The sequence below is a fragment of the Lissotriton vulgaris genome, chromosome 3_1 (genome assembly GCF_964263255.1).
Source record: "Lissotriton vulgaris chromosome 3_1, aLisVul1.2, whole genome shotgun sequence".
NCBI lineage: Eukaryota > Metazoa > Chordata > Amphibia > Caudata > Salamandridae > Lissotriton > Lissotriton vulgaris.
Window position 1 is genome coordinate 1,786,654,960 of NC_141689.1, and position 72,089 is coordinate 1,786,727,048.

The 72,089-nt window shown below is 44.8% G+C and overlaps 1 protein-coding gene across 1 annotated transcript; it reads right to left on the reverse strand.

The window, feature by feature from the left end:
* Positions 1-5,499: 5,499 nt before the first annotated feature.
* LOC147728447 (uncharacterized) lies at positions 5,500-38,287 on the reverse strand. The gene is made up of 4 exons (XM_086963802.1): positions 38,236-38,287; positions 18,780-18,947; positions 8,426-8,485; positions 5,500-6,194 (listed from the first exon to the last, which is right to left on the reverse strand). Exons 1-4 carry the CDS (start codon positions 38,285-38,287, stop codon positions 5,500-5,502), a joined length of 975 nt encoding a protein of 324 aa, XP_086819928.1.
* Between the last annotated feature and the right edge of the window lie 33,802 nt (positions 38,288-72,089).

Genomic DNA, 72,089 nt, shown 5'->3' on the forward strand with positions numbered 1-72,089 from the left:
CACTGACTTTTTTTTGCCACTGCCACTGCAGTTACCTGTCCATCCAGCACCCACACACGTCCATGCTCCAGCTTCAAACTGCTCACCCTACACACGACCCCAGCTGAATGGTGGATTATGTATATAGGTACCATTGTTGTGCAGAGTTCAAGCACATCAGTGTACATACACAACATGAGCAAGACCAGCTCAAGTTACCCTGGTCGTTAAAACCACCCCCACTACAAATGCAGCACTCCATGTATGCAACCTTGTGAGATAATACAACTGTCAGCTCTCAACACCGTGCAAATAACAAGCAACAGTCTCATGTTGACACTGCTGAAGCACCTTACCCCGTCTGCAGACAATGACAGCTATGAACAGCCAGCTGTATGCCATGCACAGTAATGCCTGAGCTGCATCCTCCTACACACATGTCCTCTGCACAGATATGGCATATAAATGTGTGAGGCCATCAACAGCCTCTGACACAAGTTACGTTGCCTGGCTCTCATCTGCAACTGACATTGCATACGCAATCCACAACTTGTACAAGATCATGCAGAAATACGGCAACAAACACCATGTAGGGATGCCTTGCCATCATCTCCAGGAACTGCCTCCAACAGACTAATGCCATTATGATAAAGTGATTGCACAATCCTGAACATCTCCACTCCTGTATCACAGTCAACTACAGGACAACTCCATGTTGTACCCTCGCATACAGACCTCCTTGATGTGCCACAACATTTGCCAACTCCAATGCAGATCACAGAGCGCACAACAACCTACAATACACGGACTATGTACAGCTCAGGCACCAGTTTAACTCCTTGGCAAACTCTGCCAATTCAACTTCACCGCACTCCTAGACAACATCGCCAACATCAGATATACCCAGGTTGTCATCACCACAACTCACAAGGTGGGAGACACCCTTGAACACATTTTCATCCAAGGTAACAACATTTTCCTTGGCCATCCCTCACATCCTCCCTGATCCAAGCCCCAATGCATCCTCTCATCATTCAGAAAACACACCATACACATGTCAAGGCCACAGTCCCTGTGCAGACACTGGTGCAAGATCAACACAGAGCCCCTTTCCTCAGCACTGATACACACCCCTCCATCCACCATGTGCCAAACTCAGATCATTACGAATTACAGATGTTGTACTACATATGCACATACATGCCTGCACACCTCCTTGAAGCACAACATACAACACACCACCAATGTCACATGTGTATCCACGGACATACAATAATCAATGCTCATGTGCAGGCTACTGGAGTTAGCTTTGAGGGTCAACCAAACCCCAGGAAATACACTCCGCCTACAGGGACAACATCACAGCAAAATGTCCAACTCATCTGATCCACACAAATGCAAAATCATCAAGGGCACAATCCTCTACACATCCTGCCAATCCATGGGAATCATCAACTCCATACCAAATTTAACAATATGACGCAGCTCAGGCCTCACTGGATCAGTCTCCTACCACTAGATCAGCAAAGTGAATGTCAACTTAGATGAACATAACCAAGGCATCCCACACAACACCTTAGCCCAAGTAAGCCACACTACACACCATCCTCTGGTGGCCACATGTCAACATGCCAACATGTTTCACACCACAAACACCTTGATGGCCATAGTTTAAGGAGCACCCACATACCCCTGCCCACATCACATCTTCCACAGGGCTGCATCCCCCATTGCACACGAACAGTGACAGCATATGGACTCCACCATTGGATCATGCACCTCCACAGTAATTGCAAATGGTGAGAGCTAAATTACATTACCAATGAGACCCCTGCTGACCAAACAGACCGCAGGACCCACAGGCACATCTTTCCACACACATTTGCAGACAAAGTCACAAACCAGAGGGTCAACATGCACCCAGTAAAGTTCATAGGAACATACAACATCCCCAATCCTGCTCCATGACAAACAACAGCATCAAGCGGTCCCTCCTACACGCCACTGCAACATCCACACACTCCTCAAAGTAGGCCACACTGCCACTCCATATACACAATACATCTCATCATTTCAAGAAACAATGTTCCACAACACACTAGCAACCAGACTCCACTATGGCATGAGGCAAAGTAATACACCACACTGGATTGTCTCCTCCCTTGCAGACCGAAGCAGATGATTCAGCCTAATACATTTCACAGCACAACACACAGAATACTGATGCTGAGTTCCTCAGGGACTGTCCCTCAGTACCTTTGTCTACTACGTCTACATGGCCCCACTTGCTGACAACATCATTGGACATGGACTCTGCATAGTACCCTACGCCGAATACATCCAGCTCTGCCTCTCCCTCACCAAGGTACCCAACATCACAGGACACAACTAACCACAATGGATGCAAGATGTGCCAACAAGTCTGTGCCTCAGCTGGGAAAATCTCCATTTGTTGTCAAAACAGGTCATCATCCTCACAACCACCCCTATCACATGAGACTATACCTGGTGGTCCCCTGGGCTGGATAAACAGTACACCACTCATATATGGCACGCAAACTATACATTGTACAGAACTCATCACTCACCATGTCATTATGGATAATAGCAGTATCCTCACCATACTTCTTCACCCTCAGCAAACTCTGCAAGAGCATCAAATTAATTGCCACCGAATTCATTGATTACGTCAGCCACACATCCATCATCATCAGCCTGTTCAATGTGATAGCCCTAAATATCAGTATCACAAATACCCTAAGGAAATAAATGATGAATGTCCAGACAACCGTAGGTAGACGTTCCCTGTGGGTCCCATGACAATACCACTTCCGCCAGCACATACAGGAGCTCTACTGCATCCACACCCATACAGATATACTGACACTCAAGGAGCTCACACACACCTCCACAGTCAGCCACAACCGTGGACCAGCAAACCTCTACCAATGAGTCTGCTTCTACGCCCACAAGACATACCTCTGCAATACAGACCTAGCCATGGTCAAATTTCCATGCATCTACATAGCCAGACCGTAAAGCAGATTTATTTTCCACTTGCAGGAAAGCCCTGGGTCATACTGCCCCTCAGCATTGGGACAACACTGCAAACATTGAGCTACAGTCTCAATACCAGGTGACCTAATTAATGACGCGCCTTGTGCCATCTGATCCTCACTTGTTGTGACGTCCAGTGACACTGAACCCTGCCTAATACTTATCAGCTATCACCAAGGCCCATAGTCATGGGATAATGCTGCATGCTACAAATCCGACCCTTGAACGCATTGTTCTGCGTTACAGGCACGTGCAATGAATGGGTGTTGCTGGGTGCGTTTCCAGCAATATCCATTGGTTTTTGACGTTGCCCCAGATGTAATAGGAACATGAAATCTGAGGCACTGTCCAGAAATTACACAGACCCAGGGCAGGCATGAGGAAGGCACAATGGTGAGAAATATGATCATTTCTCCTTGTCTTCCCTTTTCCACACAATGCAGCACATATAGTAAGAGGAAGAGGCTGTTGTGATGATTACTTAACTGAGAGGTGTCCATTCCTGTACAAGAATAATGTTCCCCGCAAGGCAGCCCCCCTTGCACCATTGTGCAAAGGAGACTGCCTTTGCGCTGGACAGGCCATTGTGCACCGGTTCTGGTGAAAACAACAGGACTGCACTAAGCATGGGCGGAAAATCCGTTTCGCTCGCGGATTTTGCGGATTTTCGGTAAATTCGCAATCCGCGAGATTCGCGAATCTCCCGCAAAATCCGCAAATCCGCGAGCAGCGGATTTTGCTCGCACTGCTCGCACTGTTCGCGTGAGTTCGTGGCTTCCCAGTACAACTTCGCGCCCCGCGAATAAGTGCAAAATTGCAGAAATACGATCTTAGCAAAACTGAAACTACTTACCAGGTTCAAAAGTTCAGGCTCATCATTAGTAGCCATTTCCTGTAGTGCTTGCTGAGAGGCCCCTCCAGAGTTCAGTTGCCAGTTGCAACTATTATGTGACCCTGCTCTGAACCTCAGAATAGTTACACATATGCCACAAAGGTCCTGAATTACAGCTAAGGGAGACAAGCAGGAGCCAGGCTGGCAGTTCAAATCCATTAATCAGCCCCTAATTCATTATTGTCAGTTGGGGCAGGGCAGGTGTTGTAACTAATTTTGCAACAATGAAAGCACTTAGCAAGTGCAAAAGATCACTAATCAGGAAGCACTAAGGAAGCAGGTGCCAGCTAAAAAAATATTCTGTGACACATTAATCAGCCCCAAATTAATTCAGGTCACTTGAGGCAGGGAAGGTGTGCTTGCGTTGCCACAATAATGTACACTGACTGGACAACCAGAGGGTGCTGTGATGAAACAGAGGGTGGCATGGGTGGGCCAGAGGGTGGCATGAGTAGTCAGAGAGTGGCAGTGGTGACAGAGAGTGGCAGTGATGAAGAAGAGTGTCCCAAACAGGCTGGACACGTAGAAACAACAAGTTCGCGAAACTTGCGACCCGACAGGTAAGTTCGCAATTTGCGACATTGTACAAAACCCTCGCGAACTGGCAGAAACTCGCGCAAACACAAAAAAAATTCGCGGATTGCGAGTTCGCAAATCCGCAAAATTCGCGAACGCGAGATTCGCAAAATTCGCCCATGCTTAGACTGCACACTATCTTACAGATAGGGCACGGTCCTGCCCTTCATCCTGCAAAAGGGTAGCGCAACAGGAAAGCCTGCTGTGCTTCACTACGGCAAAACATCATAAAAGAGGTCCCACAATCTTTCCACATGATTGTTGATCACATGGGCTCCCCTGCCACACAATACCTTAAGTCCCTCAAGGGTGAGTAGTGGCCTCTATGAATTAGTGATAGTGTAATGAACATTTGGCTTACAATACCTAACATGTAACGGTAATCTCAGACATGAGATCATTGTTAACATTCCTTGGCCAGCAAGTGTAAGGCTCACACTAAGCTGATTTCACAACTTCATATGCCTACAAGTCAGACATTTTGTAAATGAAAAACATATTTTATTTACAAACAAGTTCACACTAATAAAATGCAATGGTCAACTACACTACACTTATAAACATTTGAAGATAAATCCTACACTAAGCTAATCTAAGGCACTAACATCTACACTTATACTGTCTTACTGTTCCTAAACCTACCTCACACATACAACACAACACACAGATGACCCCCCACCCCCTATTCAACAATCACACATCAGGCATACATACACTTAATCTAAACACATACTAATTAACCTACCTAACTAAACAATGATATTTTTTTTGTGTTTTTTTTATCTTAAAATACATTTTACATACACTATACATCAACCCCCCACCCACTCCTAATAACTTAACACTTATCCTAACACTATTCCTAACTACTACAACTATCCTAACGGCTATCTAACTATTAAAGAGGTAAACAATAACAATGTCAGTAACTTTACATGTGAAATTACATGTCAGGGACAACGACCACAGTTGTGATGGCGTTGTTGAGTTAGTGTTTATTGCTGCTCGTCCATTTGGGTAATGGCTGCATTTATGTCAGCAACCAGGCTCAACAGAGTGGCCAGCTGCAGTTGTAGGCCCGCCAACTTCAAAGTCAGGTCCTTTTGGGCCTTTTCAATTGTGTCAATTTTGCCAATCAGTAGCCCAACGTCGAGCTCTGGGGGAGCTGCTGCATGTCCAGTTGTTGGATGTGTGACTTCTGCATGGGCCAGTTCAGTTTGCGCTACTGCTGCTTGATCTGTGTTAGTTGCAAGGGGTGGAGCAGTGGTGGGTCCAGATGGTGGAGCAGTGGCTGTCACAGGGGTCAGAGCAGAGGGATGTCCGGAAGTGGGATCTGTTGATGATCCGGACTGAAGATTAGCTGGGGCTGCAGACGAACCTGATGTTGATGGTGCAGAGGTGGGCAGGCCTGAGGGTCCACTCTGTTTTGGGGATGCGGTGTCCATTTGGGGAGCATGTTCTTGCCATGATTCAGCTCCTGGTCCGGTGTCCCTGGGAGATGTCTTTCGCTTTTGCTTCCGGCTCCGCGTGTTGGATGGTGGAGTGGGAGTTGGTGATCTCCAGGCTCCTGCTGCACGTGACTTCTCATGTCTGCGTCCCATCTGCCTGAAGGAACGTCCAACATTGCGGATGTGGCAGTATCTTTCGAGACAAATCCGAAACTGCCTCTCCTCATCTTGTGACATGTTTTCTGCAATGGAGCAATAACATCCACATCAGTCTGCACTTACACATTGACACCTGTACACATGCACATTCATGCAATGTTAGGCACATTTTGTCAAGGGCATATTGCTAACAGGGCATCAATTTCTACGCATGTTGGCATCATCATTGATGCTCAGACACAGGGATGCAAAGTGATGTTGAGTAATTCCTAACACGATGACAAATCTAGATGACATAAAAGGCCTCAATACATATGAGACGGTGCATTCCAATGCATTTGGTCTGGGCATGAACCCAATGCTCTGCATGCACAAATGCGGGCCCCTTTTCAACATGATGCTAGTGCATCTGTGTGCAGGCAAGGTTTGTTTAGGCATTGTAAGTTGACACTTCATACACAGATACAATGCAAGTTATACGGACCATCATCCCTGTATGCTGCACAAGGCAACACACATGTTAAATGCACTATAGAAACGAAAAATGGCAATTTAGGATTGTGTTGCTAGGAAAAACACAGGTGTGCCCTGCTATTGATTTAGGCACCACCTCCTATTTTTTTTACACTTGTACATGGGGTGCTGCTTCGGAGTAAATACGTGCAGCATTTTGACACACAACGCAACACACACTGCACAACACTTTCATGGTAGACGCATCTTGACAGGGGACGTCAAATCATGGCCAGCATTAAGGCCTGGTATGTGGATTGACTATGCCTGGTAAAGGATGCAAGTACCATTTAGACACATGTACATCATTGCATATGAAGTAGTGATGTCAATAGGGAATTCTGCAGGTGACCCTTTTAGTTGCATAGGTAACTGCATAAATGTTGTGCATAATTAATGAAGGACTTGCAGCACTGTTGCATCCCTCTAACAATGGCAAGTACTGACACACGTGGGGCACAAGGAATTACTACATGTAGGAGGTATATCTATGTTGTACTACAATTAGCATGTGTCATGTAGGCATTGTTTAAATAAACTGACAGCCCAACACTCTTGAACATCTCCATGAGCACCCTTGTTGCCATTGCATGCACACACAACCACAACATCATCTCCTATGCCAATGCCACCCAGCTGGTACTCTCCCTCACCCAAGACCCAGCCCCCACCAAAATCAACCTCCATGAAGAAAAGAAAGACGTTGCAGAATGGATGAAGCTCGGTCAGCAGAAACTGAACTCAGACAATACGGAGGTCATCATCCTTTGAAAAATCACCATCCGCCGGGGACGACTCCTGGTGGTCCACAACGCTGGTCACTGCAACAACACCCACGGACCATACCCTCCACTTTGGATTTATCCAGGTCTACTCTCTCACAACGAATAAACAAGTGAACGTCATCTCATCCTTATGCTTCTACACCCTGCGCATACTCCGATAGATATTCTGTTGGATCACCACCGGAACGTGTGAGACGGTCACCCAGGCCCTCATCACCAGCCAACTGTACTACGGGAATGCCCTATACACAGGAACCACCGCCAGACTTCAGTAACAACTACAACCCATAGTAAATGCATCCGCACAACTCACCCTCGACAGCCCTCACAACAGCAACATATCTATCGGCCATTTAAACCGACACTGGGTCACTGTCAACAGAACGATCACGTTCAGGCTCCTCACCCACACACACACAGTGCTCCATGACATGAGCCCAGAAGGACTCATCATCCGCCTCTCGTTCTCAGATCCTACCGGCCACCTCCGCTCCGCCAGCCTCGCACTCGCCACCATCCCAAGGATTCACTCATCCACCACCAGAGGTAGATCATCCTCCTACCTGGCCACCAAGACATGAAACTCCCTTGCCGCACACCTACGACTGACCCAGGACCATCTTACCTTCATTAAACAACTCAAGACCTGGCTATTTCAGCAGTAGCAGCACACCCCCTCCCTTCAGCGCCTTGAGACCCTCACACCTGAGTATGGTGCTCTATGAAGGTATAGATTTATTGTTTGAATGCGGTCTCCTTTTAAGTGGTAGATACATATAGCAGCACAAGAAGTGTTACTGTGACCCTCGCACACAGTAGCACGTCATACATGTGACCCTTATCATTGACATTATGCATTTGCACATAGTGCCATTGAGTCCTTGACACTTCCATGCACATGTGATGTCTAAACATGCAGCATGCAAAGATGATGCTTTTGGACTGTCTGCATACAAGGCATGCATGAGGAGACATTGTAAGCATACAGACAAAGACAGAAATGATTTCAAACTCACCAGTGGCCTTTGGATTCTTGAACAACTCCACCTCATCCCTTGTGTATGGTGGAGGACCACCTACAAGGGAAAGACAATAGACCAGATTATCAGCGTACAGTACAGATATTACATGAGAGTCACTGGTATCTTCAACATCGGCTTACGTTGCGTCCCATGAGGCTACCAGATTCATACAACAGTCTCTGGCTAAGTGCTTCACATGTGAAGCACACTCATCCACTGCATGTGTAACACACATGTGCTCCCTTGTTTGTGGTGTCACATTGAGATGGCATTTGCCAAATACATGCACACTTGTCCCATGTTGCAAATATGTTTGCATTGTGCTGATGTATGTGATTGTGCATTTATGGGGGACTTTTGTACAATGGTGAATGTGAACATCTGAGAATTCACAGATGTGCCAGCAGAATAATGCGTCACACATCAACAAAAAGCAAATATCCGCCATATGTTTTCAACCAGCGGTACAAAAGGGGGTGGTGATGGACGGAGCATCTGAATCAATCAAACACTCACACCCAGTCAAAAGATCTGGGTTTAATCCATCACCGTTCTTTAGCCCACTCTGCCACCCCAGTTCCGACATGGCTATATGCAAATCAGTCTGACTCTGTGCCTCATGGGAACAGTCCAGCTCGAACTGCCAAGCCATGTCTTCCCTGGACCGGAAACAAGCTTCCGAGGACCGGTTTCTGGCATTCCAGCCGTCTTCAGCCTGGCTTGCTTGAATCCAGTGGCAAAGTGAGCAAGGGACTCACGTCAGAGCATACCCTGCCACACTTATGGCTGCCAAAAGCGGTACAAAAGGGGGTGGTGATGGACGGAGCATCTGAATCAATCAAACACTCACACCCAGTCAAACGATCTGGGTTTAATCCATCACCGTTCTTTAGCCCACTCTGCCACCCCAGTTCAGACATGGCTATATGCAAATCAGTCTGACCCTGTGCCTCATGGGAACAGTCCAGCCCGAACTGCCAAGCCATGTCTTCCCTGGACCGGAAACAAGCTTCTGAGGACCGGTTTCTGGCATTCCAGCCGTCTTCAACCCGGCTTGCTTGAATCCAGTGGCAAAGTGAGCAAGGGACTCATGTCTGAGCATACCCTGCCACACTTATGGCGGCCAAAAGCGGTACAAAAGGGGGTGGTGATGGACGGACCATCTGAATCAATCAAACACTCACACCCAGTCAAAAGATCTGTGTTTAATCCATCATCGTTCTTTAGCCCACTCTGCCACCCCAGTTCAGACATGGCTATATGCAAATCAGTCTGACCCTGTGCTTCATGGGAGCAGTCCAGCCCGAACTGCCAAGCCATGTCTTCCCTGAACCGGAAACAAGCTTCCGAGGACCAGTTTCTGGCACTCCAGCCGTCTTCAGCCCGGCTTGCTTGAATCCAGTGGCAAAGTGAGCAAGGGACTCACGTCTGAGCACACCCTGCCACACTTATGGCGTCTAAAAGCGGTACAAAAGGGAAGGGGGTGGTGATGGACGGAGCATCTGAATCAATCAAACATTCACACCCAGTCAAAAGATCTGGGTTTAATCCATCACAGTTCTTTAGCCCACTCTGCCACCCCAGTTCAGACATGGCTATATGCAAATCAGTCTGACCCTGTGCCTCATGGGAACAGTCCAGCCCGAACTGCCAAGCCATGTCTTCCCTGGACCGGAAACAAGCTTCCGAGGACCGGTTTCTGGCATTCCAGCCGTCTTCAGCCCGGCTTGCTTGAATCCAGTGGCAAAGTGAGCAAGGGACTCACGTCTGAGCATACCCTGCCACACTTATTGCGGCCAAAAGCGGTACAAAAGTGGGTGGTGATGGACGGAGCATCTGAATCTATCAAAAACACACACACCCAATCAAAACATCTGGGTTTAATCCATCACCGTTCTTTAGCCCACTCTGCCACCCCAGGTCAGACATGGTTATATGCAAATCAGTCTGACCCTGTGCCTCATGGGAACAGTCCAGTCAGAACTGCCAAGCCATGTCTTCCCTGGACCGGAAACAAGCTTCCGAGGACCGGTTTCTGGCATTCCAGCAGTCTTCAGCCCGGCTTGCTTGAATCCAGTGGCAAAGTGAGCAAGGGACTCACGTCTGAGCATACCCTGCCACACTTATGGCGGCCAAAAGCGGTACAAAAGGGGGTGGTGATGGACGGAGCATCTGAATCAATCAAACACTCACACCCAGTCAAAAGATCTGGGTTTAATCCATCACCGTTCTTTGGCCCACTCTGCCACCCCAGTTCAGACATGGCTATATGCAAATCAGTCTGACCCTGTGCCTCATGGGAACAGTCCAGCCCGAACTGCCAAGCCATGTCTTCCCTGGACCGGAAACAAGCTTCTGAGGACCGGTTTCTGGAATTTCAGCCGTCTTCAGCCCGGCTTGCTTGAATCCAGTGGCAAAGTGAGCAAGGGACTCACGTCTGAGCATACCCTGCCACACTTATGGCGGCCAAAAGCGGTACAAAAGGGAAGGGGGTGGTGATGGACGGAGCATCTGAATCAATCAAACACTCACACCAGTCAAAAGATCTGGGTTTAATCCATCACCGTTCATTAGCCCACTATGCCACCCCAGTTCAGACATGGCTATATGCAAATTAGTCTGACCCTGTGCCTCATGGGAACAGTCCAGCCCGAACTGCCAAGCCATGTCTTCCCTGGAGCAGAAACAAGCTTCCGAGGACCGGTTTCTGGCATTCCAGCCGTCTTCAGCCCGGCTTGCTTGAATCCAGTGGCAAAGTGAGCAAGGGACTCACGTCTGAGCATACCCTGCCACACTTATGGCGGCCAAAAGCGGTACAAAAGGGGGTGGTGATGGACGGAGCATCTGAATCAAACACTCACACCCACTCACACCCAGTCAAAAGATCTGGGTTTAATCCATCACCGTTCTTTAGCCCACTCTGCCACCCCAGTTCAGACATGGCTATATGCAAATCAGTCTGACCCTATGCCTCATGGGAACAGTCCTGCCCGAACTGCCAAGCCATGTCTTCCCTGGACCGGAAACAAGCTTCCGAGGACCGGTTTCTGGCATTCCAGCCGTCTTCAGCCCGGCTTGCTTGAATCCAGTGGCGAAGTGAGCAAGGGACTCACGTCTGAGCATACCCTGCCACACTTATGGCGGCCAAAAGCGGTAAAAAAGGGGGTGGTGATAGACGGAGCATCTGAATCAATCAAACACTCACACCCAGTCAAAAGATCTGGGTTTAAACCTTCACCGTTCTTTAGCCCACTCTGCCACCCCAGTTAAACCGTTCTTTAGCCCACTCTGCCACCCCAGTTAAGACATGGCTATATGCAAATCAGTCTGACCCTGTGCCTCATGGGAACAGTCCAGCCCGAACTGCCAAGCCATGTCTTCCCTGGACCGAAAACAAGCTTCAGAGGACCGGTTTCTGGCATTCCAGCCGTCTTCAACTCGGCTTGCTTGAATCCAGTGGCAAAGTGAGCAAGTGAGCAAGGGACTCACGTCTGTATTCAACCAATCGTGGTATTTAAATGGCCATTTAGAGAGGTTTGACCTCCCTAATGCACACATTGCTTAGCATTTGTTTATTGATCATTCCCAGATGTACTGGGACCCTTAGATGTGTCAGTGTGTCAGCTTCATTGATATGTGCATTGTGACAACAACTGCAAGCAACATGCAATTATACACACATACACATTGATCGGTGTGCAAGTAGACCATGTACACGTGTACATGGGATTAACATTACACACACTTTTCCTGGCCTTGTAGATGTGTGCCTCTTTTCCACTTGACTAAGCACAATAGTGGCCTATAATTTGCATTGAGGTTGTTGTTTAAACGCATCAAACATGTGCCCGGACGTAATCCCAGCTGTATGATGAATCCTATGTTTTGGTTTGCTAACAAGCCTTACTCAGCCCATGGTATGCCATCATGTATGCACATTGTTGCATAAATGTATTTATTTCTTCATTTTGTTATCCGTTCTGCACTACATTTAACGTCACAACTAGTTAGTGTACATCCAGTCATTGTGTAGAATCCAAGCAATTAAATGTGATCCTTCCTGCACACAGTCATGATGAATGAATGAAGGCATTGTATGGTTTGCACTCAGTTGACACTTGTGCATCTTCTCTGCATACAGATGGTAAAGTAGCACATTGTGTATAGGGAAATACACATACAAACACGTTTGTGGAGAGATTAACAACCACTACAAGGTTACTTGAGATGCTGGCAGATATATACTCCTCTGAGGTGATGTCCCTGTAGATTAGTACTGTATGTACAGGGCCTCCAATGTGTGATGAAGGGGGGACCATGAAGTTTGCATCCAAGTTGCTGTCAATGTTATGCACTACTTTGGATGTTTTGGCCCATTATTAATAGAATATTGTCAGTGCGTGAAATATTTTTTCCACAATCCATTATGCATACATATGATATACCATGATGGAACATGTTTTTCCCTTAAGGTTGCATCTTTGTGCCTTTCCCTGGCCTTGCCCACAAACTGCTGTCATGCAGTAGGACAAAACCTTTTGCACCATGATGCGAGGGTGGCTGTGTAGCTTGGAAGAAGTTTTTTGTGACGTATGGGATACCTTCCTGTACATAAATGGTCAGAAACTGCATTGACATTTTTTGCTGTGTGCTGCACAATGCAGCTGCACACAGGGAAATTTGAAATACATTGATACATGAAGAATGTACTCCCGTTGCGCCTCCCTTACACCTCCCCTGGGCAGGCATGTGCTTTTTGCGCTGCCTCAGACTCATACGTCTGTGGCCTTATTTTTGAAGGCCTTGCGCCGCCGGTGCGTCACTTTTTCACATGTTAAAAAGTGACGCTCCGGCGACGCAGGGCCTTCATAAATAAGGCCCCTGGAGCAGTGACAAAAGGCCATGGATGTTGGTGGAGAAAGCCCAAACAACACCCATTGCACCCCCCTTTGACACAGAACAATGCATTGAAAGGGCGGATATTTATCATGCAGCACGGTGCCTCAATGAGTGGCATAGTCCAGCATGATAAATATCACTCAGGCTTCTGCGTTACCAGAACGTCACTAAATCTGATGTTACAGCGGCGCAAGGGACTCCTCAGTGAGGCCCCTAATGTTTCAAAATGGAATAGCGTAACCTTAGAAAACACCTGTTAATACATGACATTAATGTAAGTTGACTTACCAATTGTTCCGTCAACCTCAATTCTAAGGTGGTCCAGGAGATCCTGCTCACGGTTGATGATATCAGCCCACCGATGTTTGTACTGTCTCAAGGTCCTGTCCACTCCAAAGATTCTTAACATCTGGTACCGCACCCTCTCCCACCTTAGCCTTCTTTCTTGGGTTGGGTACCCCTGCAGTACCCTGCCTCCACTCCCAATCATATTTGGGAGGTAGTGATCAGTGATCAGATTTAGCTTTATTCGATTTTTAGTTTAAAAAACCATAAAAGCAACACCAATGCATACATAGATAACTCAACATTTCATTACAAAATTAATATCATCTATTAAAACAGAATTAAATCAATGTGACGAGTCAACTAATCATTGTTCATGCATATTCAAGACTAGTTGGAGGCTAGAGGGTTAATGGTACAGGGTACACGGGATCCCCTTCTCTAGGAATTATAGTTCATTGGCATTTGTCTTGGTAACGGAATATGTTGGTGGCTTGGGTAAAAATCGTACAAGTCCCAGATACAAATGGGGCCGTTTCCTTCTTTGGGCTGGCAAAATCGTAGGTAGGGGACAATGTTCCTATACTTAAATTTAATTAAAATCAGGTCCCCCGAGATGTCTTTGGGCAACATACCTAGCCACCCCACCCTCCTGACACTCAGGATTCCACCATCTAGGTCAGGTGGCAAAGGTCTGTTATGAGTTAGCCAGAAAATGACCTTATTAAGCAGGTCCTGGTGTGTTTCGGGTTTGCCCTGGCTAAGTGCAGGGACCCCAGAGAGGACAGTCACGTATGGGGCGGCTTCGGGAGGTAGATTTATGCGGTGCCTTCTTTCTAGAGCGACCCTGGATGCTGTATGAGGTACAAACGCGGAATTTAAAGTAACTTTAGGGCCGGTTGGAATAGGAGTAGTAAGAGGCAATTCTAGGGTTTGGACTTTCCTGCAAGCAGAGGGCTTAGGCTTTTCGTGAATGATGGGAGGATTAGGGCAAATAGGTATAGCAGTTTTATTGTTTGGTAGAGAGTTCCTTTTAAGTGTATTTTCAATGCTGGTCAGCCTGTCCCCTAGGTCATTAATTTTAGTAACCAGAGGTGATATTGCAGATATTAACAATTGCTCAAACTGAGCCAGTAAGGTCAATTGGATGGGTGATACGGGGTCCTCTGTTCTATGCACAGCCTTATCCGACATTAATATAGTAGAGTTAGAGGGGGATGGTATAGGGCTAGTGCACGTTTTTTGAGCATTGGATTGGTTCTCATTGTCTTTTTCCTCATCGTGCTTCCTTGTACAATTTGGACCCAGGGACAATGTATTAACTTGAGATTGGTCTTTATTAAAAGGTAAAGGTACATCCCGTGGAGTGCCGTTTAGATAATCAGCCTCTATACCCATTTTAGGAGGTGTTGATGCATCCGGGACATACTTGGTGCTGCACAGGGCATTCAGCTCCTCCCAGAAGGACATGGTTAACAGGGCAAAAGAACTCCCAATAAGCTGCAATAGCGGCAGTAGGCAGTACAGTGCGAGATAGATTAGAAATTAAAACGACTCTGTACCTCCTCCTTGGAAAGAATCAAGTGGGGTGGCCCGTCCCGTCCTCTTCTGGCCTCTGAGGGACGTAGAGGGCCCGCCCTTTGCCCGGTGTCCCGCGATGCGGAGCAGAGCGCAGCCTTAAGGCGCCTCCTGGTGCTCTCGCGTGGTCAGAATGCAGCGCGGCCGCTGAGGCTGCCGGGAGATGTAGTCCCGGGGCGGCGGCGCTGTGGGCAGCAAGAAATTACTCCTGGCAGTGGCGGCTGCAGTGGGGGCCTCCTCGCCTCTCCCCTCCGATCAGGTAGGTGTCCCCCCGCTCCGCCGAGCAGATGTAGTCCCGGGGCGGCGGCGCTGTGGGCAGCAAGAAATTACTCCTGGCAGTGGCGGCTGCAGTGGGGGCCTCCTCGCCTCTCCCCTCCGATCAGGTAGGTGTCCCCCCGCTCCGCCGAGCAGAGCGCAGCTTTAAGGCGCCTCCTGGCGCTCTCGCGTGGTCAGAATGCAGCGCCGCCGCTGAGGCTGCCGGGAGATGTAGTCCCGGGAAGGCGGCGCTGTGGGCAGCAAGAAATGACTCCTGGCAGTGGCGGCTGCAGTGGGGGCCTCCTCGCCTCCCCCCTCCGATCAGGTAGGTGTCCCCCCGCTCCGCCGAGCAGAGCGCAGCTTTAAGGCGCCTCCTGGCGCTCTCGCGTGGTCAGAATGCAGCGCCGCCGCTGAGGCTGCCGGGAGATGTAGTCCCGGGGCGGCGGCGCTGTGGGCAGCAAGAAATTACTCCTGGCAGTGGCGGCTGCAGTGGGGGCCTCCTCGCCTCCCCCCTCCGATCAGGTAGGTGGGAGGTAGTGGACTATCAGCCACATTAGCCCCCCAAACTCCTGCTCAGTGAGGTTCCTGGACCTGGCTGGCATTGTGACAAAGCACAAGCCACGCTGTGTGAAAGCTACAAAAAAAAGTTGACTTAACATTAATCCCCCTATTACTATTAAAACCCCAAAACAGAACACTAATCCCCCTATTACTAACTATTAAAACCCCTAAACAGAACACTAATCCCCCTATTACTAACTATTAAAACCCCTAAACAGACAGACACCCCTTTACACACAATAGACAGCTACACAATACACAACAGTACAGAGACAATTTTGAAACAGTAAGCAAGACACACACTGAAAAACAACTTCAGAACAGGACACAACACTCAAGCAATTGCCAAACACACTCCTACACCTGCCAGAGACTACAAAGGAGTGAAATAGAAAGTGAAAGTTGAAATTAACTTCCTGTTTGTGAGCATGGCAGGCTGGTTACACCATTTCCTGTTGAGATGCGACTCGTTTCCGATGATGCGTCATAATTGGCATGCGAATAAAACCTTATTTTGTTGCATCGTTAATCTGAAGCATGGTAGACTGATTAAATATTTCCCCTTACGGTGTGACCAGTTATCGCTGATGAATCATTATTGGCATGCGAACAAATCATTATTATGTTGCGTCGTTAATTTGAAGCATGGCTGACTGATGACATATTTTCAACTTAAGGTGCGACCAATTTTCGAAGATGCGACATTATTGGCATGCGTCACAATCTTCATTTTTGACGCTGGGCAGAAGATGCGTGTTTACGCTTAGCATGAAAGTGTCTCAACAGGCACACAAAATGTTTGTGTGTAAATTTGTGGTGTTAGTATATTCAGCTGAGTTAGACTATGACATATGATGACCAAGTCACTTTTGGGCCTTGTGTATCGTGTACATTTGTGCGTAGAGTCAGGAATGCATGGGTCAGATTCCCACGTAGGCAGACCTAACGTCACATTTGTGCGTAGAGTCAGGAATGCATGGGTCAGATTCTGACGTAGGCAGACCTAACGTCACATTTGTGCCTAGAGTGAGGAATGCATGGGTCAGATTCTGACGTATGCTGACCTAACGTCACATTTGTGCCTAGAGTCAGGAATACATGGGTCAGATTGTGACGTATGCAGACTAACGTCACATTTGTGCCTAGAGTCAGGAATGCAAGGGATCAATACGTCACTTTTGTGCGTAGAGTCAGGAATGCATCGGTCGTATTCTGACGTAGGCAGACCTAACGTCACATTTGTGCCTAGAGTCAGGAATGCATGGGTCAGATTCTGACGTAGGCATACCTAACGTCACATTTGTGCCTAGAGTCAGGAATGCATGGGTCAAATTCTGACGTAGGGAGACCTAACGTCACATTTGTGCCTAGAGTCAGGAATGCATGGGTCAGATTCTGACGTAGGCAGACCTAACGTCACATTTGTGCCTAGAGTCAGGAATGCATGGGTCAGATTCTGACGTATGCAGACCTAACGTCACATTTGTGTCTAGAGTCAGGAATGCATGGGTCAGATTCTGACGTAGGCAGACCTAACATCACATTTGTGCCTAGAGTCAGGAATGCATGCGTCAGATTGTGACGTAGGCAGACCTAACGTGACATTTGTGCCTGGAGTCAGGAATGCATGGGATCAATACGTCACTTTTGTGCCTAGAGTCAGGAATGCATGGGTAAGATTATGAAGTATGATACACAAACTTCATTTATGTGCCTGCCCCATTTTTTCTAATATGCAAACTTGGGTGAGCACTGAGGGCTACTTTTTCATGGATGGTGATATTTTGGCTCACATCCACTGTGTAACATATTTATGAATGTAATGTGTGTCCTATTATTTATTTTTGTTCAACATGACTTTGCCACATACAAGTATTTTTTTTATTGTGTTTCCTGCTTTGTGAGATTTCATTATGTGGGCTCATCTTCACCTGTGCTTTTTTCATATTGTGAACCCCAAAATCTGATGGTAAATGTTGCTTATTGACAATTGTGAATTTAGAACCTCATTTATGATGTTTTGGAGTGGAAAAGTACAGCATGCATTCCTGCTGCACTTCCCTACAGCAAGCAAATAGGACGGGAAGGTGCTGTATCTATGAGATACGGGAGATTCCTGTGCTTTTCATGTGCGCTGACGCACAATGGCCGGCCTGCCTTCCTGCACTATGGTTGCTGGGTTGCATGGAGGTATATTTTTGTACAGGAAGGGTCACCTTAATACACATGTGCATTCGTACCCTGCACACAGACACAAATGCACTATGGTGCCAGGGTACCTGTGTTGGCCAGACAATGGTAAGTGTGGTCATTGCAGGTGAAATTGCAAGGCAGTACAATGTAAATGGATGTGTGGCCTGATGTATGTCTGATGCCAGCCTCCAGACATGAGAGTCAATGTAATGTATATACTCCACATATGAGATTGTCATGCAACTTGCAGTGTAATTTTTTTATGTAATATTCATGCACAAGCTAGAAAAGGTTGGATGATGTATTTTTATTTGTGTGAACAAAAATCAAGATGCATGATGATAATGTTATTTTTCACATTATTAAAAAAAACTACGCACTATGTTGGCACGTCTGCGGATGCCTGCTGCTGTGTTTTGGTTTGCTGGAGCATGGCCATCCTCCTGGTCATCCTCCGGCATTTGCTGATTTATTTCAGGTTCCTCATCCCAGGGGACTTTTGTCAGCACACATATGTTGTGCAGTATTGCACATGCCAATATGATTTTACAGACTGTTTGTGGTGAGTACAACATACGTCCACCAGACTTGTCCAAGCGTCTAAACCTGGCCTTCAGCAGACCAAATGTTCGTTCAACAATGTTCCTTGTCCTGCAATGTGCCTGGTTGTAGGCTATCTCCTGTGGCGTCTGTGGGTTTCCGTGAGGTGTCATGACCCACGGCTGGATGCCATATCCCTGGTCAGCTGTTATGAAAAAAATGAGAAGGTACAATGAAATGTTTGAAATGGTTCTGGTAAACTACAGGCCATGTGTTGTGGGCAATATTTCATATGGCAGTGTTCATTGGGCAAGGATGTTGCAGAAAACACACCCAATGACTCACATCCAAGACACCTTTAGCACATATTTATGCTTGGAAATGGACACATATTTTGAAGGACATGGATTGACACCCTATATGGCTCTACATGACCTTATATTTATGCATATACTAGTACAACATTATTCCATCCATGACCTCATTAAAGGGTCATTGAAGCAATATTACCAGTATGGCAGCATGGATGGTGCATTGTATCATACTCTTTTGCTTACCTACAAGTAGGCCATTGCCATACTGGCCATTCTTGAAGCGGTCATTAATGATGCAGTTCCGGAATATGAAGGCATCATGTACACTGCCAGGGTATTTGGCCAGTACATTTGTAAATAGTCCACGGTGATCCACAATGGCCTGTACATTGATGGAATAAGTAAGTTTTCGATTTATGTACAGATGTGCAGTTGCTGCAGGAGGTACTAATTGCACATGTGTACAGTCCATGGCACCCAGCACATGTGGGAAGCCTGCTATATCATAGAATCCTTGCTTGATCTCCATCTGCTGTTGTGGGTTGTTGGGGAAACGGAGGTAGCGGGGTGTCAGATGGATGATGGCATCCAGGACAGTGGGTAGGAATGCTGAGAAAGCTGGCTGGGATATTCCTGCCACTTTGGCAACTGTTGTTTGGAAGGAGCCCGATGCTAGCATATGCAACACAGCCAGGAGCTTTGCCTGTGGCGGTATGTTGGTAGGCCTGTTGGTTGTAACCTCTAGCCTTGGTCCAATGAGTCATAGGAGATGTTCTATGGTCCGCTTCTTGAGGCGAAATAGACTTATGACCTCCTCATCCCTGAGGCCTCTCAGGACCCTCCTTTGACGGAATAATCGCTCCTTTCTCCGGCGTTGCCTTGGGGGAGGGGGTGCTTTTGTGGGGCGGGGGGTTGTGGTGGGATTCCTGGTGCTAGTCATCTCCATCTGGCAGCTAGTCGCAGCATTACCACCTCCATGGTGTGGGGATAGATGCAGCAATGACCACTCTGACCTCTCCTCTTTTTATGTGCCGATGCGTCATTTCCTGCGCGTCCGTTTTGCAGGCGCACCAATTCTGATGCAACCGCAATGCTGCGCCATTTCAGCCACGGATGCATCAAAAGTGGGAAAAGTCATAAATGTGGATGTGTCACATTTGCGCTGGTTTTTTACGGGGTAACGCCCATCTTGCATAAATTAATACTTACGTGTCGCTGGGCATTTTGACGCAGTGGTTTTTCCGACGCAGAGGGCTGAAAGTGACGCATCGTCGGAGATGCGTCACTTCATTAATATGGCGCATGACTTGCGCTGATGATGCGTCATTATTTTTGACGCATTGACGGCGCAAGCTCTACATAAATAAGGGCCCCAGCACCCAAAAAGGATAGGATTGTCTTCACCCAAGGCACCTCAGCTACTGCCTCTCTCCATCTAGTAGTGCTCTCTAAGGAGGCTGTTGATCAGTTTCAAAGCTTCTCTGTAGGGCAGACTACACTGCTGTGTGACATCCAGGGAACAAGGCAGCAACTCATGCAATTAGTTGCATTCCTGGAAGGCATATACTCTGCAGTGTCTGCAATGCAGAGGGGTTTGTTGCTGTCGTCCGGGAGGTACTGGACCAAGTTATAGTGAAGATTTCTGCGTTCAGATGTTGTTACTTTTATGGAGGTCGAAAATCTTCAACGGGACAAGGATGCAGCCTATAACCAATGACGGCTCCATAAGACTGGATACCCTTCCAACAGGAATCGCTAAACAGAATTTGTTGCTGCATAGAAGAATGTAGTGGGAAGTGTCGCAAAGTCAGTTCGAGCGGAGATGTACCTTGGGCGAATTGGCGAGCAGGTAGATCCTGTCAGTTCTCAGGCCACCTTTTGCTTTTCTAAGTTCTACATTTCCAATTTTGGCTTGAGGGTACCTTCAGCTTAAGTTCAATGGTCTAAGACAGGTAGAGCGCCATTTTGGAGGTCAGGACTCACTTCAGACTGAGACCATATGTGGGTTCAAGGTTTCTGGAGTGTGTGATGTCCCTGCAGCTCACACTCGAGACCAGCCTACTAGGCCAGCCTGCTAGCCCTTGGAGTCACTCTGGTAGTCCTAGGATCAGGCACCATAGCAGGCCTCAAGCAGCTGGGCAGTCCTCTGAGGTTGCAAGGCAGGCTTCAAGCAACAAGGCAGACTTTTGTTATGAGCGTCCTCTGAAGTACAAAGCAGGCGTCAAGGAGCAGGGCACTCCTCTGAAGTAACAGGCAGTCTTTCTGGAGGATGGTCTACAGGTCCAGGGGTGAAATGAAGAATTGGTTTGAGGGTCAAATATTTACACCTGGTACCAGCCTTTGAAGTGAGGAAAAAGTCTAGATCACCCCCACATCTGGGTCTGGAAATGCCCTTCCTTCCAAGTCAAGGCTCCAAGAGGTGTAAGGTGAAAAAAGGCTGGGGTCAAGTTCCATTGCGAGCATGCGGGAGGCAGCCCTTTGAAATGTATATGGCACAGGGAGCAGCTCTGCCCCACCCATCCTGGGAAGATAGCTCATCCTGCCAATTCAAAGTCCCCCTTTGTCTCACTGTCTGGGAGGAATACAGAAAGAGCAACTGCTAACTATTCTCAGTCATGTGACCCAAGGCACAGGCTGCAATCACCAAATGGTTTGGACATGAAAATGTCAACTTTCTAGAAGTGTTTTATCAGGACTGTATCTCAAAATCTGATTTTATCATTAAAGAGGATTTTAACTTACAATTCTTTTGATAACAAACATAAAATGTATACTTTTTCCTAATCAAAAGTTAGAACCTATTAAATGCAACTAGGCTACCCATTGTCATCCTGTGTTTTACTACCAGGGCATGTAAAACTTAAAATCACATGTCCTATACTTTACCTACAGTGCACCCTGCCCTAATGGCTGTTTAGGAACTTCAGTAGGGGATGAACTACGTGCATTAAATAGGAGGGTTTAGTCCTAGCAAAAGGTTTATTTTGCTAGGTCCAATTGGTGGTGTAAAACTGCAAATAGGCTGTGATGGCAGGCCTAAGACAAATTTGAAAGGGCTTTTTAAGTTGGTGGCATAATAAGTGCTGCGGGCCCACTGGTAGCATTTAATTTACAGGCCTGGGGTACATGTAGTACCACTTTATAGGGGCCTATACATAAATAAATGTGCAAATTGGGAGTAAGCCAATGGTTGGTATCATGTTTAAAGTAACCCTCGACGGAACTTGCAGAGTTGTACTCCGTGGAATTTCACAGAGTTACTGGAAAACTCTGTGTAATTCAGTGGAGTTCTGTGGCCTGGTGGAGTAACCTGCACTGTAACATTGCCCCCCAGCCACACCACACTCTCCCTGCCCCCTCACAACTCCCTTGCATCCCCCAGTTCAGTAAGGCCTGATCTTACCTGTCTGGAGCCTCCTCCTTGGTGGGTGGGTATGGCGGCGCCAGCTGTCCACGGCAATGCAGCCCGGCCGCCAGTCTCCCAGCCGCAGCACGCCACTGCCTTCCTTCCTTCTCCTACTCCTGGCTGCACTCTGCTTCCGCTGTTCCAGCTCGGAGAATTCAATTAACAGGAAGAACTACAGTGCGCTTGGTGAATTGCATGAAGGCATGACTGACCGTATCATTGGTGGTCAGGAATGCCTTCACGCAATACACCATAAACATTGTAGTTCTTCATGTTAATTGAATTCTTCAAACTGAAGCCGAGTGCAGCAAGCAGCAGGAGTAGCACACCATTTGGGAGTCGTAGGTAAGTCCTAGACCCTGTCCTCAACAGCGGTAAACTCCGCACTGCTGCCAGTGCAGAGTTTTTGAAATCTTTGCACTCCAAAACTCCGCAAACTGAGCTGGAGAAGCGGAGTTAACTGCCCATTTTTAGTTTAAAAGAGGAAGCACAAGCACTTTTTCACTGGTAACAGGTTTCTCTTTTTTAACCTTTTTATTCTGCATTCTGATGGTGTGCTAGGAGCGTGTGTGTTGAGAGACACCAGAGATTATATACTTGTCTACACGATACACAAGGGTTGCTGGTTGTGATAGCTTTCTAAATGATGTAGCTGGTTTTAAAGATGGTGTGGTGCGGACCAGCAAGGGGAGGCAATCGAGTTCTTTCAGAATATAGTGATGTGATCATATTTCTTCAGGCCTAGGTTGAGACCTACTGCAGTGTCTAGGATGCCCCTAAGGGGTGTCAATATGGAGTGTGTGAGGCCATTTAGCAGGGCATTACCACTAAACAGATGCCAAAGTAAAGTGCTTGTATATCAGTTCGGAAGTTGCTTTCTGGAAGAAACTGTTTCACTTTCTTTAGAAGAGAGAACTAGTACCAGACTGTCTTTGTGTTTTCGGCCATTTGTTCCTTAAGGATGAAATTTGTGTCCAGGATGAATCCAACTAACTAGGCATTCAGTGACAGTTCGGATACAAAACCATCAAGGTTCATGTCATTGAGCCAGGTTTGTGTTGAATCTTGTGTGTTGCTCTTGACAAATAACACACATTCTGTCTTGGATTGGTTGAGCTTCAGATAGGTGCTGGACATTCAGGTTCAGATGATTTGTAAGCAGTATTGAGACATTGTATGTCTGAATCAGAGGAGACTTTTGATTAAAACTGTGTATCATCAGCATCTTAGTAAATCTTGATGAAGTTATATGTGAGTAGAGTGCCAAGTGGCTCCATGTAAAGGTTGAAGATGACAGAAGACAGTATGGACGTTTGGGGTATGCAACACATGACAGGGATCTTTTGTGACTTGGAGGTGCCCATGTGAACAAACTGGTGTTGGCTGGAAAAGTAGGAGAAGAACCACTCAAGAACATTGCTGGTGAATACCATGTGCAACTCAATGTGCTTATGAGGATAAATTAGTCAACTATCTAGAAGGCAGCTGAGAGGTCCAGCAATATCAGGAGACAGGGGTCACCTTTGGTCAAGAGGGCATTGTCTATGATGTTTAAAGTGTTGGTATCTATGCTGCAGTGTGATCTGTAGCTAGGCAGGTAGTAAAGTGGGAGGCAGTGAGTATTGAGGTGATCTTGGAGTTAAACATAGACTGCTTTTTTGATGATCTTGCTCATGAATGGGAGGTGTCTGATAGGTGGGTAATTGGAGATGCCATCATGGCCTAGTATAGTTCTTTAAGAGTGGGAGGATATGGCCAGTCTTAATAGCTTCTGAGACGATGCCTTGGGTGAAGGAGACAAAGAGTGATCTACAGCCCTCTGAGAAATAAGGAAATGCTTAATGCTCTTCCTTGCTTGCTTAAAGCAGGGATTGATGGACACCTTTTCATCAGCTAGGGTGCTGCTGTTAGTGAACCATCTGCATCTGATGTAGTCTGAAAATCTTTCCATCTAGATCCTAAAAGGGAAGAAGTGGCATGCTTATCGAGTTAAGAGAGTGCTCCTCACCTTTCAAAGTGGAAAATCGAGGAAATCGAGCAATCCAACCAAGAATCAAAAAATGTCTCTGTTGTCTTTGGGATACCTTTGATACAATAATCCCAGACAGCTTTTACTGTATTTGAGATGTTTGAAGTGTCTTTGGCCATATTTAAATGGTGTTTAATTGCAGCTTGGCGGGATATTCTTTCCTCGGGCAACCACAAGCCTTTGTAATTTTTTTGTTATTCATTTCAGGCACATTTGCCACTACTGTACAAGCTTAAATTTGGTGCCAGCATGGGTAAATGGGCTTTGAGTTCCTACCTTGAGCCGACTTTACTTGCTGTGACTTTTTTCGTGACATCTCTCCTACTGGGATCACTTCCCACCTCCACGCTCTTCCTGCACTCAACAACACTTTAAGATAGATCTGCATTCATCAATAGAAGGACATAAATGGCACAACACTTAAGACAATACGCACCTAAACATGGATCAAACCTTATCAAAGAAGGTAGGCAACAACATGCGCAACTATCTCTTAATCGTCTTCATTTCACTCCACCTATAAGCATATCAACATGGCAAATATAAGTGCAGCATCACTAGTCCCGAACTCGCACAACTCTAAAACTCTTCACACTAGGCTACATCATACCTCTCACTCATTTTGTTTTACTCCCTACCATTGATATAACAATTGTAAAGAGGATAAGAGCACACAACATTAAAGCTCTTTCCACAAGATCCATCATTTCTGCCCACAAGCACAGAGCAGAGTGCTACTATCTCTCGAATGTGCTTCGGTCACAGATAAGAAGAATGATATAAATGCATCTGCAATACAATTCGGTAGAATTTTTGAGGAATTATGTATATCACAGGGATTGAGGTGCCGGGTTTTTAGGAACCCGGTGGTGCCAGGGGTAACACCCGAGGACCTCTGAGTTCTCCCTGTCCCGGACCACAGAAACCAAGAGTCTTCTAGGTGAAGTCAGAGATCGAGTTTTATTGGCTGCAACCAAGTAACAAGCGTCCTAGAATTACAACAGCACGGGCTGTAAGTTCTCAGGAGACTGTTCGTTTTTACAGAACCAGCCTTCTCCTTTTATACAAAATATTGCACTTCAGGCGAGAATTCTTGAGTTTACGATATGGTCATAGACATATTTACACAATAAAGCAAAGAGCGAAGTCATGACGGCCAACCCATATTTTAGATGTCCAGTTTGTGATAGATGACCCAGCCCAGCCCGGAATTTACAATCAGATATCGATGAAACCTCAATAAAACAGGGCACCTCCTTGTCATAAAACTTGCCATAAACAAGAAACATGGACAGGTGTATGTGTGTAGAAAACATGGTCTGTAGGTGGTGAATGGTTTATGGCATGTTGTGTATTGATGCTATCTCATTCGGCCACTGGGCGAGGAGCTGCCCGAACAGGTTTGGCTGGAGGCAGTGGAGTCAGTTTGGCCAGGTCATGGGGAAGTCAGCTAAGGTGGACGTGTCCTTTCAGATCAAGCTCGGCCTTAATCAATTGACTATATGAGGGCAAGTCATAAGATGGATGCCGTTCACAAAATGGAGTCCGAGGGTTCGGAACGTAAACCATGATTTAAGGGTGTTAGCATCGCTCAATCATGACGCAAATGCACAGGGATAATGTCCTAATCATTACCGGTCTGCCGATACCAAATTCGTCATGGTACGACGATATTTTGTGACACGAGTGTTGGACCTTGATACCGGTATTACAGCAGGGTCCAGATTTTCAGAACCACAGACCCTCCTTTTGCCCTCATATAAGGCAATAACTCATGCTAATCTGAGTCCAAATCTGTATTGATAAATTCATGGAGATGCTGCTGTAGCATCATTCTGTTGCTCAATTCGTCCCTTGACACAGGCTTCCTTACACATGAAGTAGCACAGAGGCCACATATTGCAGGAGCGCACTGTACAAACAGGCAGAACATAAACAGAACGGCTAAGATCATCCCGATGAAGATCAGGGTTTTCCATCCCCAGGCAGAGATCAGTTCCCAGAACCACCCTAGCAGAGACCAATCCCCTTTATCCACATGAAGGGAATCGGAGATTTTGTGTAGTTTGGATATGGCCTGGTACACTGTCGGAGCATTATCAGGGATGAAAATGCAGCAACTGGATTGGATCACCCTACATACACCACCACGGTCTGCAAGTATGACATCTAGGGCAACTCGGTTCTGAAGAGTCATAAGCCGGTCCGACTGGAGCTCGGCTGTCAAATTACTAAGGGCACCGGCCGTTTCGGTCACGGCGGATTCAATTATCCTTGTTAACTGGCGAATGTTCCTGCTGTTCACCATAGGCCCCCAAAAGGGGAGAAAACCCTTTGCGAAGTCCCCAAATTCTTGACCCGCAGTGGCGTCTTGACTCACGACACCCCTAACTGTCCTTGTCCGATGGTAATCTGCCCCGGCCGTATAGGTGGGTGGCAGCAGAAATGAGATAAAACATGTGCCCGAGAAGTCAGGGGGCAACCAAGTGTATGCCTTGTCATGGCAGATGAAGTTTGTACCCTTAGCCGCCAAGAATGGAGGGGAAGTTCGGGATGCAAAAACATACGTTTCTGTGCAAACGCTCTTCCCCAACTGTGCTTTGGGATCCCTGCCAATACCTTGCAGACATAGGTGACCTCGGTGGGGTACTAACCGACTGAGGAGGATTTCTTCGATTTCTGGCTCTCACTTAAGGAAATCCCATACTTGGTGATGTTCCACCTACTGTATGGGGTAAACTCATCCTTGGGAGTTGCTCTGACCGTGTCAATATCTCTACTCATATTTTTGATTCCTGCCACTAGTGCCTTGTTGTTTGAGTTTTCCCCTCGAACGTATGGTTCAAGGGAGAACAGGAACATGGTCTGGAAAGCCCACAAAGAACTGGAATAACTGAATGGCAGGACGAAGTAAGGGATACCCTTATCGGTTGTGTGTGGCTTGAGTCCGCATATCCAACAGTTCGTAGTGTTCATGACAGATTGGTGCTGGTGTAGGAGTAGGACAAATGAATTATTTACAAATTCTAGTCTTCTGGCGGACTCGTGTTCAGGTAGTGGATGGAAGGAGTGTGTAGGAACAATAGGAGGAGGTGTGAGCTGGGTGTTGGGCATGAATGGAACTCGAAAAATGGACAGGGCATAGCCAGTTAAAAACATTATTATACTACACAACATTGAGATGCTTAATACTAGAGATCGTCTCCTTGCCATTACAGTGCATATTTTCTTTTCAAAGTTCATGGGTCTAGCAGGTCTCTCCACCCCCGGAAACTCCATCCTCTAGTTGCTGCCCGCGGTGGGAGTTTGATTCTGCCAAGAAGTGCGCTCTGTCCAGTCTGGGGTAATTCCCTCAGACCGACCAGAACCGTTGACCTAGGCGTCCCCAGCTGCACTCCTCAGACTTCAACCGCGGCCCTAGCAGCAGAACCGGATGGCGGTTCGAAAATCAAAAATGAGCAAGTTCCCTGGGCGAGAGAGCTGTAAAATCAAAAATAGTTCTTTGGGGAAAGAGAGTCACATAAATTCACTTTTATTAGTCCCTTTTTCTCGACCTCAGATTATATCGTTGTTTCCCAGGTACGGTGTGGTCTTCGAACAATGTTTCAGGTTCTGTAGTGTCCAACTGCATTGACGGGGTCACAAATTCTTGCAAAATACGATCACTCTCCTTTTCTGTACCAGTTCCTTTCAGTCGTGCATCGCTGAAGAGTGTAAAGCGAGGTACAGTTTCAGTCTCAGAGTCAGCGATTCCGTCCTGGACCCACCGGTCATATGGAAGAGGAAGAGGGACCCGTTTACAATGGGTCCCGTGGATCCAGTTCTTCTTTCCTTCCACCCGAACGGCTGATCTTGTGGAAAGAAGGACGAGGTATGGCCCGGTCCACCTGGGCTGCTCGTTGTTCGTGCGCTGAAAATTCCGCACCAACACCCAGGTGCCGGGTTCAATGGAGTGACCTGGATCGTCGGAGGCTGGCGGAGAGGAACTGTGAACCTGTTGGTGTAAAACACGCAATTTAGTTGTCAATTCGTGTAAATAGTCAAGCAGTACAGGATGCTCTATCTCACTGAGCCTTTTGGGCCTCGGTACCCCCCATATATTTGCTGGGCGCCCGAACACGATTTCGTGGGGGCTAAGTCCCAGCCTAGAATGGACAATCATTCTGGTAGATAGGAGTGCTAAGGGCAAGGCGTCAGGCCACTTAAGACCTGTGCTGGCTTGGATCTTGGCTAGTTTGAGCTTTAGGGTGCCGTTATAGCACTCTACTAGATCTGCTGATTGGGGGTGGTTTGCAGCGTGAAATTTCTGGTGGATGCCTAGACATTCGCACACTCTCTTCATCACCCGTCCCACGAATTCGCTTCCATTATCACTCCAGACCATTCTAGGCATCCCAAACCTAGGGAAGAATTCCTTGACAAGGGCTTTGGCAGTTGACAATGCAGTGTTGTCCTTAAGGGGATACGCTTCCACCCACCTGGAGAAAGCGCAAACAACAACAAGCACGTATTGCACCTCTCCATGTGGATGAAATCGAGCTGCAAAACCTCGAACGGGTACGTTGGAGGTGCAAAATGACCAGCTGGAGTTGGGGTCCCCCTACCGGGATTGTACTGCAAACACACCATACAACTCCTGACCAAATTCTCTGCGCATCTCTGGATACCACTATTCTGCCATACTGGGGCCAACAGTTTACATATTCCTTTTACACTGATGTGCGCCATTCCATGGGCCATTGTCACCACTGCGAGTACATATGCGTCGGGTAACAGCCATCGTTGGTGCTCTGACAATTCGACCCAACAACCATTCGCATCCAATCTTCCCTTGCTTTCTCTCCATTCATTCACCTCTTTTTCAGTGGCATCAGCTTGTATGGACTTCACACTTTCAATAGTGTCCTCACACATACCCACATCAGGGATCCATCTAGCAGGACCTACAACATACATCCGACTCATTGTGTTCCTTGCAGTCTCTTTCGCAACCTCGTCGGCAAATGCATTCCCACGACCAACATCATCTTGAATCTTTCTATGTGCGCTGCACTTTACAATCGCAACTTGTAGCGGTAAGGTCAGTGACTCGAGGAGCTCGTTAACTAGCTGGCCATGTTGGATTCTCGCACCATGTGACGTCAGGAACCCATGTTCACGCCACCATCGTCCAAAACTATGGGCTATGCCAAAGGCGTATTTGCTATCAGTATACACATTCACTCGCTTTCCTTCTGCCAACACACATGCTCTTGTAAGTGCTATTAACTCTGCTGCTTGTGCGGAATTCTGGGGGATGCGTGCGGTCTCAACAATGGTGTGCAATGTTGTTACGGCATATGCTGCAGTCGTATCACCATTTGGCAACTTGAAGCATGAACCATCAACCCATAAAGTGTCATTACATTCAGGAAGGTGAGTGTCCTGCAAGTCTACTCTCCCTTTTGTCTCTTCTTCTGTCCTAAAACAGCAATCATGCATTTCGACCTTATCTGTCTCAGTTGGAATGGGCAATAGCGTGGCGGGGTTGAGTGTATCGCACCTTTTTATGTGAACGTGACTCGCTAATAGTGTCAGTTCATAGCTTGACAGTCGAGCACTAGTTAAATGCTGCGTCTTCGTTCTGTTCAGTAAAATGTCTACTGCATGTGGGACCATAACGATCAGTGTATTATTCATGACTAACCCAGCAGACTGTCGGACACAGACAGCTGCTGCAGCAGTGGCCCTCAAGCAACTTGGTAATGCCTTAGCTACAGGATCTAGGGTTGCTGAGAAGTATGCGCATGGGCGCTGTTTGCTCCCAAAGTATTGTGTTAGGACTGATAATGGGCAGCCTTCCTTCACATGGACATATAACGTAAAAGGCTTACTGTAGTCGGGGTTGCCCAACACAGGAGCCGAGCATAATGCATCACTCAACTCATGGAAACTTGTCTGACAATCTTCAGACCAAGGCATAGGATTGGGTGTGTCTTTGCAGAGTAGTGCCAGCAAAGGTTTGGCCAATAGGGAGAAATTCGGTATCCATTGTCTACAGTACGATGTAATGCCCAAGAAAGCCCGAACTTCTCTCTGTGTCCTTGGGGCACTCAATCTTGCGATTGCCTGTATTCTTTCTGGGGTCAGTCTCCTTCCCTCCTTCGATAAGATGTGACCTAGGTAGGTCACTTCTTGTCGGCAAAATTGCAGTTTTGAAAGAGAGACTTTGTGTTTCATGTCGCATAAATGACGCAACAACGACAATGTGGCTCGCTTGCAAATCTCTTCAGTATCTGCAGCGATCAGCAAATCGTCTACATACTGAATCAGAGTCGCGCCATCAGGTAGAACAATCGTATCGAGTTGTGTTTTCAGAGCCTGACTGAATATTGATGGACTCTCACAGTAGCCCTGAGGAGCGCGTTTGAAACGGAAATTTCGTCCTCCTAAATTGAAGCCAAAAATGTCTCTGCTCTCCTCAGCAATCGGGATGCTGAAGAAGGCGTTCTTCAGGTCAATCACCGAAAACCAAGTGGCTGAAGCGGGAACCATTGTCAATAAGGCAGTAATGTCGGGGACGACTGGAAACTGCGGTACAACGATCTTATTGACTTCTCTGAGATCAATCACGAACCTGTACACAGGGGGCTGTGAAGGATCAGTACGCTTTAAGACAGGCAAAATAGGACTGTTACAAATGTTGCCTGTTGTTTCCTCAATGACGTCTTTCTCAATCAGATCGTAAATAATCGTCAACAATGCTTTCTCACATTCGCTAGAGATCTTGTATTGTGGAATACGTGGCAACCTGACATTGGCTTTCAATGTTATGACATACGGTGCTATCTCCAAAAGACCTACATCATTAGAACCACTAGCCCAAAGTATATCTGGAAGAGATGACAATTCAAAAGGAACATTCTCCCTTGCCAAATACATTGGAGAAATCACTTTCTTACCAAGTGTAAGTTGTACTCCAGAAGGAGAACAGTACAAGGTAGCATATAATCTCTTTAACAGATCCAAACCTAACAAGTTTTTGCCACAACCTGTTGTAAGAATGAGGGGTGCTTCTAATTCACATGGGCCAACAGAAAGGGGCATAGGACTAGAGATCGGGTTTCTAACCGGGGCGCCAGAAAAACCTACTGAAACATTCATTTCGCCAAACAAAGGTGCACCAGGAAGTTTTGAGTGCATAATCGAACTTTTTGTAGCACCAGTATCCAGCAGAAATGGTTCCGACACTCCTGATGTAATCACCTCGACATAGGGTCCATTCTGATCTACTGGAACTGAAATAACTCCCTCTCTTTGTCCATGGCTGTCCTAGCAATTATTGCTCTCATTCTCGTTCTCTGGGTAGTAGTCATCAGCATAGTACTGAGTTGACCTAGAAGATGCATTATTCTGTTGATCAAAGCCATTCATAGAATTCTGAGGCGGGAAAGAAGTGGTATTCTGGGGGAAATTTCCACGGCCCCTACCTCTAGGAGCCTGTTGAACACCTCTACCTCTTGCACCGGAAACACCATTTAGAAGTCGCGCTAGAGCTGGACAATTATTTTTGCAATGACCCTCTTCTTTGCAATAGGCACACTGATTCGGGCCATACGGAAAACGCTGATGGGAAAACTCGTTTCCTTGCGCGTTTCTCGAATACTGCTGTGGTTGTTGGTAATTGGGCTGACTAGGCATTCGAGGCGGATAGGCTTGATGGAGAAGAACTTTAGTTTTTAAATCTTTGGTCTTTTTGTCTGCCTTATCTAGCTCGTCTTTGCGTCTATTTTCGTAGTACTGGGCTGTGGCTAAAATCTGCGCGGACGTTGAAACAGCCCAAGCACTCTCTGAATCTTTTAATTTATTGCACAGTTCAGGGAGCAAATTATGTACGAATTTGTCTACAAACAATCTTTGGCCACCCTCAGTAGCCATATCCTGACCACTGTGATCGACGAAAGTCTCTTCAAATCTCGTGAAAAAGTCAGACACATTCTCATCTTTCTTTTGCTTGCACGCAGACAACTTATCCCAATTAACACGCATTAACGTCTTCATGTACGTGATAATTCTACCAGGGAGTTCAGCTATTAAAGGCTCTGGTTTGGAACCACCAACTTGTCTAGTATCTGCAGCAGTAATATTAGCCCACGTGTCACCTAGTTCCCGATCATGATCTGCATGACGAATTTTACTCCATAAAGGCTGTGGAACAACATTTCCAAACAACATGTCTATATCCGCTAAATTCATTATACATGAGCTGGCAGTCTGTGACAACTCCTTATAATACCCTGCAGGATTTTTACGGGGATCAGGTAATGTCTGTTTGAGTGCTAAAACTTCAGATCTTTTCCAGGGGACATGAACCCACACACGCTGGAAATGCAGCAGAATTGGTGGATTTACATTTGCATCACCTTCCCTCCATACTGGAGGAACCTCTCTCATAGGGTACTGTCGCGCCTTTTTCCTATCTGACACGTCATCTTCATACAAAGATCTAGAGACATTTCCCTTACTCCTATAGGATAATAACAGATCTATTGCTTTTTCAACATCGGCACCTACAATCATGCCTTCATAGAACTTAAAACGCACACGAAATAATTCCTACATTTTGTGTTTGGGATAATTTTTCTCCAAATCTTCGCAAAGGTATACACACATCTCTTCAAATACATATCTCTGAGTGGGTGCATCCCATTGACGGAAAACTTCCATAACAGACTGAACATCATATCTAACAGTGTCAGTGATCCATTTGAGTGCTAACTCATTCAGCACTCCTCGTTCCTCGTAATCCGGCAGTTGACTACGCAACTGTCTACGTCCTATTTTAGGGTCGTCTTAGGCGACCCAAAGAAAGGTGAGAACAGACCAGTGACAGTACTTGCCACTCTCTGTCGAACAGAAGGAGAAGCTAGCGGAGAGGCAGGTGCGCCAGAAAAGACAGGCTGATGTAAAGAGGAAGTCGAAGCGACAGCAGAAGAAGTCGAAGCAGTAGCAGAAGTAGTATCGGGATAAACAGGTGGAGCGGTAGGCAAAGTTGTAGGAGAAGTAAACGGAGTATGTAGCAAAGGCGGCGGCCCTGGAGAAGGCTGCGCCGGAGAAGTAGGAACCAGCTGAAGAGGAGCTGGTGCTTGTGCAAGAACTGTATTTCGTGCGCCGGGGCGCGGTATAACAATACGCTTCGGGGGTCCAACAATACTCGATGTGTATGGGGGTGGTGAATTCAACAAATGGGACATTAATGGATCTTTATCGGGTGTTCCCTTCGAATCTTGTCCCTCATGTGGTAACATCGGGTAGCATTTATCTACTGCTAGTTTCTTGCTTCTGAGCAGTTGTTCACTTTCCTGCTCTTACTCATTATCCCTGTATGCGATGGCATCTTGTACCATTGACATACCTTTTTTGTTTTTCTTTGCTAATTTTATTTCTTTCTGTTTGGCTTCTTTGCGCCATAAGCGAAAGAAGTCAAACATCGCCGGCCGGGCTTTCTTCTTAAACAGTTTGACCTCGAGGTTGTCTAAGACTTCTGAGTCAAAACTACCATATTGGGTCCATTTTAAAACACCATCCTTGCGGGTGTATTTTATCCATACCTCATTATATGTGATAGGGCCTACTCCGTGCTTGATATATAACTCATATGTTGGAGTTCCAATCGGAGGAACCGGACACGAATCCTCTAACTAGTCCTTACTACAACCAAGACAAAACAAGTTTCCAAGTCTGCTAAGACCAGGCATCTTTGCTCACTAGTCTAGCTTCAAACTTCAAGGGATTATCTAACTATGATACTTTCGTGAATACACAAATCCCTCGGTTTTGGCGCTTGCAAGTACCAAACAAACCGTATCTCAAGGATACCAAAACTAAGATCCAAACTAAGGACTGGGAGACGCTCCACTTATACTTAACTGAAGTATTGAAGATCGATTACGTCACTAGAAGACTCGTCTATCGTTTCGCTCTACCAAGGATGACTGGGTCCAAAACAGGGCGATAGTCAGGGCAGCAGTCCTTCGTAGCCGTCGGGACGCGGGGAACCTCGCAGCAAAGACCTTCGGAACCACGTCGACATACAGGGGTCGCTGAAGTGGCTGGCCGTCCTCTGGAATTTTCACACGAAGCTCCTCACGAACATCTGGCTTGGACCGTCACCGCTTGATACCGCCCCGAGTTGGGCGCCAACTGAGGTGCCGGGTTTTTAGGAACCCGGTGGTGCCAGGGGTAACACCCGAGGACCTCTGAGTTCTCCCTGTCTCGGACCACAGAAACCAAGAGTCTTCTAGGTGAAGTCAGAGATCGAGTTTTATTGGCTGCAACCAAGTAACAAGCGTCCTAGAATTACAACAGCACGGGCTGTAAGTTCTCAGGAGACTGTTCGTTTTTACAGAACCAGCCTTCTCCTTTTATACAAAATATTGCACTTCAGGCGAGAATTCTTGAGTTTACGATATGGTCATAGACATATTTACACAATAAAGCAAAGAGCGAAGTCATGACGGCCAACCCATATTTTAGATGTCCAGTTTGTGATAGATGACCCAGCCCAGCCCGGAATTTACAATCAGATATCGATGAAACCTCAATAAAACAGGGCACCTCCTTGTCATAAAACTTGCCATAAACAAGAAACATGGACAGGTGTATGTGTGTAGAAAACATGGTCTGTAGGTGGTGAATGGTTTATGGCATGTTGTGTATTGATGCTATCTCATTCGGCCACTGGGCGAGGAGCTGCCCGAACAGGTTTGGCTGGAGGCAGTGGAGTCAGTTTGGCCAGGTCATGGGGAAGTCAGCTAAGGTGGACGTGTCCTTTCAGATCAAGCTCGGCCTTAATCAATTGACTATATGAGGGCAAGTCATAAGATGGATGCTGTTCACAAAATGGAGTCTGAGGGTTCGGAACGGAAACCATGATTTAAGGGTGTTAGCATCGCTCAATCATGACGCAAATGCACAGGGATAATGTCCTAATCATTACCGGTCTACCGATACCAAATTCGTCATGGTACGACGATATTTTGTGACACGAGTGTTGGACCTTGATACCGGTATTACAGCAGGGTCCAGAATTTCAGAACCACAGGATCGTCCCTGAAGCAGCAGAACACCTTACATAGAACATATTTTTGTGGCAAATGTTAGCAATGAGATGGCATGTTGCCCATGACTCCAGTGAACCATTAATTTGCAGGACATTCACTCATATCACACCAGTGTCGGATTGGCAATAAGGGCCCTCGGGTAATTCCCGAGGGTCCGGTGTCCAGTGTCCAGTTCCAGCTGTAGGCTGCTTTTTTTTTAGCAGTCTAGGGGGCAATTTGGCGGTTTCTGCCTTGTTCTGATGAGTGGCCTTTCTGGCGGCAGATGGGCCTCCATTACCTCCCTTTTATCAAAGGGCAGAGTTGTCACTACCTTTCTCTTGCTGGGGCGGCCCATTAACATATGCATATTGAGTGGGGCAGGGGGCCGGAGCAAAAGTGGCCTCACTTGTATTAAAGTGAATTTCACCAGTGTAAGCTAATCCATGCATTTTTTTTACCCCATCCCCTTTTTTTTAAATAAAACTTCGCCGAAGCAGTGTTTTGCAAAGGCAATATGCAAATGAGGGCCACTTTATTTTTTATCATGCCCGGGACGACTTTTAATCTAAATCCAACCATGTACCACACCAAAATATTGCTTTTTACAGTGTAAGGTATCCTGGCATTGTTAAATGTGGTTGTGTTTAATGAGTATGTTATGTTATGAACTGTTATGCGAAAATTGGAACTCGCTGATGCTTCGCCTAGAATGGCCCCCTTTGTTTTCACTTGAATCAATGAACTACAGTCCGATGTCTCAGATCCCAGTCCGCAACCTCTTAATTCCTACAATAACAGCTCGCGAATACCTGCGCCGCCATCTTAGACTGCACGTGTCAGGAGAGGACTAAGGGATGTTGAATGCGCGCGGAATGCGGTGTCAGCCCTGTTGACAGGCGTCATCATGAAATAACAGAAAGTAACAGGGAGGATTTCTACTTGGCAAGTGTCGCTGCTCTTGCCAGGAGACAGTTGCAATTCATTTCTAGGCAAGCATGGACAGTGCGCGCAGGTAAGATTAGCAAAATGCAAGGCAGCAGAAAGACCCAGGGCTCAAGCAGAGGTGCTGATAGGAAGGTGACAGTCCTGATAGCTTTTTAGTTAACTGTGCTCAATTAGCTTCGCCTGTCACGCGCCCTTTAACCTTTAGCAATCCACCAAATCCAGTCCTTGTCAGCTCCTAACATCACGGATATTTGTCTTTTGTGTCATTTATCCAGTTGGGTTAATCCTAAGAACACCTTAATCCTTTCTTGCCATTATAAGGGGAGCACAAACACATTATCGATATTAGCAAGGTGTCGATTTGATCTCATTCATCTGTGGCTTTGCACATTTTTGGGAAAAGAGACAGCCTTTTGAGTGGTGTACAAAAGAAAATAAATAGTCCCCTAACCTCGGATCCGGGGGTCCCCTTCATGCATATCCGACTCGAGTAATTCAATGCTGCTGCATGTTTTCCAGGTACACGTCAGAGAGCTAATGCAGAGCAGTGTCAGCAGACCTCATAAACCCATCTACGGTTTGCATTACAGTGAAAATACTTCACTACTTCTACACTTTAGAGTCAAATGAGTTTCTCAAGGCACTTCAGAAGTTGTATAATGAAGTGGATAATGTGGGTGGGAAACTAGAACAAAAGCAAGAGAATCTACATTTAAAATGAAAAGCATGCGTATAGATTTATTCTGAAATTGGGAGAGGGCCCGACTGGAGATGAGTGAATGGGAAAAAATGGAAAGCAAAAAACAGAGGGGCATATTACCAACAACTAGCGATAATTATCGCTATGGTGGTTTAGCGGCGATATTTTTATCGCCGAGCTGCGGCGATTTTTATCGCTTAGGAACCCTGCTATTATCAAGGTTTATCTCCTAAGCGATAAAAATCGGCCGAAATGCATGTATATCGCTGAAAATTCAGAGCTATTCATGCATTACCGAGCTAATGCTCTTAGCCATGTTATCCACCTACCATTGGATAACATGGCTAAGAACTGCTCAGGGGCAGGTGTTATCTTTTAGAGATATTTGCGCTTAGCACGAATATCTCCAAAAGTTGGTAATAGGAGATAGCGATGTTAGCGACTGTTTCCAGTCGCTAACATCTTGGCACACCCACTTTGCATGTCATTAGTGATCAATATCAATGATCAAGATGGTCGCTATCTCCTACTAGCTGTTGCTAACTGGTGTTAGCGACAGCTAGGTAATAGGGAGATAATATTATCTCCGCTTTCTTGGCTTTTAAAGCCAAAAAAACGGAGATAAACACCCTTGATAATATGCCCCAGAGTTTTAGAGTTATTGAAAGTCAACTTGATATAGTATATAGGTTGTTTGTGGGCATATTTGGTCTATGATGTATTTTTGTCAATAGCCCCATTTAACATTGTGTCCTAGTGAAAGCTTTCAGTTTGAAATGTTTGATGGCACGAATGCAGTTACACATTTGAAGAAATGAATGGAAATAAAGTATGTTCTAAAGGCCTTATTTAAAATTTGGCAAGTGAATTTTACATTTCATTCACCATTGAAGTGGCAGCCGGCACAGGTAAAAGCGGTAAAGCAGGTGGGCGGGGCGGGGGCAGGTTCGGGGTGAGGGAAGTCAACAGATGACGGGTTAGTTAAAATTAAATTAAAGAAAATTAATAAACCACTTACCTTCCTCTTGCCGCATCACAGAGTCCACCAAGACAGCATCACTATCAGACATGAACAGATGGAGGATCCATGATCACTGAAAAATTCCTGTTTACTTCACTGCGCATCAGGACCCTGTTGATGATAAGTGAACAAGGATCTAAATTGTCTGAGTTACCTGCGGTCAGGAATGGTCACGAAGACTAAATGTAAGTGCAAATGTTTTTGTACTTGTTTAGCGCACAGCTACCCGCAGTGGGTTTCCCGGGGCATGTACGAATACCGCAAGGGAACCCTTCCTGACTTTCCCTGTGAAGTGTCCACTCCTGGGCACCCCCATGGTTCGGACCAGGCATCTCCTCGCGTTGTGGGGGCCGTTGTGGAGACTAAGCAAGCTATTGCCCAGAGTTGCAGCCTGGGACCCATGATCAGAATAGGCATTGAGGCGAGAATATCCAGTCAGGGGAATTAATGAGCCCAAGACCCGCTGGGGCAGGAATTGAACCCTGGTCCCTGGTCAGATCTCTGCATCGAGGTCTGCCTGCTCTAACCATTGAGCCACACTTCTCCACAAAATAAATACAAGCTGTGTTGTTCCAAAAATATTCCTTTCCTCATTTCCTCGTAAATATAAACTCACATTTTAATTGTTTGTGTTTTTGCTTCCATGGTTGAATGTTACTGCATGATATGTTTGGATGCTCTATCAGAAAAAGAAATACATCGGAAGCCAAATGCATGCATATAATATTTGGGTGCATTTGCGTAAATACGCAAACACACAAACCCACACACACAAATCCAGAAACTTGCTATCACATCTATGCACTTGAGGATTCACGTGGATGTTGGTTGGGTGAATGAATGGATTTTTGTGTAATTGTATTTCAAGACAACTGTATGACTGAATGACTGTGCTGTATACGATGGTGGGTGAGTGGCAGTTGAATGGGGGGGCTTCAGTTGATCTACTACAGTTTTTCACCATTGATACTTCTAAAGCCACAGGTAATCCACATTGCATGTTATGCAGCTGATCATATGTCTGCACATGTTTTGGAGGAGTGTGGTGTGAAATAGTGCAGCTTGCTTAGAAATGACAAACATGAAAGCATTATTTCTTTCCACCTTCACCTCAGTGATGGCAAGACCGGGCTACAAACCACCAACATTGCTACTAAAAGTAACCATTATTGTGTGCATGTCAGCTAGAGACTCAAGCCTGAAAGCCACAGTCAGTTGGGTCGGCCTGGAAGCTAATCACACAAAGGTATGTTTACTATTATTGACTCGATATGCAATGCTTGGAAGCAATGCTTGGAAACTGTGCTTGGAAGCAGTGCGTGAAATCAATTGCTTTCCTGTCTTTCCAGCCTTGGACCTTGGTTCTGATAAAAGAGATTAAACACTTTTATTTTGGATTTGCAACACTGGTTGAATCAAGGTGAACATACACATCTACCGAGGAGGGTACTGTCAAAGGACATTCAAATCTAGGTGTAAAGATTCAAAAAGGAAAAACAAATACCTTGAGACACAGAAAAGATTGCCTTCTATACATAATCTCTTGCCCTCATACACCTCCTATGAGGAGTCAGCTCAAAGGGCGGAGATGTTAGGACAGTGGTCAACCTGCTACGACAGAGGAACATGGAATGCATTGCACTTTTCTCCAGGCCCCAGTGTGGAGAACAGCCATTTAAGCTTAGTGCATTGGGAATCACAGCATGCATGTCTTCTAATGCTCAAAATTAATACGCTGGCTAAAGGAGGATAAAAGTTCAAATTGGTGCCCTGACAGAATGTGTGAATTAATTAGAAACAGGTAAGTGTGACTTGGATTGATGGCAGCTTGGGATTCATGCAGAGAGTACCCCACAAGCAAGCGTGTTATAAGACTTGAGGAGCTCGCTCAGTCCTTGGTGGGATACAGCTCAATTATAAGTAGCCTTATGTCTGGATTGTCTGGGTGCAGGAATACTGAAAAAAACTACCTGCTTGAAATTAGGGCTTGTAAATTTGCTGAAGCCTTTGGCTTTAAGAGTAGCGTCCACGTGCTTACAACAGGTGATACATTTGAGTATTAATCCTGTGGAAAGAGGAATTCCTGGTGAAATTCCAGCAGGAAAAACCAAACAGTACAATTGTTGCCTATGCTGTTGGCATTAACTCATAATTGCAAGGTACCGGTGGGGTGTTACAGCTTAGTGCCATTGTTTATGTTTGGGGAATTTCCACACTGCAGGACCATTCAGCTCCTAATAGAGACCTAGAAAAGAACAGAGAAAAATAAACACGACCAGAACACTTGTTTAATGCCTACTCAGCATGGAGAAATAACAAAAATTCTGCATATGTGTTGTAATCTGACTGCACTGTTAATTTAGGCCCTATACCTATATGTATACATGTGGCAGCTGATCCGAGCAAAGAAATAAAAGAAACTGCTTCTCACTACGTCTGCCATGGAGTAATGTATTATAGGTAACTAACCTCAAGAAGGTCCAGCAATTCAAATATGGTCGCTTCTTTCTGCTCACAGAAACTCCGTTGTTTATGGTGCTCTGACCACTCCATGGGTCACAGAAGGTAACTGTGGTGTCTGTGCATTTTATCTTAGTGCACTTCTTTTATATATAATTGTTGGAATGTTACTTTGTACGTGTCTGTATATTCTATGCACTACTTACAATGGAATGTTTGGGCAAGGCATTGGAATTACTCCACAGGCAGTTGGAGCCACCACCTTGAGCACTTTATACCTGTATGCTGTTGTATCCAGTTGACTACAATACATTCATGCAAAGACTGAAGATTCCTAGGCTATATGATTGACTACTCATATTACTGAAGAAAGGACACTTCAATTTTGGTGACGAGGATGGGATGCGAATATTTTTGTAAAATCAGATTTCTGTAGCTAAAATGACACCTTACACATATATGAACATATATCTAAAGAAGTATGTGAGATCACATTTTAGCAACTGTCAGGTCTTATTTTGATTGGAAACATCAATTTAGTTTTTTTAATGTAATGTGCTTTTGCGCACAAAATATAATTTCCTTCCAACCTACATCTATAATAAGGAGTCTGAACACTTCTACACGTCATACTGTAAATAAACATTTGGTTAACATGCATGATAAGTTGTTTTTGTGCGAAACAGCTTCGTTCCATATGGTTTCTGCATTCACCAAAACAGTTGCTGCCATCTGATGAAAACAATGCACATCGGGCATGCAATGTAAGCACCTGATGCAGTGCTTAATTGTGCCGCAGTTTGCTCAGCACCGGCACTTATTTATAAACACGGCACATATTTTCGAGAAACCTCACATGGTGGTGCAATGTGTGTATATTTTGAAACAACATTCATTAGTGAAGCATTAAGCTATTTGATATATGTTTAAAAAATGATAAACTTAAACTTGCAATTTAAAGTGAGTGGGTTGTGCCAGATGCAGTGGACTAGTAAGTAATCCATACTTAACTTTTTAAAATTAAGCACTGACCTAATGGAAGCTGGAATGATACACCAAAAGACAATAGCACGAGGTGAGAGAGAAAATCTGAGCTGATCAAATAAAATGTGGTAGAGAACATCTCAAGCCAAAGGATGTGGGGCTCAAGCCAATGGTTGAAAGGGTCCATCCCAAAGCCCTTTTTATGTATATGGGAAACAGTACATTTTGCAGATACCTGCACTGTCAAGAAATCCTAAAAAGACTACAGGAAAGAAAATGCTAAGATACTTTAGATTTTCTTTCTACTTCAATATTTATATATTTTATTTGGACATGTATAACAGGCACGAGACATCTGAGCATCTAGTTATTTAGACTGTCTATTTATAGGCAGGAATTATAAACTAAGCATCTTTTACAAATCTAAAACCACATTTGATTGTATTCCAATAATATTATCCCTTTCTGTCTTTGTGATGTAGGACACAGACAAGATGCTGCATGATGCAATACCCTCCTTGCATTACTTAAGGTTGGAAGTAGGCTGGGCACCCTTTGTAACCATTAGTTGCAGAAGTATTTAGAATACAAACTTACATTTCATTGCTCCTTGACTGAATTAATGCTTTATTCTGAAAAAACAATGACTTTAGGTAATTAAGGGCCAGATGTATGAAGCTCAAATGGGTTCGTAAACACTGAAATTCGCAAAATTTCGGCGTTTGCGAAATCATTTGAGCAAAATGGTATGTATGTAGCAAATTTCAGTGCAAAATAAGGAATCGCAAATTTGCGATTCCTTATTTTGCAATTGCATTTAAGGAATCACAAAATTTGCAATTCCTTAAATGCAATGTATGATGCAAAAAAAATTGCTAATTGTCCCTAAGGAATCGCAAATTACCACCAACCTCAAGTTGGTGGCAATTTGCAAATTTCTTGAAAAATGCCCATTTTTGCATTTTTCAAAGTGCCATGTGATGCACATACATGCCCTTAGGGCATGTATGTGCACCACATGTGCACCCATGCTTATTCCAGGGGTGCAACAGGGTGTCCTTTGGACACCCTTGCACCCTTGAAATTATTCTCAATTTGCGATTCGCAAATTGCGAATCGCAAATTGAGAATAATTTCACATTCATTCCTATGGGCCTCCTGGCCCATAGAAATGAATGGGAAATTATTCCTTAATTGCGATTAGCAATTTGCTAATCGCAATTAGGGAATTTTAAGAAATCGCTAAAAAATAGCGAATTTCTACATACATACAATTTTGCAATTCTCAAATAGCGATTCCTTAAAAATCGCTATTTGAGAATCGCAAAAGTGTATCATGCTACATCTGGCCCAATATTATTATACAAAAAAAGAATGCCTGGAATGCTTGAATTCATCTCAGCCAGTCTTAATTACTCTGAGCCCTATCCTGTTTACTCGCCAGAAAGAAGAAATCATAAGGAGAGGCCTGGTTGTAGCAACAATGTTGAAAAATCTGTTGTCAAAACTGATAGGGCCTTCACTATGCCCCCTACTAAAGGTAGCACAGGTCAAGGTACTCCCCACATTAACTTACAGCAGCAAAGCATTGCGTGGGAGAGACGGCAAGCAACTGGATAGCTCCGTGATCATGACCTACAGAACAATGTTCAGCCTTCCAAAATACACTTTTCCAGCTCAAATAAGGTTGGAGTTCGGCTTGGTGAAATGATCGCTGGCCCCTATATCATCTGCTGGAACAAGATTAGATTCTCTGCCTTAAATACTCTAAATCAGCTGCTATAGAAAGAACTCCAGAATAGGGTTACCTCACCGGGCAAACGTTACCTACAAGAATCTCTTGAGATCACAAGGCTCACCAACCTCTGGAACACTCAGCTACAATAACACATCCTTTAAATAAAAATTGGTCTGGAAGTCGGTAAAACAAATCTCACTGCTGGAGGGCAAGGCTCTGTTTTCAGCCAGATCCACGGGCTGGATGACCCTGAACTCTTACAAATCATCTGCACCGCAAAAAAACTTCAATCAGGATTACCCTAAAACTCTCAAAATAAAGTCTTTAAAGTACTGCCTGGGTTTTTGTTCCATGTGCCAATACTCTCCCACCATGGCAGAGGGCATGCCTACCAAGCACTTGCAGTCTGTGTGACACAAACCCAGGAGATATTTTGCACCTATTCTGCACATATATGGCGCTGCAGCAAGAGAGGATAGAGCTGCTAAAGACTCCTCTCAAGCAGCTAGGAACTCGCACTAGGAGGCAAGCGGTGCTGGCATGTTTTGACTTAGGGGCCACACAAATGAATTGGAGAGAGGTCAACTTCCTTACACTGGCGGAACAAAAAATGATAACATTACAGGAGTGCAGAAACCACTCCAGCCCTAAGCAGACAATTAAGAACCCCACATGCCAACTGGAAGCAGCTTCCTTAAATTTAATTTCAACAACTCAAAAAAGAGCCCTAAAACGGGGAAACCCCTACGCACCTTTCATCCACTAGGAGCCTCTTCCTGATATGTACGCACTTTTTGCACTTTGCCATGTGGCTGTCTGGCTTTACTGTCATACACAATTGATGCACATCGCAGGCCACATTAACCATTATTATTACAGTCATGTAGCACTGCATTGCATAGTCTTCAGGGACCTTGGCTTTTACTGTCACATTTAAATGTTACCAATTGAATGGTTTTATCATTTTTTGTATTTTTGATTGCAAGCACTGTACAGTATTTTTATCATATGTAACAATGATTTTATTGCTGAACCATAGTCATTTTTTATCCTGATAAGTTCAGAACAGTGCAATGGTTTTCAGCAACTATGCATAATAAAAATACATTTTAAACTATCCTGTTTAGGTGATGGAAACATAAGTCATGGAAAAAAACCGGATTATTTTATCTGATGGTTTCTGTTTTGATATCTTATGGACTGATTCGAGGACGGAGTAGAAGTAATCTTCTCTATTTTCTTCACAACCAATTTTTTTTGGTGTGCAGGTAACTTTGTGTTGAAGTCCCCAGTTACACTTATGATTGTCCCTTTGTAGTATTAATTAGTTTCTTTAGATTATTCAAGAACGAAAAAATCCTATTTTTCTCTTTCATTGTTCGGGGAAGTATGTTTTTATCCATAAATGCAAGCTGTCATTAAATTATTGTAGTACCATGAAAACATTTCTGGCATTTCCAACGGATGTTGTGTTTTAAAGTGAGAAGTGTAGTCATCCACAATTCTCTAGGTTTCCAGGAGGAAATAATTTGATGTGAGGCTAGAAAGTTGATCAAGTCTCTTCCACTACATTTTAGCTGGTACTGAGGCCCCATAATGGTCCATGAATATATGTTGAAGTAACAATTTGGTAATTGAGTAGCTGTGTAAGTCTTATCAGTAAGTCTTTTGGACACCTAGTAGTCTGTATTTGAAAGTTTGGTAGCTGACTTTATCTTAACCTGTAGGTTTCGAGTCTACTGACATTTTGCTTTTCGGCAGCATGGTCGTTATTTACTTTTATTCTTAAGTTGCTGACTTCCTTTAATCATAGGTTGCCAGCTCTTTACTGAACTTTAAAGAGCATTATAGTAATAGACCACCAATGTTGATGCTTGATTCATTTCCTTTAATATGTAAGGGTATTTTTGTTTTGTGCCGAACTTCAATTCAATTTCCCAGTTTGCCCAATCTTCTTTGCTAGCTCAGATATAAGTGGACTAGGTATCGGATGACCAACAAGTGCAAGTGAACAGCTATGAACTTGACACTTAAAAGGTTGTGTTAATTTAAGGTGTTGAATTCCTCAGATGTTTACAGCAATCTTAAATATTTTTTTTGTTCAAAATGGCATGCTGTACCTGAAAGTGGTACATGGAAAAATAAATTCATGCAAAGGACTGTCATGACACTGGTCATTTGGTTTTTGCTTATTAAAATTTAATAGGTCTTCATAGAGCATCAAACTGTTTTCCTCAGTCAAACTTCGATTACTTTACAAAAGAATTACATGTGAGTTTGAGAACAGTCTGGAGGTTAACAATTGGTTTCATCATTTTACTTAGGTGCTCCAGATGAAAATATTTTAAATCCATCTACATTCACTGGTGGTGACCGTTTGTGACCATACCTGTCTGTGAGATCTCTGCATGTAATTGTACTACTGGGCCAATTGCTTCAGTGATTGGTTTAAGAAATATATCATTATTTTCTTGTGTGGGACTGGTTGTTATTTTAGTTTGTTCAATATTTGTTGTCATAGATGGTTCACTACAGTTTTAGATAAAGTTTGAATCTTTGCTGTTCATTCTCCTAATTGAGTTGATGCTGTTTAGTTCTTGATTAGTATTAACATTTCTAGATACTTTGGCGCTCTTTAGTATGGGGGGCATACCCCAGGGAAATGGGACCGCCCGCTATGGGTGCGGTGGTCCTGCACAGTGGCGGGCGCATCCCGAATTTCTGACATTGCGGCGGGCGGTGCTGAAAGCACCGCCTGCCTCAATCCCAGAAATGCAAATTGTGCATTTGACAGTACAACGTGACAGGCACCACGCAGTGCCTGCCACGTGTACTGTCAAATGCAGGGGGTACCATAGGTACCCCCCATGTGCACCCCCCACCCCCCAAAATCACTGGTGGCCCGCTACGGGTCCCCAATGATGAGAACCGTATGCCTTTTCGTGGTGGCAATGCTTGTCCCCGCATGTATGCTAATATCGATGGCGGTGTCTACCAGACACCGCCACCATATCAACAGCTTTTCCGCCCGGTCGACTCTTCGACCGGGTGGAAAACCGAATTGAAGGTCTTTCCATCCGACGGGGTCCCCCCCACCATGGTAATGTGGCGGGGGAAATTTACATGAGGGTGGGCGAATGTGTCGGGCGGATCACCACCGCCATGTGGGTGATGGCAATACGCCCGACATACTAATGAGGCCAGAAGTGTGGTAAATTGGTAGTAGAGTGAGATATAACTTTCTCTTCAGAAATTGTAAATGTCGGGGAGGAGATTGTTGGATTTACCTAAACTCTGCCATCCCTAGGGAGCAGAAAGACCACTAGACACCAAGAATTATCTTTAAAAAATATGGATGAGGATGGCCAACCCTGGCATCAGTCCTGACAACCACCCGACAGTCCTCAACCTTTTCTTTATTCCCCCAGGGTCATTAGGTGCCAACAGGGAGGGTTAGGCCCCTATTCGGCCTCCCCCCTAATTGCATACAACTGTCTGGTGCCTGGGAGTGGGAATGCAATGGTCAGCCAGGACAGGCAACCCCCACACATCCTTTTGCTGCTCTCATTTTTCCTTGATGGACGAGTAGGCTTGCTGATGCCCCTGGGATAGGCAGAAAGTTGGTAAAACCCTCAATCTGCACACAAAGAGGACTGAATACCCTCTAGGCTACTAGGGGTAAAAGTAAGAAAAGGAATGGTGAGGGGTGCTGGAACATCTTAACATTAGTCACCAAACCCTGACACCAGACAGTATTTGTGCTCCCGAAAGAGGTAGAATGGGGGTTTTACACCCTGTATGCCAACCCATTTGTCAAAACTATGACCAAAGAATTTCCAATACCCTCTCACTCACCGTGGTGAATGGCTGCACTATTCGGTCTGTGGGTCAGCTGGTAACCAGGGATCCCTACCAAACCTAGGCATATCTGAAACCTAGAGATCCAGGAAAACCCAGGATGGTGAAACTTGCATAGCTCCTACAGATTTTCAAATCCAGAATTGTGTACACATATTAACATTTATTTGCCAAAAAGCCTACTTTAACCATATGTATGTAACAGAAAACTCAGCCACTTCCAGACAAGGGTCAAAGTCTTCACACTCTTTTGCTGACTAAAACACTTTTGCCTATGTGGGGCTGGATCTTAAACACATCATAGGAATGGACCAAAACTATAATCATTTGAAGACCCCATTGACATCACAATGACCTCACATGATCAAGGTTTTGACCATTTACTGTGGCAGATGATAGAACGAGCCACAAACGCAGGATACTGTTTTTATCAGGGGAAGTGTGGAAACTCTGAGTGGCTTTTATGTGGATACCCACAAAGTCTGAAAACTTCCATAACAGAAAAGCGAGGAAGATACACAACTTTAGACAAAGTTTGAAGTTTGTACAGCTCTCTGGGTATGAAAACTGTTGTAATCTCACTTGGTCCTTTCCCACACCCCTCCTCCTTCCCGTCCCTGTTGGTATGTTCCGCTCTACAATGCATGAACATTCCAGAGCTGCCTTCAGCTGACTGGAACCTGTGGTGGTGATAAGAAGGAATAAATAAGACTCATACGATACTTCAGTGTACCTCGTTATTTTATAACACTGGCGACGGAAGTCTGCGTGGGGGCAGTTCACCATCACCCCCAAGTGATACTCCAGCACAGCGGGTCATGATAATGGCATAAGGAAAGTATTTTAAAGAAGAGACGAAGACGCCTTCCAACTTACCTTCTCCGCATCTTTAAGCAGAGGGTGAAGTGCCAGTTACTAGAACCTTGCTGCGTGCTGTCATCTTCACGCTGAGGTGAGCTGTGGGGATCCCTCCTGCGCAAGCATCGGCCGTGGCTCCCAGCAAGTTGACTTTGGCCAATGGGGGAAGGTGTTCGGGGGGTACCCAGGGGCAAAGGAAATTACAGCCTCGAGTGTGCCTGATCACCTTATTGCCATCTCCCTGAAAGTGAACGTGTACGTCTGTGTACGAGTACAGCGTTAAGTTAACCAGCGTACAGCATGAGCAGTTGGTGTGGCTGACTAGGAGTTGAGGAGCAGCGAGGCACAACCATTTTCGTTGGGGGACTGTGTGGTCCTCCTCAACGCGGTTTCCGCCAGGATGAGCGCCTGAGCTGGGAGCTGCGGAGTGAGCTCCGTGTCCGCGCAGTTCCTCACAGCGTTGGAGTGGGGAATAGCGTTGACTGCGCCGCTCCGGTGTGTCAGTTTCCTCACAGGCGCCGGAGCAGGGGAGCTGTGTGAGGCAATCCGCACCTGCGAGGTATCTCTCCTCACAGCTCCGAAGCCGGGGAGCAGTTTCCTCACAGGCGAGGGAGCAGGGGAGCTGTGTGAGGCAATCCGCACCTGCGCAGTAATCTCTCCTCACAGCGCCGAAGCCGGGGAGCAGTGGCAAGGAAGCGTCTCCGGCGTGCTGTTTTCCCTCACAAAGGCACCTGCAAGCAACGGTGTACTTTAGCGGTGCCCTCTCCCGAGTGTTAACGGGAGCCATAAAAGTTATTCTTTAACCCCTTGTTGGTGCTTTTCGGTGTGGCCGTCAGTCTCCGCTGACAGGCACAGCTGTCTGCTTTCACACAGCTTTTGGGCTCAAGGCATGGCGCAGAGTCACTGGTTCTGAAAGGAAGCATCAGACGACGGTGGTGGCGTCTTAAGGAAAAAAGGTACTTTCCTTTCCCCATCGCACTTTCGCTGACTGGCTCTTCTGGACTAGATTTCTGGCCCTACATATTCGAAGAGTTGCCTGTTGATTTTTCGCGGATGGGCACAGCTGTGTAGAGTCTGTGGAAAATCGTTCTCACAGTGTTTTGACAAGAATCTTTCAAAATAACGTACTGTCTACCCATACATTATTACTATTTGTCTTTGAAATTGTTAAGATCTCTATGGTTCAAGGGGTCGTTACTCTTGTGGTGGTATTGAGGGGGAGTACAGTTACACGTTAAACATAGACTGCATTTTATCTTTTCTTCACTATGGCAAGCACGAGCATGTCTCAACCACCACCATTCCTGAACGAGGTGGGGGAACCACAGTTACCTTGGAAACAGTGGTTAGGACTTTTAGAATCCTACTTGATAACCACTGGGGGAGAGAAATTCTCTGCATTAAGAAAACTGCACACATTACTCCATAATTTAGGGGTAGAAGGGCGCAAAACGTATGATAATATAACTGCGGAGGCAGAGGAGGATAGCGATGATGATGAGAATGTGTATTTAGCAGCGGTTGGCAGACGGGAAAAACATTTTGGCAAGACTATTAATGTGATTTTGAAGAGGCACAGATTTTTCTCTAGGGTGCAAGGTAAAGGAGAAAAGGTGAAAACTTACATTGCAGCACTTAAAGGGTTAGCTAACACTTGTGATTTTGATGGATTGTATGACTCACTTATTAGAGACCAGTTAGTGAGGTGTACTAATAACAATAAAATTCAAGAGAGGCTCTTGGTGGCCAATCCGGATCTTAAACAAGCTGTAGAAATTGCAGTAGGCATTGAGCACACAGCAGATTGCATGGCAGCTATGAAGGGGGAGGGACAGAAAACATGGAGGTCAATGTTATTAGCAAACATGAAGCTAGCAGGGAGGCTAAGGGGAAAGGCCAGGGTCCGGTTCCTCCTGGTACCAAACTTAAGTGTTTCAGGTGGGGCATCCCCAACCACCTGGCTAATCACGCAAATTGCCCGGCAAGATCAGTTACATGTCATAAGTGTGGGAGGAGAGGCCACCTAGCGAGACTGTGCAAGGATTTCCAACCTAAATCAGTTCACTCTATTGAACAGGAGACAGATCAAGAGGTTAAGTTGGTGTTCAAGATGGATGATGAAGAGGGAGCAGAGAAGTATCCGTCTTGCACTATTACTCTAGATCAGAGGGAGGTCTGTGTTTTTTCTGATTCATGTTCTCCGTATACCTTAATTGAAGAAGAGACATTTCATAGAGTGTTCCCCTCTGAACAGCAGACGTTACAACCTGCTGATGTGCACCTGGGGGGGTACACTAAGGACCCCATACCCTTGGTGGGAATGACAACCATGAGGATTGGGTTTAAAGGAAGGTGCACTGTGGGCAAGGTGTACATTACCAAGAAAGGCTCTTGTTTGTTGGGGTGGAGACATCAACGGGAGCTTGGCATCAAACTAGACCCCAACAGCCCTGACCAAGTACTCCTGGTAGATCAGTCGGTTGGGGCATGAAGGAGTGTGAAGAGTTTCTCCAGGTATTCACAGACAAATTGGGGTTACTCAAGGGTTATCAGCATTCCATTAAACTTAAAGGGAAGGCGTAACCAGTGGCCCATAGAGTAAGACCTATTCCCTATTTGATGCAAGCTCCGCTTCAAGTTGAAATAGACAAATTGTTAGCCCAAGGTGTAATTGAGCCCATTGAGAGTTCACAGTGGTTGGCCCCGATTGTTCTTACAACCAAGTCTACAGGAAAGGACATCAGGCTATGTGTGGACCTTAGAGACCTTAACAACAGTATCTGGGTAGACAGGCATCCTCTACCACGCATACACAAGGTCCTAACCCAGATCAAAGGTGCAAGTTGTTTTAGTGTCCTCGACCTGTCCTCTGCCTACCACCAGGTAGAGTTACACCCCAACTCAAGGCATTTAACCTCTTTCATCACACCCTTGGGTGCCTTCCAGTACATCTGCATGCCGTTTGGCTTAGCCTCGGCTGCTGCTGCATTTCAGAGGATTATGCAACATGTGCTGAAGGGTCTACCTAAGACGCTATGCTTCCAGGATGATATCCTCATCTATGGTAAGGATGTTGAAGAGCACAACCACATTTTAAGGGGAGCCTTGGTTAGACTGGAGGCTGCTGGTCTAATCCTAAAAAAAAAGAGAAATGTCGCATTGGGGTGGGGTCTGTGGAGTACTTGGGCCACACCATTTCTGTGTATGGCATTAAGCCCAAGCTTAACCTTGTGGAAGCCATTCAAGACACGAAACCTCCCACTAATGTAGAAGAGTTAAAGTATTTTCTCTGACTTTCTGAGTATTACGCCAAATTTGTGAGAAATTATGCCAGTATTGTGGAACCCCTTAGAATGTTGGTGAAAGCAAGAAATCCATTTGTTTGGAATGAAAGTTGTCAAGTGGCGTTCACTACAGTGAAAGATTGCATAGCATCAGCCCCATCCCTGGGGAGATTTGATCCGACCAAACCCACAATCCTATTCACTGATGCTAGTAACAAGGGTGTGGGGGCTAGCCTTGTAAAGATGGACAGGAATGAAGAACAGGTAGTGGCCTTCGCGTCTAAAAGGGGCGGAGGTTAACTACTCTGTGGTTGAAAAAGAGGCACTTGCGTGCACATGGGCCATTAAACACTTCCGCTTTTTCTTATGGGGCATACCTTTCACTGTGCGGACCGACCATAAACCCCTTATGTATGCCTTCACCACGAAGGGTTCAGAGAAAATCACACCCAGACTTTCAAGGTGGATTTTAGGCTTGGAGGGGTACAACTTCACTGTGAAGTACATGCCAGTATCTCAGAATGTGGGTGCAGATTTCCTGTCCCGTTCACCTAATGAAGTGGGTGGGGAAGAGGCCACAACGGTGGATGAGGAACGGGTGTTGTCACTCACTTCTTTGGGTAAGGAGGAATGGGAACAGGGTTTGAACCAAGACGGGCACTTAAAGACACTCAAAGACCTTATAATAAATGGGTGGCCCAGTGACAAGAGCAAAGTTGTACCCAAATTGAGTGGGTTTTGGGAGGCAAGACTGGAACTTAACATTGTTGATGATATGGTGTTCAGAGGAGAAAAGGTTGTCCCACCAGTGTCCCTAAGACAAAAAATTGTGGACCTGGCACATGAGGGACATTTGGGCCGCAGTTTAACCAAGAGTAAGATCAGGTTGGACTACTGGTGGCCAGGGATGGATGCCATGGCTGAACCTGTCGTGAGAGATTGCATGGAGTGTTGCAAGGCGGATTAAACCCATCAAAGAATGTGGTACAGTTGGCCAATGGTCAAACCTGGAGCATGGATAGGATTGTTCCATACAAGGATGCCAGGGTTCCCCAGTTGCAAGGGTTATCTCCAGGAATGAGTCAGGTGACCCCCAGAAGGTCGTCTAGACCAACAGTTGCACCCTGCTGGAGCAAAGATTACTACACTGCATTATAATCCTTGTGTCACTGGTTATGGTGTTTTGGTGTGCCGCCTCCTGGTGGCCTACTTTATGTATTGTTTTCTCCTATCTATGCAATGTACTTTATCCGTTCCTTTCCCTTTCCCCTTCAGGAGATGTGTTGTAATCTCACTTGGTCCTTTCCCACCCCCCCCCTCCTTCCCGTCCCTGTTGGTATGTTCCGCTCTACAATGCATGAACATTCCAGAGCTGCCTTCAGCTGACTGGAACCTGTGGTGGTGATAAGAAGGAATAAAGAAGACTCATATGATACTTCAGTGTACCTCGTTATTTTATAACAAAAACGTAGTGGGATACATGTGATTAACACCACCCTTGATTCTCCTCAGTTTCTATTTGTCATAAATGCCTGGGTTTGGTCGATTTTTATTGTTGGTGGGAGACCAGGGGGCCTAAATGCCAAACCTACCTCAATACTAGAATGGGTCAATTTTCAAGACCAAATCTTAATGTCTATACATTCCCTTTTGGGGCCTTTCCTGCTGAAGAGATAGGCCTGGGTTCACAAGCGGGTTACTATTTATACAAGGAGAAATTTGGGAATATTTAATAGTAGAACATTTATTATCATCAATTTTCCTCCTTTCTGGCTTCTAAATGTGAGCTAGTGTGCAAAAGAGAACACATTTCGCAAGATGTCCTCTGAATCACATGATAGTACCATTTACTATAGTGTTGTACAAATAACCATTATTCCTCAACTCAGCATCATAGGAACATTTAAAAAGGCGCAGTTTTCACTTTATACACATTTAGTTTCGTAATACTTTATTCGCCTAGAAAAAACAGCAATACAAGTGCCTATAGAAGAACACAGTTAAAACAATTTCAATCATGGTGATATAATACATACAATGATAATTATGAAGTTAATTTGCTGTGCTACTACATAATACTTTTCCTCACGTTGATGCATGTAAAAAAATAGGACAACATTATAGCATACAAAAGGTTCACTTAGAGTCACTAAATATTTGATTGCTACTTTATGTGACCAAATATTCTGTGCAACAAGCATAGATTTAAGATAACCCCCCTAAAATTCTGATAAGATTTACTGGACAATAGAAAGTGCAGTGTGCTTTGTTTGCTTTGGTCATCATTCACAAGGGCAAAGAACCTTATTGGGTGAACGGGACTTCATAGTTGGGAAAGCAACTATATGGTGCACAATCCCACATCTCATTCTTACCAACACAAAGTGATTCTGCATATTTGTTAAATATTATAAATAGCTATTTCTTCCCTCTTCCAAGTTCAAAACGTATAAAAAGCAACTGTTGATTAATTCCTATTGTCTCTTGATCATTGATCCAGTCTACACTAGAGAAAGGTTTCTTTAATCCTCCTCTTAGTTAATGATAATACCTTTTAAGGATCCTGTCAGACAGATATATTAAACAGTCTAGTGAGGGAGAAATTAATATACAGTAGCTAGTTGATACTTAGCGCATCATTCAAGGTTAAACAATTTGAAATAATTGTTCTGGTAAAACCGGTTTCTTCCTTGGCCTATAGTGAAGCCCACAATAACAACGGTCTGACTAATAGAAGGTCCTCTAAAAACTGAAGTCCGACTTCTTGGTGTAAAATAGTATTTGAAACATTTTAAAAAGCTATTTTCTTCTACTTGCAGGACCGAGCTATTTGCATAACCCCAGAGACCTGCACCATATAGGGATGTAGTTGCTCTTTTTGCTTTATAGATAGCTATCATTTTGTTAATGGGTCGGTTCCCTAATTTTTAGTAGAACATGTTGTGAACATGAGCCATTGCCTGCTAATAAAATACCCAGATAACAAAACGAGTTCACTGAAATAATTGGGGTATTATCAACAAAAAACGATTTACAGGATTTTATGTTTTGGCCCACAGACCATGGTAAAGGTTTTAGATTTATTAATTACCATTTTCTTTAAAGTCCTAAATTCTGCTAAAGCATTCATCAATCTCTGGCGGCCAACTGAGGTTTGTGCTAATAATACTGCATCATCAGCATATAACAATACAGGTATCGGGCCGACTGCAGATAATTATCTACCTCATTGATAGAAAAAGAAAATAATATTGGCGCTAGCACACACCCTTGTTGAATACCTCACCCCACTTTAAATTTGTTCGCACATTCCCCCTGGGCGCCAAACCGAATTTACCCCTAGATTGATCAAAGTCCCGTTTTGCGAGTCCTTAATAGCGATTATTAAGGAATCGCCATTAAGGACTTGCAAAACGGGATTCATGTAGGAATCGCTAAATAAATTGCGATTCCTACACATTCCATATTTGCGATTAGCAAATTGCTAATCGCAAATAAGGAATAACTCCCCATTCATTCCTATGGACCTAAAGGATAAAGGCCCATAGGAATGAATGGGGAGTTATTCCTTATTTGCGATTAGCAATTTGCTAATCGCAAATAAGAATGCGATTTCAAGGGTGCTAGGGGTGTCCAAAGGACACCCTGTAGCACCCCTGAAATGTAATCTACATTGGTGTTGCGCACACACATGTCCAAAGGACATGTGTGTATGCACATGCAACTTAGAAAAATGCATTTAAAAGCATTTTTCTAGGTTTTCGCTATTTACCACGAGGTTTGACCTCGCGGTAAATAGCAGCCCGAAATAGCGATTTCGCAATTTAAAAATGGTTAATGAATTGCATTTAAGGAATCTCAAATAGAGATTCCTTAAATGTAATTCCTCGCAATTTAGCGAATTCGCAATTACCGATTTTTGCATTTGGGATGATGAATCACAAATGCAAAAATTGCGCTTGCAGAGGGCCAGATTCTCAGACTCTGGCCCTTTGCAAGACAATTTTTCAATGATGAATCTACCTAGTTTGTTAGGTTCTCATCGAAGACGGGAGAGAAACCCAAGTATTGGGCTAGATGCACCCAGGAAGATCGGAGTTGACCAGAGTAGGTTATGGTTTACCAAATCGAAGGCGCTACTTAAATCGGTAAAGCATACATAAAGTGTGCCTGCCTTAGCCCTTGTATATTTACCAATTAATAGCTCTAAATTGATACATTGTTCGTTAGTCCCTCGCTGTTTTCTGAACCCAAACTGCGGCGGGGATAAAAAGGTTGTTCTTGCACCCATTCCTCCAATCTTAATAACAGGACTCATTACTATCAAAGAGGAGTCTAGGAGGCAAACAGGGTAACAGTTTTTTAAACTGCTTTATCCCCTTTTTAAAATATGGGTACAATATTAGATTTGCCCCAGGAAGATGGGATAGTATCTATTGCAGCAGATTTAAATGCTGAGGAAAATTAAATTTTGGCCATGTTGTGTTCCCTAGCGCGTACCCCACCGACTCCATGTACCAGCTTAAAGTGCATGTAACTTCCCTCCTGTGACAGCTATGAAGATGCAAATACATTTGCGTCCACCGTCAACTTGTCCTCTTTCAGACGCACCATGAATGGATTATATAGTCCGTTCCTAAGTATGTTATGCCAACGTCTTTTTGTAGTACACTTTTCACTTTTTCCTGCTCTAGCCAGAGTAGGCCCTGAATTCCTGCCATCTGAACCTCTTTTGTGGCTCCTGGCTCTGCCCAGGCTACCTCTGTACTCATGAACTATGCCCTATATTCAGCGCGGCCCCTTGCGCTCAGCTCAAGCCTGCTTTCTGCCAAGACTGACTATAACCTTCGAGTTATCTGTTCCGCTCCCCGAGAATACATTCCTGCCTACTAGATCCTGTAAATATCCTCTCCAGCTGCAGAGCCAAAAGGCCGATCTGTCTTAATACAAGTAATTCATAGCCTCCGTTGCCATGCTTCCATGGAAGGCCCCGTGCCCCCACGCCTCACATGCAGACACTCAGGCGCTCAGGCGCTCATACACGCATTCACAGTTAGCATAGAATAGCTTCTACCCTAGAGACCTTTCCGCCCAGATAGTATAGTTCCTAAACATCAGATATCAGATATGATAGAAGTACAAGTTGATCTGACATGCCAGACTTCTGTCTCTTCCCGTCAGTGTAAATGTCAAGACCCCTGCACCCCGTCAGTCACACGTCATACAGCTGCGCGCGCATCCAAGCTTCCGATTTTCTGCTGACATTGCAACATTCTGTTAGCACCACCCCTTGGTGCCACCCACTTACGTCACCTATCAGTGACGTTACTAGCACACACCTCTAGTTCACGCCTAGTTTACGCCTCTTGATGATGTATTGGTACCACGTGTATACTGTTATCTTGTCTTCTCTCAGCTGTTACGCCTCTCACATTGAAACTTATGATGTAAATCAAGTATATAAGCTATGTAATGTCAATAAACGAGAGCGCGCTCATCTATCCCTTCTGACACCCCTGTGGTGGTCAGAACATGATATCCTGATTCCTTTATGAGGAATAAAACCCTTAGAAACTCTAACACCACGGACTCTGTTTTCTTTCCTTTTAATTGAGTTATCATTGATTAAGTACTTACCTGCATAGAAATTAAGAGAGTAAATTAATTATTTACGTCATTTTGGCGCCCGAACAGGGACCCCTCCCCCACCTCACGCGCCGGAAGGTGCGTTGCAATCCGTGTCCCCTGCCATCAGTTAGACGGACAACACGTGTACTGGCAGGATTTCCTGCATCCCCCTCTGACACACGGAGGTGACGAAGACTGCGATCAGTGCCCAGACGAGGCGGTGAGGAGTGCGGAGGATCCCGACCAGAGCCCAGCCGAAAGAAGCAAGGTCCGAGGTGTGACGAGGCCCACCAGTTTTCCGAAGTTTTCCGAAGTTTTACGAAGTTATCCGAAGTTTTCCGAGTCGAGTCCAGTCGAGTTTTCCGAGGCCTTCTGTTTCCGTGCTTCCCGGTGAGTACCATTGCTGGGTCGTATCTAGACGGGTTTGGGTACGCAAGTCCGGTCTGCACTGTTTTTAGGCAGTGTATCTGTACTGTTTAGCAGTATATCTAGGATTCCGAATTTCTGCACTGTTACAGCAGTGTATCCGTACCGTTGAGCGGTACATTCAGTGTAGGGGGTAGTTAGCTATGTTTTCAATGTTTTCATGTGATTAATGTTGTGGTATGAATGTGACTGTTTTACTGTGTATTATTGTATTTCTTGTATCAACTAGCAACTCGTATTAAGGAATAAAAATCTAGCATTCAGTAAATAAGTAAGCAGGATGCCGTTTCTCAGTAAGTTAAAACAGATCGGAACTAGGAAAGGGTTACTAGAGGAAGAAATTCCTATCCCCCCTAGGGACACTCCAGGCAATTTTATGTATCAAAAGCACGGCATAGATGCCATATTATATCTAGATTTATGGGCCGATTACACCAAACACCTAGACGAGAGACACAGATGGCCTGTTACCGGAACGTGGGATGCCGAGTGCATCATGAGGGTAGAAGAAGCATTATGGAAAAAGAAAGCTAGGCAATCTCAGAAGGACGCCATAGAATTTTGGCGTAAGGAATCACGTAAGCGTGCGGACAAAGCGCTCCGTAGAGAAGACAGACTTAAAGAATCAGATAAAGAGCGAGAAAACGAATTAGTTACTGAAGGGATCCGAGTAAAAACAGAACAAATAGACCGTGCCCGAACTAATCTTGTAAACGGTATGTACCTCGCAGCAGATGGCCCATCCGAAACTGAATCAGAGATACCGAAAAACTTACCGATACCATTAGTTCCAACTAAAGTAATGCATAAAACTACTAAAGACATATTCCTGAATTCATATCTAGAGGATGTAGCACCAGCTTATACCAATCTGCCTGTTCGTGCCCTGCCTACTGACAGGGATGGTGGTGGCACTACGCCCCCAGATCCAGCTCCGCCGGTACCGCGACAGACCTCTCCCGCTCCGCCAGCTCCGCCACCCCCCGTACTTAAGACAGACCTACCGAAACCAGTACTACCTGATCTTACTAAAAGACAGATTCAAGTCCAGATACAGACTCCACGGAGAGATAATGCCCAAGCATCCGCCTCAGGAGGTGCGGCAGCGGGTCTACAGACCCCGCCACCGACACACAGATTGCATTTAAAGGACACTCAGAATCCTTTCCAGTCTCCCTACTCATCCCGGCTTGAGGCATTGAAAGATAGGATGTCATTCTGCAGATATGATCCAGTACCCGGAACAGACGATCTAATGGTATTAGCATCACTACGCTTAAGATCTGCCACCGATAGCTTGCTATGCTGTGTGGGAATGCAGGAAGCTCTCGACAGACTATACAAATTCATACAGACAGGGAAAGACCCCGACAGTGTTAAAGCTGCCATGTATAAACAGAAAGTTGACGTCCAAAAACAGATATTACGATTCTTCATTAATTGTGTGATAAGAGAACGAGACAGGCCCGGGACAGATCAGAGTGAATTAGACGCATTGAACAAGTGGGGCCAAAATATAGCAGAAGCAAAACATGACAAGGCGACTAGCATAGCCACTATGTCCCACAAAATTAGAAAGGCAGTATTAGCTGCACATCAGGAAGAAACAGATAAAAAGTCCTCCGGGGAGGAAGATGAAGATGAAACATCAGGAAAGTCTACAGACACTATAGCATATGTAGGTAGGGGAAACTACCTTAGAAAAGGTGTCCGTCCGGAGAGCAAGAGAATTCTTTTCTCCGCTTTAACAAATCCGAATTCTTCAGAACATCAGTTCCAAGAAACTGATAAAAGGCTTCGAGATCGAGTGGGGTATCATATACTCAATTCTATGGATGAACAGGAACTAGCCCGGTCGGCCGTGTTGTGGGCCGAAAACGCAGACATATATAATGATGACACGTTAGTGCAGACATTCTTGAACCTTTCCCCGGAAGAGCAGAAAATAGCAGGTGTATACATGATTCAGCACCTTCTTATCAAGTTCAGAAACCATCATTCTGATCCAGGTCCCTTACACGAAACATTAGAAGCACTAATCATGGATAGATGGAGAGGTTTTAGTACCAAATTAATACAAATAATTCTAGAACAACGACGTAAGTATAACACCTTCCTGAGCTCTGAATATGTTCCCGCCCCGCCTCCAGAAAGAAAAATGTACCACATGCAATGCGGTGGCGGCATTGAAAGCCAGAATCCCTTACGAGAAGTACATCCAGTTATGGGCGAGGATCGTACCCTGAAACGTGTGTATGTTCACACACCACTGACTAAGTTAGAACTATTAGAAATGAAGAAATTAGTTCCGTGCCATGATAAGGACCCTGCAGGTTTTCACAGAGAGCTTAAAGACATGTTATTGATGGGAGATTACACGTATGATGATATTATGAAAATGTTAAAAGTACTGTTGCCCACGGGCATTTACGAGAAATTAAAGGAGAAGGATTGGGAAGTGGGAGAGTCAAAGATAGCATGGGCGGAGATAGAAGACGAAGAAAAGAAACGAGTCCCAGGGTTAGGCCTTGGGGATCTGACTAAAGCATTACCAGGTTTAATAGTACAGGTTCTGCCAAGATTATTGACGACTAGAAAGGAAGATTGGGACGCAATCTCGTCCTGTAAACAGAAACAAGATGAAGATACTAGTGACTTTTATTCAAGATTCGAGAAATGTTTCATTATCAATAGTGGCCTAAAAACTAGTAGCGAGTCATATCCACACCTTTTTGTAACGAAATTAGTAGAGAACGCCCTACCACTAGTTAAAAATAGAGTGTACAAGGTTGAAAGTACTTGGCAGGCAAATACGCCATCACAGATGTTACAAATGTTACAATATCACCAGAATAGAATTAGGGAAGAACAAGAGCAGGAACAGAAACGTATGAAAGACACGAAAATGAAAATGTTAGTAGCTCAGACAATTCCAGCCGAGGGTCATAGAAAAGGTGGGGCTCAGACAAATCATTCTGCCGCTCCCGTTAAAGGGACATGTAATTATTGCAAGCAGCCAGGTCACTACGTCCATGAATGTCCAGTCCTGAAACATAACATCGAGACAGGTAAAACTAAAGAAAGACCGCGTCCGCTGAGACATGAACAGGGTCATCAACAGACCTCACAGAACGAACAGCCAATGCAGAATACACAGCCTATGCATGATCAGTCCCATACAGTACAGACAGTAGCAGTACCACAGCCACAGCATGCTCAGACACAGCCCGCTGCTGCAACTAGAGAAGTCTCACAACAAATGTACCAGTATGCCCAGTCGGCATATCCAGATTATCAGCGTTATACATGAAACAGCCTAGGGAGGGAAAGCGATTTGCCTCTTATTGAAATTCCTGTAGATCAAGAAGGTCCATATGTACATAGTCACGTATTAGGAAAAGACAGAAAGTTTTTAATTGACACAGGGGCAAGTCGCACTACTATAAGTCATAATGAAGTTCCAGGGGCACCCCTCTCAGGCTCACAGAATGTTTCCCTTGGTTTTTCAGGACAGCCTATTGTAAATGAAGTGTCAGAACCAGTACCGCTAGCTGTGGGTCCATTATCTCGAGTTACAGATTTGTTACTTACTAAATCATGTCCCGAAAATCTGTTAGGAATTAAAACACTGAAGGCTCTAGGAGCTATAATTTGCTGTTCCCCGGAGGGAGTCAGACTCTTTCTACGAGATTTCAAGGGTCATTATGTTCTACGTGACTTTGATGTCAGATTGAAAAATGTACCGGATCACTTATGGGCAAAAGGCCCAGCTGATGTAGGTTGTATGCATATCACACCATACCGTGTTACACTCAAGACAGGAGTTGTTCTACCCAGAATCAGACAATACAAGTTACCACCCGATGCTGTAGTGGCTTTACTGAAAATAATTGAAGAGCTTATTGCCCAGGGAGTGGTCGTAGAGACCGACTCCAATATCTGTAATTCCCCCATCATTCCAATTCTTAAACGTACAGACCGCAATGCACCGCCAGTATACCGGCTGGTGATTGATCTTCGAGAACTGAACAAATGCATTGTACCACAGTATCCTGTGGTCCCCGATATCTCCACCCTGTTAACTGCTATTGATTCAGAAGCAACGTTCTTTACTGTAATCGATCTCAAGAACGCCTTCTTCAGTGTACCCATTGACCCGGAGAGCCAATATCTCTTCGGATTCAGTTTAAATGGACGAAGTTTCAAATTTTCCCGCGCACCTCAAGGATTTACAGAAAGCCCCAGCATCTATAGCCAAGCACTGAAAAGACAACTAGATTGTATTCAAATGCCAGTTAATACAGCTTTACTACAGTACGTCGATGATCTGCTGATCACCGCACGAAGTGAGCCCGAATGTGAACAAGCATCTCTGATAGTTTTGCATTTTCTGGCCGACAAGGGACACAAGGTGTCTCCTTCGAAGCTACAATTCTGTGTTCAGCAAGTTGTGTACTTGGGTCACTTGCTGTCCAAAGTGGGGAGACAGCTCACTCCCGATCGCATTCAGTTAATAGTAAACATGTCCCGACCCCAGTCACAAAAAGAAGTGCGGGCCTTTATAGGCCTCACCTCGTACTGCAGACAATGGATTCCTCAATATGCATTTCTAGCTAAACCACTCATCCAGTTAACGACACAGGAGGCAGCGATTTCGACTGTCCTTCCTTGGACTCAGGAACACACACAAGCCTTTGAGGAATTAAAGAAAGCTTTATGCCAAGCACCAGTTTTAGCGACACCATGTTACAGCAAACCGTTTACACTTTTTGTTACAGAACGTGATGGTACAGCATTGTCTGTCCTCACTCAAGATCAAGCAGGTTCACATAAGCCTTGCGCTTATTTTTCAAGTACATTGGATTCAGTAGCACAGGCACTCCCTGCATGCTTAAAGTCAGTAGCAGCAACAGCGTTAGCAATCAGACAAAGCGATTCAATTGTTTTAGGTCATCAGTTAACAGTACAAGTTCCACATTCTGTAGAGGTTCTGTTAAACAGAACCCAGACTCAACACCTGACTATAGCACGATTGACAGGTTACGAATTGACATTATTCCAGCCACACATAGAAATCAGACGCTGCAGTATCTTGAACCCAGCAACATTGTTACCTACAGTTATGACAGATCCAGCTCCACATGATTGTATAGAGATTATTAATGCAGTAACAAAGCCTAGACGAGATTTAACAGATGTTCCATTGACAAATCCAGACCTGACACTTTATGTGGATGGTTCATGCATGAGAACAAGTACAGGAGAATTAGTGGCCGCATATGCCGTGACCACTGAAACTGAAGTTAAAGAAACACATCGTATTGATACACTGTCTGCTCAAGCGGCAGAGCTCATCGCTCTGACCCGAGCCTGTATTCTAGCAAAGAACAGAAATGTTAACATATACACAGATTCCCGTTATGCGTTCGGAGTCGTACACGATTTTGGTATGCTCTGGCAGGAACGAGGTTTCCTGACCTCTCATGGTACGAAGATCCAGCACGGTCCTCTCATTCAAGCACTGTTAGAAGCAATACATCTGCCTTCAGCCATATCAGTGATGAAGTGTAAAGCCCATACTAAAGCCACAGATTCTGTTTCCCAGGGTAACGACCTGGCAGATCAGACAGCAAAACATACAGCACTGACTCACACTCAGACAGCTGACACGACCAAGACAACAGATCCGATAAACTGTATGACAGTCAGGGATCCCACACTAGATGTTATTGACATTCAGACACATGCTACTGCAGACGAAATAAAGAAATGGATCGAACTAGGAGGGATCCAGACAGATCAGGGTTGGATGACGAAGGGAAAATCTACATGGTTTCTCCCTGACTCTATGGTTCAAGTCATGATAAATACAGCACATAGTCCTGCCCATTTAGGAGAGAAAGCAATGCTAGACAGTTTGCAAAATATCTGGAACAATAAACACTTACGAGCAGCCGCAAAACAGAAAGTGCGTACTTGCATGATCTGTTGTCAGTTCAATCCAGGTAAAAGCGTCCCTGTAGAGCAAGGTGGATTTCATCCTCCCGATCACCCTTTTGAGGTCCTCCAGATGGATTATATCCAGATGAACCGTTGTCGAGGATTTAAATATGTTCTCGTAGTTGTCTGTGCTCTGTCCCGCTGGACCGAAGCATATCCAGTCCCAGATTACACTGCTCCGACCACTGCCAAACAGTTGGTTCGTGAATTTTTCCCACGGTACGGCTTGCCTCGTGTCGTGTACTCAGATAACGGTCAGCCGTTCTCGTCTGCCCTAATGAAAGAAGTTTCCTTGTTATTGGGATACCAGTGGAAGTTCCATTGTGTCCGACATCCAGAAGCAGCAGGCCTTGTAGAAAGGCATAATCAGACATTAAAGATTCGCCTTGCCAAAATATGTCAGGACAAAGGGGTCGACTGGATAGTCGCCCTGCCGGTGGCATTATTCTATATGAGAATGGTCGCCCATTCGAGATCAGGGCTATCTCCGTACGAAGTGGTCTTTGGAAGACCACCGAATATGTGGGGGACGCCCATTCCTAAAATGATAACCGATGTTGATTCTAATATGTTGACAGATTACCTTGCCTCCTTGATGTCTGCACTCCAATCATGTCGTTCACAGGTTGCCGCTGCCTTCCCTGACAACACCGATGTGAAGGAGCATGATGTCCGCCCCGGTGACGTTGTTTTAGTCCGAAACTTCGACAGGAAAAGTCCGTTGGAGCCCCGCTGGAAGTCTCCGAAGACCGTTCTTCTAACAACAAAGACCGCAGTCAAATTGGAAGGAAGAAAGGGGTGGGTCCACCTAAGCCATATCAAAACATTCCCAGGACTGAAACCGGAACAAGACACACCCACCCCCACCAAAGACACTGATAAAAAAGACTTTTCCGAATGCAAACGAGAAAAAACTCCTCAAGAACAATATCGTATGAAGTTACGATCTAGCAAGTCAGACAGTTTAATTGTTTAAGTCCTCCCCTAGGTGAATCGGTTAAATAAGTTTCTGACATGTATCCCCTAGATCGAGTTAGAGAGAGAGAGGAAAAGAAAAGAACATATTGCAAATCACTTCGTAGTCACTGCATAGTGACACTAATAATTATGTTTTTTCTCAGTATATTAATAATCATTGCTAGTACCTTGTTATCTATATACTATCCTATTTTCAAGCGTGAACAATCTACTTACAATGTCTCTGCTGAACACACTTTTAGTGAGTTACCTCCTCATGAGCTTTCCTACAGACTGGCGCTGCGCAACAATACATTCATTAGTATGTTACATCATTCTCAACAAACTAACAATGCTACAAATTGCTGGATATGTGGCCGACTCCCTCCCTACCAGAATTACAAGGGAGCACTGCCTCTCTTTCCGTATCCATTCACTCACAATGGCTCCTGCGGGGCATGGTTTAAGATAATAAATTCTTTAGATCCCGACATTGCTGTTTTCGATGGGGGTTGGGTTTGGGGAAACCTGAACTTGGTCCTACTAGACGTCTGTTACCCGGATAAGGAGGGACTGCCCATTAGAATAGGAACTGATCTAGAAAATGAAGTATATGGATTAGGTAATTACACAATTAGCCTTATGATTCTTACTGTCGAATCCGAAGCCGCACCAGTTCTACCTATTATGTCAGTACTGCCAGTCACTGGTGAATTATGTATCAAGAAGAAAGGTTCAGTACACTTAGGTCATAGTAAATGCACCACTGTGGTCGAATTCAGTGATGATGGAAAGTCATCCTTCAAAGCTATCAGTCATTCTTACTTTGTGTGTGGTCATACTGCATACATTCGTCTACCTCCAGATTGGGATGGTACCTGTTACATTGCATTCCTTCTGCCACCCGTTTTTCTAGCTCCTTCCGATTACCATAGAAATAGCAATTTAGTAAAGAATAGACCCAGAAGAGATGCCCCCCTTGTCGACTACACAGAAACAGCATGGGAACAGTACACCGACTTTAATAAAGGATTCTTTTTCTTCTTAGGCCCTGTCCAGAATAGTAAATTAATACGCAGATTAACTAGAACACTTGAAGCTGTAGTAAATGAAACTACCTCCGCCTTAGGAAACTTAACAGAGGAGCAGTCCGCTATGCGGGTTGTTGTCCTTCAGAATTGTCTTGTAATTGACGTCATCTTGGCAGATAGAGGTGGAGCTTGTAAGGTCATCGGGTCAAGCTGCTGTGTTTTCATTCCACAGAATGCACCATCTGTATATCAAGCTATCACCCGTCTTCATAAAATTGCAAATCAGATACATCAGAATCCAGGCACCTGGACTTGGTCCGGTTGGTTCTGGACAACGTTAACAGCTTGGGGATGGAAGATCCTATCCTTCCTAGGCATTGGCCTAGTCCTAGTATTCAGTTGCTGCCTGTGCCTACAGTGTGGGCCAGCGATTTGTGGACTATGTGCCACTTCTTGTATTGAGCATTCCAGTTTCCACTCAAAACGTAACCGAAAGAAAGAAGAACAAATGATGTTACAAGAACAGACTGATCGATTCATGAGGATCGATATTTCATGAAGGGTCCGTAGGGAACAAGGAGGGAATGAGGAAAATTAAATTTTGGCCATGTTGTGTTCCCTAGCGCGTACCCCACCGACTCCATGTACCAGCTTAAAGTGCATGTAACTTCCCTCCTGTGACAGCTATGAAGATGCAAATACATTTGCGTCCACCGTCAACTTGTCCTCTTTCAGACGCACCATGAATGGATTATATAGTCCGTTCCTAAGTATGTTATGCCAACGTCTTTTTGTAGTACACTTTTCACTTTTTCCTGCTCTAGCCAGAGTAGGCCCTGAATTCCTGCCATCTGAACCTCTTTTGTGGCTCCTGGCTCTGCCCAGGCTACCTCTGTACTCATGAACTATGCCCTATATTCAGCGCGGCCCCTTGCGCTCAGCTCAAGCCTGCTTTCTGCCAAGACTGACTATAACCTTCGAGTTATCTGTTCCGCTCCCCGAGAATACATTCCTGCCTACTAGATCCTGTAAATATCCTCTCCAGCTGCAGAGCCAAAAGGCCGATCTGTCTTAATACAAGTAATTCATAGCCTCCGTTGCCATGCTTCCATGGAAGGCCCCGTGCCCCCACGCCTCACATGCAGACACTCAGGCGCTCAGGCGCTCATACACGCATTCACAGTTAGCATAGAATAGCTTCTACCCTAGAGACCTTTCCGCCCAGATAGTATAGTTCCTAAACATCAGATATCAGATATGATAGAAGTACAAGTTGATCTGACATGCCAGACTTCTGTCTCTTCCCGTCAGTGTAAATGTCAAGACCCCTGCACCCCGTCAGTCACACGTCATACAGCTGCGCGCGCATCCAAGCTTCCGATTTTCTGCTGACATTGCAACATTCTGTTAGCACCACCCCTTGGTGCCACCCACTTACGTCACCTATCAGTGACGTTACTAGCACACACCTCTAGTTCACGCCTAGTTTACGCCTCTTGATGATGTATTGGTACCACGTGTATACTGTTATCTTGTCTTCTCTCAGCTGTTACGCCTCTCACATTGAAACTTATGATGTAAATCAAGTATATAAGCTATGTAATGTCAATAAACGAGAGCGCGCTCATCTATCCCTTCTGACACCCCTGTGGTGGTCAGAACATGATATCCTGATTCCTTTATGAGGAATAAAACCCTTAGAAACTCTAACACCACGGACTCTGTTTTCTTTCCTTTTAATTGAGTTATCATTGATTAAGTACTTACCTGCATAGAAATTAAGAGAGTAAATTAATTATTTACGTCAATGCCCTGGTTAAGATAGGCCCCCATAATTCAGGGGCAGATTTAAAAACAACTACTGGCACCCCATCTGGGCCTGGGCCCTAACCCCCACATGGCCTGTATAGCCAGATCGACTTCTCCATTAGAAATATTCAGGGAATGGCGCCCCCCTTCCTCACACAATGGAACCCCAGTTTTGCCCTGTGACATCCTCATTACTTTGTCTAATGATTTCAGAGAAATTAGTCACCCATCTATCGCAAGGGACAAAGGAACAGAACTCAGGAATGTCATCATTTTTTTAAAAGGGGGCATTCACTGTATCCCCAAAAAGTTTGATGTTCCTATTTTCTGCGGCAATGGCCAGATTTTCCCATGCTTTGACCTGGAGTGTCTTTTTCCTAATAGCTATCGCTGATTTATACTTTTTCCAACAGGACTTATTAGCCAGTATATCCCGTGGGGAATTAGACATATTTAAGTGACAGTAGAGTTTTAATGCAGGCACTATCAAACTATCCCCTTCTTTTGTTCCCTGATGTATTCGGGGACTGAGTCCAGAATGATTTAATAGAAGTGATTATATGGCTGAAGTTTTATATCATTATATTTTGTACAATTTCATCCTGAATCGAATAGGTTATTTCCATAAAATTATTCACTACTGATGGAGCGGGATTATTTAAGAATGTCTTGCTCAATCAAATCCTGATCCTTGGGTGTGATACTAATACCAATTTATGAAACATGACTAACAGAGTGTCTTGTGAATACGTGAAAGTTTAAAACTGCATCGCAAAAGCATGCACAAGTGTCACAAACTGGTTTGATATTAAGTCATTCATGACAAAGAGAGAAACCTACTAATGTGCTGTGATAATAATGTGAAAAGTAATAATGTAAACTGTAGTTTAGCAAAATATGGTTATAAAAATGCACTAGTAAAATGATTCCTGCTTATAGTTCCTTTGACATGTACATCTAAGAGGAAGTGCTTACTTATATTTTAATGAGTCATAATTGGACTCAGCTTATACATTTAATGAAATTATGCTTCTTATATTAATTCTTATGCATCTTCATTTCTCTAAATGTTTTCAATATTAGCGTGTTTAATCATTAGGAAATGATGATTTAGTAGTTTTCCATGTAGGCCTGGGAATTAAAAATGTATTTAGTTTTATTATTTCCTTTTAGTAGACTAGAAATGCTGACCTGATTGCATTGTGGCTATGAGTATTATCGCTGAAGTTTTGTTTCTACAGTTTGAATAATGGGCATTTTCTCTGTAACTAAAAACTGTATTGACTTTGTTGCAAGCTCAGGGGAGAGCGTGTGGAGCACACATGATAAGTTGCAAATGTATTTCCCATTTCGGAAATGAAGTGCTATTGTACATTCTTAGAAAACAGTGAACACTGAACAAAAATGTTCAATTCAATTCAATTCAATTCATCTTTATTCGGATGTAAAGCCAGTACAAATACATCACAACAATTCATCCAGATAAAAGCCATAAAAGAAATCATTTAAAAACTGATAAAAAATGGCACAATTAATTTACATGAAGTGAGCTCAAGCAACAATATTCAAAAATGCAACAAGGATTTGGTTTTAAATTGCCACATATGCACTATAAATACAGATTCAAAGACGATACAGGGGTTGAGAAACAACAGTATGTGCAAAAATAGAATCATTAGTGCAATTTTACAAAAAGTGCAAAACTGTGCAGACATAGTGCAAAAATTATCTTTTTCAGACCATATTCATTGTTGCTCGAGAACGAACAGCCGATTGAAGAAAACGGCTAACTCTAAAAATTACAACATCATTGCCTAACATTAATAGATTTCTAAGGGCTGAGTTGTAGTCTCTCAAAGCGTTCTCTTTGAGATAGGGCATTAAATAGTGTTTGGTGTACTTCCCATAGAAACCACAGAAGGACATAAAGGGCTCGATTCCGATCCGGTAAAATGCGCTCCGAATCGTCGTACGGAGGAATTTTCCCCATACGAATCGTACCCGTACACGTCCCCATACGTACGACGAAGTACGATCCGTACCAGGAGCAAAAGACCGTACGATTCGTACAGGACTCCGTACGACTAAAATATCCGTACGAGCCTCACTCGGAACCCGCTGTACGTGACGTCACAACGGTTCGCGGCTGTTTTTTACGACCCAGCAAGTACGATTCGTGTCGGGTACGCAACGTACGACCCTTTTTTTTATGGGAGCTGGAAACAGCCGTAAACGCATAGTTCGGGCCGAAACAAGTACAGAAGGCCCCCCCCTGGGGACGCCGCATACCCCCTATGATCGCCGGGGTACGCGCCATACCCCTGTGATCATGTGGGGTACGTGGCGTACACCCAGCGTACATGGGTACGCACCGTACCCCATGTACGGTGGGTGTACGGTGCGCACCCCGTGTACGCTGGGTGTACGGCGCGTACCCCACATGATCGCAGGGGTACGGCGCGTACCCCGGCGTTCATGGGGGGTACGCGGCGTACGGTGTGTATGTGATTGAGCGCTTTTCCGTACGAATCGCCCTTACCTGATGCGGACCGTACGAATAGCGTCCTGATCACCCGGTCCGGATCGTACTCGCCAGGTCGTATGGTGTGTTTACGAGTCGTACGGATTCGGCTACGAATACGATTCGTACGGGGGATTTTTTTTACCGGATCGGAATCGAGCCCTTATGTAAGAGGCTTTGTTTGCCACCTAAATTACAGGGAAAGCTTAGATTTTCCAGGTTTTTGTTGAAGCCCAATGGGAAGCAAAGTACATTTTTGATGCTCCCGTCCCTGAAACGGAACAACAGGCTCCTGTTCCATCTTCCCATTTTTTTCAGCAGGTAGCCCTGAGACATATTATTAGACCTGTCAGATGTTCCAAGAAGTGGCATATACTTTAGGATAGTAGACTTAGCATACTCAGACTTTTCCCTATCCTTTGTATACAGGTCATACAGAGCCCTTTTTACAAGGTTCTTATGGGTACAATCGATAGTTTCGGGTGATGAATATAAATGCCCCATTCCCACGCCTAATAAACTTTTCTCTACTGCTCTTATCCATGGTATATAGTTACCCTGTTCACATTTTAAACAATCTATTATGATTTCGCGGGTAAGAGAAGCAGCAGGGTTACGCCATATTTTCAACCAAAACAGAGTAGGCCTTGATCTTATGAAGTCCTCAACAAAGAAAGGTTGGGGCTGAAATCACCCCTCCCAGAACCTTCCTACAAAATCTATTCTCCTCGGTCTGTATGTTGGTGCAGTTTGAATAGCCCCACACCTCTGCACCATAGGTTCCAGTTGGTATACATAGGGTTTTGTAGATTTGTAGCAATGGTGCTGTGATCTCTGCATATTTAGGTTGCCGATGGCTGGTAATGGAATTAATAGCTTTACCCATTTTATTCCTCCCCCTGGCAACATACGGTTGCCAGGAGCCCGAGTCTGAAAACAATAAACCTAGGTAAGGAAAAGTGCTTGTGCTTTTTAAAACATTATTACCTGAGATGATTTGAGAAATGTTGTGCTTTTTTGGCCCACATGACATGATAAAAGATTTACTAAAATTGGTACGAAGACCAAGGTCAGCCATATATAAAACAAAACCTGATATTAAAGTGCGTAGGGCATTTGGTGTGCGGCCCATAAGGACCGCATCGTCTGCATACAGAAGTACGGGAAGTGGCTTTTTGTTAATATTCGGGACATCATTAGTCAATTTACATAAAGAGGTACTCAGTTCATTTATGTACAAAATAAATAGGAGGGGGGCCAGAAAACAACCTTGTCTGACCCCCCTACCAATTGAGATATCCCCCGAAACTTCCCCATCATTATTAATTTGGACGCGTGCTTTCAAGTCACTATGTAAATGAGCTACAAAATAAACAAGTGACTCGTCTAACCCATAATTTAGCAAGACAGACCAAAGGCGGGAACGATTAACAAAATCAAAAGCTGAACTTAAATCCATAAACCCCAAATATAAAGGGGATTTTTTGGCAATAGTGTATTTGGCCAGCAATAGATTTAGATTTAAGGGATCACTGAAATAATATCGACCTCACAAATATCGAGGTGACAAAATATCGATGGACAAAATATCGATGGACAAAATATCGACTGGCTATCTTTAAACAGGTAAGTACAAAAATATCGACTCCAAAATATCGAGTTACTAAAATATAGACTGTAAAAAATATCGTTTTTTTAAATGTCTTTAAATTAAGTTAATACTAATGTAATAATAAATATGTTTAGTCTAAACTTACTTTAAATTATTAAAATAATGTTATATTAATAATTATTTATTTTAAAATAAAAGTAAATCTAAAAAAATAATACATATATATTTATATAATTTTTTTATATTAAATAAACATATATAATAATTTTACTGTAGCATAACAAAATAGTTAACAATTATTATAACAACTGTAGTGAATTCTACAATAGCTAAAGCGTTGGATAGCGTAGGGGTAAAATTTACTATTCCCACTCCAGGGGGTGAAACAGTAGGGAAAGCGTTGGATAGCGTAGGGGTTAAAATTACTATTCCCACTCCAAAGAGTGCAAGAGTAGGGAAAGCGTTGCATAGCGTAGGGGTTACAATTACTATTCCCACTCCAGTGGGTGCAACAGTAGGGAAAGCGTTGGATAGCATAGGGGTTAAAATTACTATTCCCACTCCAGTGGGTGCAAAAGTAGGGAAAGTGTTGGATAGCGTAGGGGTTAAAATTACTATTCCCACTCCAGTGGGTGCAACAGTAGGGAAAGCATTGGATAGTGTAGGGGTTAAAATTACTATTCCC

Coding starts and splice junctions, on each gene's coding strand:
- LOC147728447 (XM_086963802.1), bottom strand. CDS start 38,287: ATGTCTGATAGTGATGCTGTCTTGGTGGACTCTGTGATGCGGCAAGAG. Junction 8,486..18,779: donor CTTGGACAAGTCTGGTGGAC/GTATGTTGTACT, acceptor TTTCCCTTGTAG/GTGGTCCTCCACCATACACA. Junction 6,195..8,425: donor CAAGAATCCAAAGGCCACTG/GTGAGTTTGAAA, acceptor GCTCCATTGCAG/AAAACATGTCACAAGATGAG.